The 72,089-nt window shown below is 34.8% G+C and overlaps 4 protein-coding genes across 8 annotated transcripts; 2 read left to right on the forward strand and 2 right to left on the reverse strand.

Annotated features, from left to right (window-relative positions):
• The first annotated feature begins 9,636 nt into the window (after positions 1 to 9,636).
• Positions 9,637 to 16,351, forward strand: LOC122299208. Of its 2 annotated transcripts, none has more exons than XM_043109281.1 (6): positions 9,637 to 10,771; positions 11,906 to 13,287; positions 13,642 to 13,997; positions 14,163 to 14,223; positions 14,373 to 14,559; positions 15,721 to 16,351. In XM_043109281.1, exons 2-5 carry the CDS (start codon positions 12,091 to 12,093, stop codon positions 14,541 to 14,543), a joined length of 1,785 nt encoding a protein of 594 aa, XP_042965215.1. In that variant the 5' UTR covers positions 9,637 to 10,771; positions 11,906 to 12,090; the 3' UTR covers positions 14,544 to 14,559; positions 15,721 to 16,351. The 2 variants fall into 2 exon arrangements, with proteins under 2 accessions (XP_042965215.1, XP_042965216.1); XM_043109282.1 differs by having other exon boundaries at positions 9,637 to 10,475.
• LOC122299209 (protein NDL2-like) lies at positions 15,396 to 19,680 on the reverse strand. Its single transcript, XM_043109283.1, has 11 exons — positions 19,360 to 19,680; positions 18,626 to 18,725; positions 17,955 to 18,052; positions 17,748 to 17,836; positions 17,384 to 17,444; positions 17,192 to 17,278; positions 17,038 to 17,115; positions 16,855 to 16,902; positions 16,677 to 16,732; positions 15,977 to 16,112; positions 15,396 to 15,883 (listed from the first exon to the last, which is right to left on the reverse strand). The coding sequence occupies exons 1-11, from the start codon at positions 19,417 to 19,419 to the stop codon at positions 15,662 to 15,664; spliced, it is 1,035 nt and encodes a 344-aa protein (XP_042965217.1). The 5' UTR covers positions 19,420 to 19,680; the 3' UTR covers positions 15,396 to 15,661.
• A 6,011-nt stretch (positions 19,681 to 25,691) lies between these two features.
• On the reverse strand, positions 25,692 to 30,483 carry LOC122299770. The gene is made up of 5 exons (XM_043110205.1): positions 29,561 to 30,483; positions 29,016 to 29,068; positions 27,123 to 27,289; positions 26,882 to 27,033; positions 25,692 to 26,531 (listed from the first exon to the last, which is right to left on the reverse strand). Exons 1-5 carry the CDS (start codon positions 30,321 to 30,323, stop codon positions 26,083 to 26,085), a joined length of 1,584 nt encoding a protein of 527 aa, XP_042966139.1. The 5' UTR covers positions 30,324 to 30,483; the 3' UTR covers positions 25,692 to 26,082.
• Positions 30,484 to 38,360: 7,877 nt separating this feature from the next.
• LOC122299218 (serine/threonine protein phosphatase 2A 55 kDa regulatory subunit B beta isoform-like) lies at positions 38,361 to 48,249 on the forward strand. Of its 4 annotated transcripts, none has more exons than XM_043109304.1 (14): positions 38,362 to 38,827; positions 40,852 to 40,955; positions 41,211 to 41,309; positions 41,428 to 41,547; positions 43,819 to 44,028; positions 44,218 to 44,309; positions 44,702 to 44,820; positions 45,215 to 45,338; positions 45,455 to 45,578; positions 46,207 to 46,275; positions 46,378 to 46,469; positions 46,575 to 46,652; positions 46,875 to 46,942; positions 47,353 to 48,249. In XM_043109304.1, the coding sequence occupies exons 1-14, from the start codon at positions 38,710 to 38,712 to the stop codon at positions 47,487 to 47,489; spliced, it is 1,554 nt and encodes a 517-aa protein (XP_042965238.1). In that variant the 5' UTR covers positions 38,362 to 38,709; the 3' UTR covers positions 47,490 to 48,249. The 4 variants fall into 4 exon arrangements, with proteins under 4 accessions (XP_042965240.1, XP_042965238.1, XP_042965239.1 ...); XM_043109305.1 differs by having other exon boundaries at positions 43,819 to 44,025; XM_043109306.1 differs by lacking the exon at positions 44,702 to 44,820 and having other exon boundaries at positions 38,361 to 38,827; positions 44,218 to 44,326.
• Positions 48,250 to 72,089: the final 23,840 nt, after the last annotated feature.

The raw sequence follows: 72,089 nt of genomic DNA on the forward strand, positions 1-72,089 counted from the left end.
GTTTTATGATTTAAAAATGTTGAAATTATTTATTATATTTTGTGTGAAATTTTAGTATAATTGTATTTTTTTAATAAGTAATAAGATATTTTATTGATGAAAAGATAGACATAGTCTAGGTATACTGGAAGTATACATGTGATTACACCTATTTAGGAACTAGTAACTGATACAAGAAAATCATGGAAACTGAGATCATTCAACTCTAAAGCTATGGTCCACATAAATAAAGTCTTCCAAAAAAAAACTTCCTAAACTCTTCTAGAAAGCGTTTCTAATCCTTAAAAAGTCAATCGTTTCTTTTACTCCAAATATACCAAAGAATACAAAGAGGAGCCATCTTCCATATGACTACAATCTGTGATGTCTCCGTGATTCCTCCCCAACTTGCTAATAGTTCTACCACCCTTCCTGGCATGATCCATGCTAGACCTATTCTTCTAAAGAAATAATTCCATGTTTCTCGAGCAAACTCACAATGTAAAAGTAGCCACCGATTCACCATTCTTTCTACACATACAACATCATTCTATTATGATAAGGCCTCGTCTTCTTAGGTTGTCCATAGTAAGAATCTTCCTTAATGCTGCTATTCATACAAAGAATGCAATCTTAGTGGGTGCTTTGCTCCTCCAAATGTTCTTCCAAGAAAAATTATTGTGTCTTTGATGCATAGTAATTGTGTCATAAAAGGAGCACGCACAAAAATCTCCTTTCTTGGAAGGTCTCCATACCATCTTATCTTCATTTATGGCATCAATGAGATGAAAAATTTCTTGTATTCAAACGGGGTATAAATCTTTTCGTAAGTAGCTTTATTTCCTTTATTATGTTGCTGAGCAAGGACCAAGACTCTTCTACCACTTGCACCTGTGTCACCATGAGTAATGAGTCACTCTCCATAATAAGCTCCTCGATGCCCAAGGGAAGGCATAGTTGTAGGCCTTCTCAACATTTCTAGCAACTCTACTTTTGTTGGATCATTGACTTTCTCTCCTTCTTACTTGTAGCCAATAATACTTCCATTTGCATCTCTAAGAATCACGCCCACTCCTGCCCTATGTTGGTCTTGGAAGACAACCCCATCAACATTGAGTTTAAACACTCTTGGTGAAGGCTTTTTCCAGCAAATGAGAGACTTGGTGAAGGTTTTTTTTCCAACAAATGAGAGATTGATCCTTCTTCCTGAGCCTCAACTTTAGTTCCTAGTGCAGCTTTAATAGGGATACAACATGCTCCAGTGCCTGTTTTGGAAGTGGGAACTTTTCATCATGTTCCATTTGGTTCCTTCTATACCAGAAACCCAATGCCGTCATCATAAATGTTTCTAAATCTTCTTTTCGACACCCTTCACATATATGATAAGTAATCTCCAAGAAGCCTTCGTTTCTCTCCGTGACATTAACAAATGAGGCAAGTGGAGAGTTTTTCCAGCATTCTTCTAGCTAAGGTCATAAGACGAGCATGTATTGGATCCTCGAGTTCCTTGCAACAAAATTGACAAAAATATTAGTAAGCACCTTCCTTTTCTTTAGGTTGTTTCTTGTAGGTAGACCATCCTTGTAAACTCTACAAGCAAAAATTTTGATTTTATGAGGGATCTGCATTTTCCATATTGCCTTCCATACCCATTTTTGTCTACTTGCACTTGAACTTTCCCCTTCCATAGTTCTATATCCTATCTCCTTAAAGAATCTGTAGGCACTCCTTACACTGTATTTACCATCCTTTGTTTCTCACCATACCAGTTTATCTACGTGATCTCTTGTATCGAGACTTATCTTCAGAATTTCGATTGTTGCCTTTGATTAGAACAATCTCCTGATTTTCTCTAAATCCCACCACCAGGTCGACTGGTCAATGAGGTTGTATATAGTTGCATCCATGTGAGGATGTACAACATCTCTTGAACTATAGATCAATTGCTGGAAGCCTGTGATCCAATAATCAAACCATATATTGATGGATTTCTCATTGCCCATCCTTCAAATACATCCTTGTTTTAGCCCACTTTTGGCCTCCCATATGCCTCTTCATGCATACAAGGGATTCTGCCCTAATCTCACTCTAGGAACTGACCATGGGGAAAATATCTGACGACTTTGTAGACTTGGTGAAGTAATGATGATTCATCTTACATGATTCTCCACTCTTGCTTGGCTAGAAGGGCCATATTGAAACTTTTCAGATCTTTGAAGCCTATCACTCATTCTGACTTTGGGGCACACATTTTGGACCAACTAATCCAATGAATCTTATGCTCATTGTTCCTTTGTCCCCATCAAAACTTGACTGCATACTTCTCTAACTCAGTGCACAAGGTCTCTGGTAGCATGAAACAACTTATTGAGTATGTGGGTATGGACATTGTAATAGCCTTAATAAGGATCTCCTTCCCACTTTGTGAGAAAATTCTTTCCTTTCAGTTTTGTAACTTCTGCCACACTTTCTGCTTGATATTAGAGAATGCCTTTTTTTTGCTTTGCCTACCACTAGGGGTAGGCTTAAGTATTTCTCATACTATTAAGGCCCTTGAACTTGCCAATAGGCTAGAAGTTCCCTTTATTGCCTCTCATTTATGTTTATGCTAAAAAGCATTAACGTCTTATCTCAGTTAACCTTCTGGCCTGATGCACTCAAACTCTCATAGGTCTCCAGCAAATTTTGAATATGGACATTTTCTTACATTGTTACATTACAAAATAGCACACTGTCATCTACAAAAAAAAAAAAGTTAATACGTGGAGCCCCCTACAGATCCTGATGCCTGTTATAAGGTTTTTAACTCTAGTCTACTTCAATAGTGTGATAAGAAGTTAAGTACAAAGAAGGAACAAGTAAGGTGATAAATGATCACCCTACCTTAATCCTCTAGAGGGGAAAATACATTCTTTAGGATCACCATTTTTTAGAACTAAAAAGGAAACAGTTTTGACATCTCATGATTAGGTTCACCCACTTTGCATGGAACCCCAACTTTTGCATTCTTCTTTCAAGGAAGTCTCATTATATCATGTCATAAGTCTTGCTCATGTCTAACTTAATGGACATGTAACCAGTTTTTCCCCTTCTCCTTTGTCTTAAAAAGTGAACTACCTCATGAGCTACTACGATATTATCTATGATTAGTCTTCATAGAATAAAAGCACTCTAGGAGCTAGATATAATTTCTAGGAAAACTAACTTAAGTCTGTTGGCCAACACCTTTGCCATCAGTTTGAAAGCTACATTGCATAGGCTAATTGGTTGATAATTTGCAACCCTCTCAGGCCGCCCTTTCTTCTTTAGAATTAAAGTGCCATAAGTATGGTTTAGGGAGCTAGGAAACATACCAATGTTTAGAGTTTTCAAGACTGCAAAAGTTACTATATTGCCAACAATCTTCTAGTATGTCTGGTAGAAAATAGGTGACATTCCATCTTTGGTGGGTTCATCTGGTGCAAAGCTCTACAGACTTCTTCCTCAGTGAAATCCTGGTCTAACATTTGGTTCATTTCCTCACTGACTTGCCTTCTAGTCTTTCCAAGAACTCCATTTCACCCAGCTAATTGGATGCTGTGTAGAGATCCTAATAATACTCAAGAATCACTTTGTCTCTTATGTCCTTTACTTGCCATACTCTTGCCTCATCCAAAACACCCACAATGGTGTTCTTCCTTTTCCTCTGAGATGCTTTATGGTGGAAATATTTGGTATTTTGATGCCCTTCTCTCAACCATAGGGATTTGGATATTTGTCTCCATATAATTTCTTCCCTCTCCAACCAGTATTGTAAGTTAGCTCGAGCTACCTATGGTTCACCAATTCTGATACAATTCGGGTCACTTGTTTGCAGTTGCTCGAGTTTATTTCTGGCATGGTTTATATTTATGGGATTCTTCTAAAAACTTGATGGTCATGCTATCAAACTTTTACTACATCAATCTATTTTGTCCGTTGATGTGTCAAGTTTAGCATTCATTATATCTCCCTTCCAAGATTCTGCTATAATTTTCTCACAGTCCTCAGTCTCCACCCACATGGCCTCAAACCTAAAGTGCTTTTTTCCCTTCCTTTTGTGGCTTCCACCATTCAGGTGCAGGATAATGAGGATGTGGTCAAAATGAGCTGTTGTCCCATGGATGACAATGGCATATGAGAAGATATTACACCAGACTCAATTGGCTACGTATCGATCTAATCGCTCACTTATACTATCTTGGGGTCCTCTTTTATTACACCAAGTATAAGGGACACCTTCATAACCCAGGTCCCTTAAATGGCATTCATACACCAGTGCTTTAAATGTAGCCATAGGTCTTTTAGGTCTCTCTCCCCCACCCTTTTTCTCAGTGCTACTTAGTATTTCATTAAAATCCTTCAAAACCAACCATGGCTTCTTTCTTTCTTCTTTTTGAGATCTCAATAGGCTTCATGTCTCTTCTCTACTCTCCCCTTCTATTACATAGGCACTAATATAATGTTTTGAGTAGCTCTTAACTGTTAGTTTGAGCTCATTTTTCCATAGCATGGCAAGTCTTCCACTCCTTCCTTTACTCTCCACTGCTAAAAACAATTAAACACCAATTTAAATTCCAGTGCTTGCATTTTCCGTACTGACAGTTTTGTCTCTTGTAGAAACACAAGATCGAGACCTTCCTTCCTAAAAAAATCACGATGTGCTCTGACTCCCTGGGGGCTCCCAAACCCCCAGGAGTTCCAACTTATCAGCTTCATTACCCCCGGCAGGGCTAGGGACCAGCCTCCGTCGATATCTCCTTTGTTGCTCACTTACCATTACTCTCAACTTTCATTCTCTTATGAGTTTTTTGTTAGGATTAGAGGGATCTTCTTCCCCTCATACCACCCTTCTCTTCTGGTCTTTTGTGTTGAGTTGTGGAGTGTATTGGGTTATGGCATTACAACAGATCCTCTGACACTTTATGCCTCGTGTTTGCTTGTGTTGGGTTACAAGTTGGGCTATGGGGCACTCCACCAAGGCCCTATCTCCTAAATCCACCCTCTCGCTGACCTATTACTCCTTCCCCCTTTTGTGTAACTGAGTCTCCTCATTCCTTTAACAACTTTTCTGCTGGTCCAACCGTCCCAACATATAAGTTTCTATCTTTGACCTCTTTTATAACGTTTTGGGACTCTGTCAGAGTGTCTTTCTATTTAACATAGTTGGCTCAATCTTTAATTTTTAGAAACATACTTGCCATAGCCTCTGCCATCGCATCTTGGATAATGGCCCTGTCAATAAGATTTCTGTCACCCCCATTTTTTCTTGCCATCGTATGTGCACCCTCTGCCACCGCCTTAAATGATGCTCTATGCTCTGTCACCGGTGGTGAATTCCAAGCTTCTCTTTTTTTCTGATCCCATTTCTCCCCCCATCTTCCCAAATTTTCTCCAACTCTCATCTATTGTCCAAAAGGCAAGCCTTTTTTTCGAAACGTTCTTATTTCATTTTCCACAAGGCGTAGTCTTTATGGTTGTGCCCTATCATTCCACAAGCATAGCATAAATTCAACATTCTTTCATATACAACTCGAACTCATCTTATACCAAGATTCCCCATATTAATCTTTTTTCCATGCAGCAATGGTTTAGTGATATCAATTTTAACCTTGACTCTGAGATATTCCTCTCATGTCGCTTCACCCTCCTCTGCATCGACCTCTTCTACTTCTTCGATAGCTTTATCTATCAATCTTCCAACTCTCTCATTCATTGCATAGAGAGGTAAATCATATAGAAAAATCCATAGTGAGGCTTCATTTAGTTTTATCTGGTTTATTTGTAATTCGCCCTCTAGCTCCTTCATCAAAACCAGATTCTTATCGAAAGACCAAGGACCTTCCGAGCGAATTCCATCTCTATCTTTGCAATCCTCAAACTCCACAAGAATCATTGTTGGCCCTAAGTTTCTAATACTCTTGACCGGTTGCAAAATCTTTCACATTGTTTGCTTCATTGATTCCTTATTGTAATGACTGTCCATGGGAAGGGAGATACTTAGGCATTTCTTCTCCCTTGTGTTGGCCTCTTCCAACATCTTAGTTTCCACCAAGACTTCCCCGTTTTCCTTTTTCGAGAGTGATAACCGTTTATATAGATCTTTAAGCCCTTCTTCCATCTTTGTAAGGGATCAAGATACTATCTAGAGTCCTTGAGAAAATTGAGTGGAAAGCTAGAAATTGAACCACCTATACGTGGACAAAAGATAGCCTCTATGAAAGAGGAGCCATTCTTCCCAATTTCCTAATATGTCTTATTAAGTTGTTATTAAATTGTCTGGAACGGGGCCATAGTTGGGTAAAAAAACGGATGTAGTTTTCAAGATAGAATTTATTAATCGATACCTTAAGAATTTTTAAGTTAAAAAATTTGAATCTTATACATCAAAAAAAAAAAAAAAACTCACTCTTGTCATACTAGACACGTTAGGAATTGTATACTCCACATTGTCACGTAAATCAAAATTTTCATTATCTTGATTAATATTGGCATTAGGCTTTACCTATCAAAAAAAAAATTGGCATTAGGCTTCTAAATTAGGAGTGTCAATTTGTATTCGCACGTCATATTCATGTCCTCTCAAGTTTGAGTATTAGACTATATAGATTAATCCGAATACGATATATTCATGTCATATCAAGGTTGAAACGACTTACATAACCCGTATAACAATTAACTTGAATTGAGTTAACCTCGATACCACCCGTTTAACTCATCTTAACCTATTTAAATCATTTCATATAAATTGCTTGAGCTTCCCCATATATTTTTTTGACCCGATTAATATAATTATATATATAATATAAGCAAAACTATATAAATCATTTACAATTATAATTAGATTCATAATAAAATATTTTATAATTAATATCCAAATCAATAATATAAAAAATTAATATTTCCATAAAAGAAAATTACATTGACAAAATAAGTTTTATAATATGAGATATTAAGTAGGCAAATATATTAATATTACATCCTAATAACAATAAAGGCATATAAAACTAACTATTTATAGAATCTAAAAATAGAATTTATTCGTATTATACAAGTTGATTGCAGGTTTCGTAAATTTTTCTACAATTAACCCGTTTATTAACTATTATATCTTATCGGCGGCTCAACTCATTCGAACTCAATCTCATTTATATCAAATCTAAATTCAGATAATTTCGTGTGTGGGATCATGACATGTCACGTATTTCCATCCATATCACTGCCTTCTCATAGGAGCTTTACGTACGACACGTCACATATAATAGTCATATTTTAATAATGAATATATTACAATTATGTTTTAATTACAAAGAGAGGTTAAGGTATCATTTTTATAATTTGTTGGTTATATCACAAATAACATAATCGATGACCAAGTGTGTGTGCGTGTGTTTTTTTTAAGAAGGAAGGATTATATTATACATTGAACTATTTGGGTTTCTTTATATGGGGAAAATGACTTGATTGTGCTATTATGTAGATTACATATAGGAAAATTTAAAATCATCCCATGCATGTGCATGAATTTAAAATTTTTAGAATTTTTGTTCAAACTTTAGGGTTTAGAATATGAGAAAAATGGATATATAAAACAAATTAGATGACATTAATGACCATCTGAATGAATATCTTTGATAACATTTAATGTTTAATAAATATTGCAAGACTGGTTTTATACATTTATTTCTCTATCACTTAAAGCCTTATAGTTGAGATTTAAGTTTTAGCAGATTCAAATATCATTTGCATATTTTGCTACTTTCCTTAAAACAGAAAACATAAGTTGTTTAAGAGAATTACTATTGACTTGTGCATAATTATAGCCAAATTTAAGTTAAAAAAGACATCCATGTGATTTTAACTAACTTCAATCAATTTCATCCCACACTGAATTAGGTATAAGGTTGGCTTAGTTATTCTTATATTATTTTCTCAACCCAAATGACCACAGGGAGAAAACAAGTAAATAATAATTAAAAATGTCTTGCCTAAAGTTATAATTCCTTACATATTTGTTGAACAACTTAGCAAAAGTCCATCATGATTGATCATTGGCTAAGTCAATATAGAATACTTTTTAGACATTATTAAGCATTAGCTTTGGATTATCTATATTTATAGTTAAAATTGAGCTAGAAATGTCATCTTGGCTTGTTTAGGTAATATATTTCTTACGTAATGCTATACATAATTGTGAAGTGCGTAAATATTGCGTAACCATTTTGAAAAAGAATAGAGTTCACTATTAAAAATTTAGTTTTTTATGTGGGTTTCATATTTGCTTACTTTTTAAAAAAAATATTATGCGGCGCTTGCTCACTCTACGACTGTAAATATCATTTCTCATATTTCTTATACATCACACATTGGATTACGTATAAATTTTCCAAACTATTAAAATTGTGTTTGTTAATAATCTTTTGTTATTTTCTTATTTAAAATATATGAAGGTCATATTTTGAAATCCAACAGTCATATTTATTATATCATCTAAACGTTTTTTTATTCAAGTTTTTTGTTTTAATGGCAATTTTTAAATAATGATGGTTTTCATTTAGGTCCATTACAATTTTTGAAATGTCACTATGCTATATCTAACCAACATGAATCAAACAAGGATGACTTTTATGTGCAGCAAACACATAAGAATATGTTCTAAAGTTGATTTTGGTTTACTTTATTAGGATAATATCAATCTCCTTCTCCTTATTATGCTAACTTAAAGTACAATTATAATTTGTAAGAGCATTTTCCTAAGATAGTCAACTCAAAAGATTGCATATATTACGACAAAATTTTTATGAAATATTTGGACAGTGAGTTGAGTTGAGAAGATATAAGAGTTGAAAGTTGAATAAAATATTATTAGAATATAATTTTTTGATATTACTTCTTTTCTAGAATTTGAAAAAAGTTAAATTATTTATTATATTTTATCCCAACTCATTATTCAAACAAGTAATTTAACAAATTTTTGGAAATCATAAATTTTTTTTTTCTTACATTTTATTTTTCTAGCATTTCTTAAAATTTCATTTGGGAGTACTTAATCTTATATGGTCCATCTGAAGTTCTTTAGTGCATTGCATCAGGGCTTTAATCATTAGATATAACCTAATTATACGTGGTAGATAAATAAGAAAAGAAAATTATTAAATTATTGTGACTGAAGAATATAATAATAAAATAAATACTCATTTTACATGAGCTGAAGTTAAGAACTTTAGCATTTAAATAATTCGACGTGGGGATGTTTGAATGTTTTTGTAGTTTTAGTTAAAAGTTATTAATTAACATATGGTTAGTGTAATTATAAAATATAAAAAAATAAATTAAAAATAATATTATTAAAAAAATAATATTATATTAATATTTTGATAAATTCAATTAAATATAAAAAATAAATTAAAAATAATATTATTATATTAATATTTTGATAAATTCAATTACTAACCCAATGTAAAGTTATGATTAAGTAAATTTTAAATTTATGAAAAATATGTATTTTTTTTTTTTTTCAAATTTTAAAGATAGCTTGACGAATCAAATGCGAATGCTCTGACGATCTTTCATAAAGCCAACCTAGTGAAGTAGATGGGCTTGTAATTGTTACAATAAATTTGTTAAAGATTTTCCCAATCCCGCAAGATCTCCCCTATTGCTTGCATCGTCATTTCAGAGTTCAGACATCTCTCTCTCTCAGAAAGTACAATACTAGAAAACAGTACTCTTTTCTCTCTTTCCCCAGCTCCATTGCCTTCACCCTGGAGCCGTGTAAGATTATAAGAGAGTGAGAGACCCTCTAATCACTCTTTTCTCTAATCACATTAGCTTCTTGTCTAAAAATAGGTGAAAAGAAAGACTTTTTTGTTTCTTTGAAAAATGGTGCCGAGGGGGCCTGGCATGAACAGATATTTGAACAGAGAGAATCCAAATGCTTTAGTTGAGATTATTGCAGACCAGCAGATAATAGGACCGGGTGAGGACAAAGGAGATCAGAGACGCGGGGAAGGGTCCGAAGGGATGGGCCCTCTAAAGACTGCAGCAGAAATCAGTGGCACTGCTGCACCAAAGATTAATGCGTTCCTCTCTCTCTCTCTCTCTCTCTCTCCCCCTTTGTTTTTGCTCGAGTGGCTATATTCGTTCACTCTGCACACCATTTTTATTCGTCTCCAACTAGCTCTCTGCAAAAGCCTTTTTTGGCTTGTTGGCGCACTCTCTAATTCTTCCTCTTGATGGATTCTGTGAAGTTGGTATTCTTTATTTTCCAGACCCATTTGTGTTTTTAGCTTTAAATATTGTGCACAGAAATAGAAAAAGAGAAAGATCGAGGGTCATGATGGGGTCCGAGTTGCTGAGACTTTAAATTTTAGGTTCTTGGGTTTTGGATTCTTGAAGGAAATTCTGCTATGTTTGTTCATGCAAAGAAAGTAACCCATTTTTTGTATTGGCTCATGAAGTTCTTGTGGTTTGAGAAGGTGGGACAATGTCTATTTCTTGTTTGCGTTTCCACTTTTTCTCTTGATTAAGAAAGAGAGATTTTTTATTAACCACTGCTTTCTGGTTGCGGAAAAAGTGAGAGAAACCAGCGGTGTCGTGTGAACCTTGCACTGCCGTAGTTTGTTTTGGTTTCATAATGAAAACTGCACACTGCAGCAAACAGTTTCATTTACAACTTTATATTTGAGATTTGGAAGATCTCTGTGATCTAAGCTGGGGAAATCCTATGAACCTGCATGAGAACTATTGTCACCAGTGTTTTGCTTTCTGGGAGGTCGGTTGTATTTTCATGTTTCCTTTTCCTCAATGACCTATGCCTCCACCTTCTATGTCTATGTAACTGCTATAATTTGAATTTGAAGCTGTAAATTTTCTGTGATATGGTATACTCAGACTTTTACGTTCATTTTGTTTTTCTAGCTTCTATTCTGTGGTAATAGAGTAACAAGGTTTAGGTCTGACTTAGTATTGCTTCTATCATAAGTTGTGCCACCATTTAATTCTCAGTGTGTCCCGGGATGTAAAGAGCTCAAAGAGCTATTCTAAGAAAATGAATGCATGTTAATGCCTTTCCAAGATTAAACATAAGGCTCAAAGAGCTTAAAAGAACAATTGAGTATTCCCTATTACCTTACCTGAGCATTGGCTTTTCAGTGAATGATATGAGCACACTCTTGTTTAAATGTCTTACATTTGCTCCAGTTATGTTATTGCTTGGATGCAGTTTCACTTGTTTGCAATTAAGGCTACATGTGGCTGTTTAGGGATATTCATAATTAATTCCTTTGTGCATCTCATAGTTACTAGTCCATATCTGTTCCATTGTGCCTGAGGTGTTGAAACCTGTCAAACGTAATCTTCACCTTTCATTTATATGGTTAAATTATGCCTGAAGTAACCCCTAAGGGTTGGCTCAAGCGGTAAAAGGCCTTGGTCTTGATGGTATGCTCCCTCCAAGGTCCAAAGTTCAAATCCTACTAGGTGCAAACAATCTCTAGAGGTCATCGGACTAGGGGATTTTTCTCTTGAATTACCTGATGTGTACTTCCAGAAAACTCCTTGTCGAAGACCTGTGCCCCCCCTTGATTTGCCGGGGCCAGTAAAAAAAATTATGCCTAAGATGTTTAATAACAAGAAATATCTTTCTAATCAATAACTTTTAAAAAAAAAAACAACAACAACAAATATCTTACATGCCTTGTATTGCCTATTGGCTTGTGTGTTTACTGAGAATATAAAGGAAAGAAAGAAAGTTGCAATTGCATGCCAACTAGGTCTTGATATGATACCTCTAAGTGATTTCCATCATCTTAGTAACAACTCAGAAGAGTTGTTTCCTCAATATTGTTGTGGTATGTGTACGCTATTATGGGCTTCATTTGCTGCTTCCACTTTTGCATTCGTCCAGGTTAATATTACTTGCCAGAAAACATCGAAAGCATGAAGACGATCGGCATTAATATGTTCTGATCTCCTCTGAATTTTAGTAAGAGGATTTCCTGGGAGAGTCAGAATGGTGCTCTTGAAATAAAGCTGCATTCATTTGAAGCACAAGAACCTAGTTATGCAGCACTTAGTCATTGTTTATACCTGATGCCGTGCAATTTTTGGTTATCTCATACGATGGAGAATAATTTGGGTAGAGTTCCAATGGGTATGGGCAGCCAAAGTTCTGTTGTCATATATGGATTTCCACCTTGTACAACAACAAATGCACTTGCGCAATCTGAGTCATTTGACCTTAATAACCAAAACCATGTCATGGCTGGTTTCCCAGTGCCTTCAGCATTACAAGGCGAACCTATTAATGGTCTCCATGCTAATCTTCACATTTCAAATGGTGTGCACGTTGCTGAATCGAATGCATTGATTACATTGATAGGACGACACGATGTGAGGGATGCCACACCTTGCAGTCCACACCTCACTGATAACTCTGGGTTTCCAGACCAAGCAGCTGGAGGAACGATTATTTCTACTGCTTCACATGCTACATTTCTACCTGCAAGAAGTGGTCTTCAAGAAAATTTTAACAATTTAGCATTTTCAGCAGCTTCAGTCTGTCCTTTGGAAGTTTTACCAATTTATGATTCAAATGGCGATTCTAACGCTTTGTTTGCAACTCCTGTGAAATGTGGATGCGATAATGTACTTGGTAGTATGAACACCAAGTGGGATACCATTTACCCTGCTCCATTGGAGCTTGATGGGAAATCCCCTGTTAGAGCAGAGCTTCAGCCCTATCCATCCACAGTGAATTTGGTTCCAGATGGATGGATGTCATCAAATCGTGGGCATGTGACTGCAAATCATCCGTACAGTCCATCCAGTTTTAATAATGAGCTCTCTCTAACTCTTGATACATCTGAGCCTTCTATTCTCAGGGAGATTAATATCCTCGATCGGCCATCAGAAATGGGCATGTCTGATGTAACTCGCCTTTGCTTGAATGAAAAAAGGTTAAGATTTCAGCCAATGTCTTGCAACAGTAAGGAGATTTCCTTAAATTTTGGTTCTTACAATCCGCCTCAATTCTCTCAAGGGGTATTAGGATCAAGATATCTTCCTGTAATTAAACAGATACTTGCACAGATTGCAAAATATTCTCTAGAAAATCTAGATCATTTGAGTTATCCAAGGGCTCCATTCTCTTCAAGTTTCCCCGCTGAAAGATGGATGCCGTCAATGTTTCCTGATGCGGATGGTGGATTTGAGCTTCAAATGGATTCCACATTGCGAAGATGGACAGTTGAAGCAAAGAAAACCCATCTGCTGACTCTGCTACAAGTGGTATGTGGGCTTAGCTTATGCTACTAATTATGTCAACATTTACCTGATTGGATTTTTGGTATCAATTGTAGTCGTCCGTTAGTGCTCACTTTGTCATGCATATTGGTAATTATGGGTAGAGATATGCTGAAACTTACTGCAGTGGATCAAAAGAGAATGGATTTCTTCAAAAAATTAAATTGCATTCAACTGTTCAGAAAATTTTCAATATTAAAGCTTTTGTTGACCAAGCTGTCTTGCAATTTACCCATCTCTCAATCTCTCTTTCTCAGATAGTCAGATGACTGTTGGACTTTCTATTTTTTTGCCATAGTTTTGCTCTTAGCCTTGAATATCATACTTTTTTGCGCCCAGGTTGATGACCGTTGCAACCAATGTATGGATGAGATCCATACTGTGATATCTGCATTTCATGCTGCTACTGAGTTGGACCCTCAGATAGATTGTCGGTTTGCTCTGCAAACAATCTCTTTCTTTTACAAAAACTTGAGAGAGAGGATTAGCAACCACATCCTTGCAATGGGAGCACATTTTAACAGCACATGCAAGAAAGAGAAGGAAAGATCTTTTGAAACTTCTTTCATCCAAAAGCAATGGGCTCTCCAGCAACTAAAAACTAAAGATCATCCTATATGGAGACCCCAACGAGGCTTGCCTGAAAGATCTGTCTCAGTTTTACGGGCATGGATGTTTCAGAACTTTCTTCATCCGTAAGCTCTCTTACCATAGAGTATCTTAACATTTGTGTGGTAAGATTAATATATTAAGGCTAATATTGTTTTTGAACTCAATTATCAGATAGATGTATTTGGTGAAATTCACATTTGTACATGGTATATGATATACAAGAACCTCTTGCACATGATAAATGTCAGGTATCCTAGAGACACAGAGAAGCATTTACTTGCAGTAAAAAGTGGATTGACTAGAAGCCAGGTACTTCCCTCCATCATTGTGGATCGAAGTATATAGAATGCTTTGCGGTATTTTTAACCAAGAATTGCATCTTTTTAAGAATTAAAAAAGGATGGAAAAATAGAATAGACTCAATTTATTTTCTTATCTGTATTTTGATATATGATCAGGTATCCAATTGGTTTATAAATGCTCGGGTTCGTCTGTGGAAACCAATGATTGAAGAAATGTATGCAGAGATGAATGAAAGAAAGGGGCGATGGGATATGGAAGGAACCCAAAGCAATCACAGAAGCCACATAAGTATCAGTCACCATAGATTTAATGCGAGTTGGAGTTGAAGCTGAAAGAAGAAAGGTAAACAGAAAAATTGGATGAACAACTTTTTTGTCATTCTATAAGAAACAAACCACATCCAGATCATGTTTACAAATAACTGTGTATGGTGCTCTATAAAGTTGTAGTAATTATAGATACTTCCAACACATGGTGCTCCCGTCCGATCACGACATGCTATATCAATTAAAGTTAGTGTTTCCATTAGCAATTTGAATTACATGACATGTTTTGATAAAGACGTGAATTACATGACATGATCCGATACTTAATAATTTTCCATAAATTTAGGGGGTGGGGAGTGTTCAAAGAATTAGAATTCGCCTACTTGCATGCTTCTGAGCATGAGTATCTTGTGAATACCCATCTTTCTACAGTTGAAAAGATCTTCACTTTTGAAAGCCTTCGATTTCAAATTATTCATGCTTTGAATTTTTTTTTTCTTTTTTCTTTTTGGTAACTGTAATGAGACATAGTAGGTAGTGTGTATGCACACCTGCTTATAAATGCCAGAACTACAATAGTGATTTTGTCTTCATGGAAAAAGAGGGAGGCTCTTAATTGCGAATTCATTGAAGTCACTACAACTTTAGGCTGGGTTAATTACCTCGTCTTACTATTATAACTTTTTTAAATTTTCATACAAAATATAATAAATAATTCAATTTTTTTAAATTTTAAAGCAAAAATTATATTCAAATAGTATTTTATTTAATTTTTAATTTTTATCTCATTTCATTTGTTTAACCAAATGAGCCTTAAAAGTGCAACTATAAAGCCCCTACATCCTTAATCCCCATTTGGGGGTGTGGATAAAATCGATAAATTGGCCAAAGTAGAAACTATAATTCAAAACCTGAGAAAAGCATAGCCACCATCCAAGGCTTATTCTTCTTATTATTATCCTTCGTTTGTCGTTGATGAATGATTATTTGAGGATTTACAGACAACTTTGTTCAGACCACCTCAACAGAGTGATTACTACAAATTAATGAATGAAAATATATGCTTTCTTTCTTTCTATATTTACCCTCTATCTACACAACAACACATATTAACCCTCTCACTTATGATAAAATAGGTTACAAGAAGCCATTTTTCTACACCCATTTTCATCTTTCATTCAGACTTGCAGAGAAATTCGAGTTTTAATTGGTTTTAACTTCAAGCCCATACTTTCAGGTGAAAGAAGCTCCGGGGCTATGCAAGAGGGACTCAAGGGGCTCCTTGGGCTGACACTTACTTGAGATGGCCTGTACAAGCCATATCCCATTAGGAAGTACTCCAATGGTATCAACATGGCATGGGGCTGCTCTTCTGTCACCATTGACCCGCAAGCCTGAACCTGTGGTTTCCCAGCACCCTCCGGTAAATAAAGCTAGCTTCTCATGCCAGCTTAATATAAATGCATAAATCATAGGATAGACCTGTTACATACCTCAACTAAAGCACTATATCGTCTATCTAGATTGGAAGTCATGTGGAGAGCCTCAGAATGAAATGGAGAGTTATCCCCGACAAAGATGAGCGAACGACATTGTAGTTTTCTTAATCCGTTGGTAAGGTCGGGTCTCCTGCTAGATGTTAAAAATAAAGTTAATCCAAATCTCAAGGCACAAGCATCAAGCATGTGTGCTCATCACGAAACCACAAGGACATAGCTTATTACGCTGTGTTAGATAGTCTTCTATAAAGCATTAAAACAATTGAACCGCACAGACTCTGGCAATTTTCACATTGCTTACTGAAAAAACTTAGGTTCTTGGTTATTGAATTAAATTTAATTTATGTCAAATTAATTATTAATGGGACTCATTATTTTTTTAACTTCCTATATAAAAGTTAAACTCATCTTAATAAAACTTACAAAACATTATTATTCCCAAGTCAACTTATCTCATCTTAACGTTCAAATGTAACCAAACGTAGCCTTATACTCTGTGATGTAACATGACTTACGAAAAATTTATGGGTTAGAGAATGCAGAAAGTCTGTTAATATTTAGGGAAAGCACTCCTGGGCTGCTTTCCACCAAGGAAGGATTTCGAATTACACATTCATGCTCTACGTATCAAATCATATGGATTTTACCCTTCATATGGAAAGTAAAACAAAACCATCTTAGCAATGGGGTTTACCCATTGATTGCTTCAAGAAACCGCCACACATTTAAGCTCTGCCTCTCTTCCAAAGACTGTCAAAAGAAAATGTCATGGGAACCGACAAATTGCGAAACCTTCAAGTAAAATTTTTCAGTTCCAATTCGTGAATAAATGAAAATAAGAAAGGAAATATGGGAAAAGTTGGAGTACTGACTCTTCTGCATCCCTGAACTATATCTGACCCTGATACGCTATGAACCTCCTGCCACCATTATGTAAAATCCAATCACTCAACCAACCAAATTCCTTTTTTGACAAGTGAAGAAACAAATAAAGAAACCAAACCAATTTCTCGAAACACGAAGATCAATAGAGGAAAATTGACGCACAGCCATACCTTGCTGAAGTACCGCCTAATCAATAACTCCTTTACCACTCCACACATGCCATAGAAGTAGAGTAAATTTGACAGCACCTGTAGATGATATTAGATCTCACAAAAGAATAAGATTCTCAAATCCAAATAACTAGCAAGGTTCAGAAAAAAGAACCTTATTATACAACCATTCTGTCCAAGAAGGTTCTTTGCATAGAGGAGAGACAAGTATCAGTCCAAGAACACGTTGTCTGTATTTCATCTGTAATCAAAAGTAAGATTGGTTAACACTCAAAAGTGTCCAAAGCAGAACCTAAAAGTCACTTGACACCAAAACATGTATGCTGTTCCCATTTAGACAACTTACAGCAAATAGGGTAAGAACATATGCTCCAGATAAAACCCCCAAACACATCACAGCACCAAGTCTGAGACACAGAGAGAGAGAGAGAGAGAGCATCAGTTGCTTCCTTTCGATATATCCAAAGTAAATGCTGATGGTAAGGAATGAACACAACATATTTAAGGCCTTAAAAAAAAAAATCTTTTGAATGTCTTTTTACACCTTTTTCCAGACAACTACCAGAAGCATTGCTAGCCAACATAAGTTGTGAAAAAAACATACAAACTATTTGAAGCAAGAGAGAGACAACCTAAAGCGAACTCCTGACTGGCTGCTGCTAAAAAGAGAATAGATAAATATAAGTGAAGAAGTTCAAAAAAAAAAATACCCAAAGAAGTCGAGAACCTCGGGAATCTGATCTGCTAAATCATCAACAGAAAGCACAGACTCATCTGGGCTAATTTCAGCAGCTCCCAACTGCAATAGCTCTTGAAGAAAGAAATGATGTTAATTATTAGATTAAATGAAAGAGACAGAGCAATGCAGATATGAAAATCACGCAGGACCATGATATGCAAAAAAGTAAGTTACAAACCTCATGCCCCGGAGGACTAATATGATATATACAAAAATTGTGGAGCAGTAAGGAATATGCTTCTGGACAAGTGAATAATCCTTGAAAACAGGACACATCTGGTCAATCACATATCGACAAAGCTAAGTTAGAGCTTGTAAAATGGTGGAATAGTTTTATAGTATCATTTGATTTCTTATCTTAATCTCCGAGTGCAACAAATCAAGGATATATATACACTACATATTTTCTTTTCATATCCTACAAAATACAGAGTTTGGATTCAAATATGAACAATTAACATCAATAATGCAATTATTTGATGAGATTTGATGGAATATGAGAGTCTTTCAGACATTTCTTTAGCAAAAATAATTTTCCAAGACCGCCTGAACCACACAACTTCAAAGATAAAGTAATTTGGCAATAGCTTTCAATTTAAAAAAACTCCTGCCAAAATTTAACAAGGACCTCCATGCTAATTTCAAAGCAATTAGCCATACTAAAAAAGAGCTCACCATATAATGATGTAGATTAAGAAGCAAGTCTACTGATGTGCCAATTAATTGGCTTCGAGAGTAAATAATACAGTTGGACATGCCGCATGCGTGACAATCTAAAATTTGAATCGACGGGAAACTGGAAAGGGGAAAAAACCTTCTAGGAAATTGTAAAGTTAAGTTTTTACGTACAATTTAGAGCTAATTCTGGATAAGTGACAAGAGCTGGCTTGTCCGGGTATCCATACACTGCAACAGACACAGAACCATGGCAAGTTTGTATTCGATGCTCCTGCAAGACATATTTCGGAAGGCAAAGAATAACTTTAGAAAGAAACTGAGCAAATTAAAATGTCAAAATAAATAAACTTCCCCAACACTCATTACTGAAAAAGTATACACACACGCACACATGTAGTACTACCCAATCCCCTTCCATGCAATCCTATTTTAAATGCTCAAACTTTAGAATCAAAGACTAAGTATGGTAACAAGTCGTTGGCATTTCAGAAAAGCTTAACCCAACGCAACATGTACAGTCAACAACCAGAAGAGCAACTATCTAATATTAATCAAACTATTCCCAATAAATTCACGAGAATTCAGCTAAAATACACAAATAAATCAACTCAACGATAGAGAAACAAGATAGATATAACAAACGTGGTAAATGTTATAAAAAATATGATAAAACCCAGAAACTACGAGCCTCTTCATCAATGCCTAAAAGAACGGAAAAATCTAAAACTGTTTCAAAAGAACCTTCACTTGGTCAGACGTTAGCAGTATGCTTAGTTGAATAGAGAGACAAGTCGTTTTATTCGCAATTTACCTACATTTTCGAAGCAATCAAACAAAGCATTTATGCACATCAAAAAAGAGATGCATAGAATGCGTTAACACCAGAGAAGTTAAGTGGAAGTAACCTTTCCGCCTAAAGAGATCCCCTCCATATCCACTGACACTGAATCGCTCGAATACCCCATTCTCTCTCTCTCTCTCTCTCAAATTTGCAGAGGCGGTTGGCTTAGGAGTTAGGCCTCCATGTACGTACATATATATATCTATATATATAGAGAGAGAGAGAGAGAGAGAGAGAGAGAGAGAGAGAGTTCTCTCTACTGTCTAGTTGAAAACTAACTCGTGCGTAACTCGGACCGAGTCGCGCCCGAGTCACCGACGCTTGAACGAGAGAGAGAGAGAGAGAGACGACGCGAGCGGTCGGTACGAATCCTTTAACTGGGGCCTCTGGTTAAGACATTGAACCAGAGTTAATAGAGGCCGACTGTTGTAGTTGAAATACTAAATTACCCCCCGTGGCCCCAACAACGCCGCGTATTACTGTTTCCATTAATCAACTTGATAATGTTATATATAGTCGTGAAATTATAAACGCCGCATAATCGTTTTAAAAAAAAAATATAGTTCACGATTAAAAAATTAATTTTTTTATATAAATCTTATATTAATTTTTTTTTTTCAAAACGATTATACACCGCTTATACAATCACAATCATAAATATCATTTCAATCTAGTTTTGTCCCTTTTTTTCCTTTCATGTTTGTTTTGTTTTGCTTTTTTTCCTTGCCTCGAAAATAATGCCATCTTAAGTTGTACGGTTGACTTTTGACAAAGATAAGATATTAGTATCCTATGTTTGACGAAATCATTGGGGTGTTATTTTATATTTTCTAACCCCGCGTAATCAATCAATCCGTTTCTATACCTAAATTATTTAAGATTATTTATAAATAATATCAAGAATAGTACTAAATAATATCAAGAATAGTATTGAAGTAATCGACTATCTTATTTTAATATAAAATAATTATTTTAATCAATTACATCAATAAAATAAATAAAAAATATATAAAAATAATTATATATAACATAACTCTTATATAAAACACTAAGAAAAAAAAATATAGATATATCATTTTCCTACTCTAATATGATTCTAGCTATTTTTTCAAAGTTTCGATTCGATGGCCTATTCACCAATATAACAAATTGAGCAAAGTTGGTTAATCATCAATTTTAAGCAAATTGATTTTATATGCTCTTTTTTTCAAAATCGATACATGTAGTGTCCAATCAGAATTGGTCTAACGCTCGATTCCGGTTCAACCCCTTCGTCTAACCAAAGGGATTGGTGTATCTAACTAACTAAACCCAAAAAGAAAAAGAAAAATTACTACCATTTGGTCTGATCCTCCCATCTCTTTTGGAAATGAATACATAATGAAAATAGAAAACTTTTCTATAAAATAAGGAAAAATATAATTGTAAGCAATTCTTCACACCAATACGTGCATCTATTCTATATAATTGATCAAAAAATAGATTTTATTAAAAATAATATTAATTTAAATTTTAAATATAAATGTAATAATATTAATATTCAGATTAATATGCAAATCGTTTGTATGTAGTAAAACTAAATAATAATACATACATACCAATTATAATCATGAGAATGAATGAAATCCTTAATTAATTCTTACTTTAAAATTATGTCTCTCGTTTGTCCGTCCTTGTTTTCCACTTTAATCTGCTGTCTTTCAACGTGAACAATGATATATGCATGTTCTCTGCAATAAATTTATATATATATATATATATATATATAAATTTATATAGTTCTATTTCACATTTATATATATATTTATATATTTGCATCCTTGCAAACACCTTTTAAAAGATGCGAACTGGCTTTCGGCCACAGGTTTTTGTGGTTGAGACATTGTGTTCATTGGTCAAGATGGGGTCCATTGGCTCTATACAAAAACCAATGAGTGGGTCCATCGCATGAATTAAGTGCTATATTTGTAACTAGATTTTAGAAAAATATATTCAATGGGGCTTGATGTCAAATGTGAATATATATATATATATATATTTAAAATAAATGATATTTATAGTTTTAAGATGTTCAAATTACGTGTATTTTATTTAAAAAAATAAATAAATCTAATACTCATAAAAAAATTATTTTTTAATAATAAATCTCATTTTATTTCAAAAAGAGTGGGTGAGATTGCATACCTTATTTAACTTTATTTATTTTATAATTTAACATATCGTATCAAATTACATTAATTTATAAGTTTATTTTTTATAATATTTATTTATAAATTAAGCAATTATCACATTATATATATCACTTTCCTTCTAAGTTGGTATATGTCTTTAGCATTCACCAGACAGTAACAAGCACGTTCCTGTCGTGTCCTTGGCGTGAAAAGTTTTTTGAAGTCTCAGAAAATGAGTTTTGAACAACATTTGACACAATTTAAAAAAACAAACACTGCATATTTAAACTACCATTAGTTTCACCATCACATCTATATTTCTTTTTGTGTTCTTCCTTTTTCCGCAATAATCAATCAATTCTAATTCTTTAAAAAAAATATAAGTGACAAGTTCAGCTTTCATAAACATCTCACATGGTTTTGATTTAAGAGTTCGAACTCTGATTTCACAAAAAATATTTGTACCTTATTTATGAAACGTGGCTCAAAAATTCTATGATAGGTGTGAGAGCACTCTCGTTGGATTAGGTATCCTAGTTAAAAGTTGAAAATTTGCCTAATAAAATATCAAAAACATCTGCATTGAATTAGTCATATTGATCTGAATCAAGTTTTAGCTACAGTATATCTAAAAATAAAGTCAAATTTGCTTGTAAACGTAGATGGAGTAAATGTTTATTTTATTATTTCTTTGTAACACCCTCTCTCTCCTCTTGATGTGAATGTGGGAATTTGATGTAAATAAAATAATTAAAGTCAAATTTATCTCATATTATTTTATTATTATATAATGAATAAATAGATAATCAGATATAGGAATTTGATGTAAATAGAATAGCAAAAACCAAATTCATCTCATATTAGATAAAACTTAAGTTTGATTTTGACTATTCAAATAAGAATGCTCAGATGGAAGAATTAGAAGATTAATTGGAATGAATAATTTCATATATATAAACTATGCTCGATACAGATTTAGAATATGCAAATTACACACAATTTCTTCGAAAAAAATTAGAATCCGCCGCAAAAATGTGAATTTTTTTCATTTGAATATCAAGTGTGCCTTATTATTTTCAAAATGACTACTTAAAACTTACATATCCTAAATCTATACAAATCATGTTCGTTTGAAGAATTGTTTCATTAGCCCCACCTACTTACGTTTCTTTGCTCTTCAAAACAGTCAAAACTCCAATAATTTTACTATCTTAGTTTTTTTCCCTGCAAGCAATGTTCTCTTTTTCTTTCCATGATCAAGTAAGAAATATTAGCTTTTTTTTATTATTATTATTTTATCATTTTCATTTGCATCTACTCTTATGGTGCATTTAAATAATTTCATATCACTATTTTAAATTGACAGTTCTTTAAAATGTGTAATGTCAATGTTAGAAAATATAGTGGCTTCACACAGCTTATTGAATTGCTTCACAAGTCTTTGAATTGCTTCACAAGTCTATCTAGCCTAAACAAATAATCTAGTAAACTTCAAACGTCTTCTCTTAATAGTAAAGTGTACTACGTAAAATAAACTAAAGTAACACTCAACTAATCTACAATCTAAATACTTTTTCAAAGGAGAATAAAAAGAGAGTTTTTATACTTTTTGAAATAATCAATAATTATCTAATAAAGGTCCATGTGCATCTCATACGACTGGCCTTTTAAGGCCAGCTTTTATTCACTGTAATAAAAGTGACCCAGAAGCATGTAACGCATGGCTTAATTATGTGCTGTGATCTGTTACAGCATGACAGAGGTTTGCCCATGTGGACGCCCCTTTATCTTATAGCCAATAAATTTGATTGGAAATAAAACTATGAAGAAGAAAAACACTTTCATAATCAAAATACCAAAACAGCCTATAACTTTTACATTAAATAGGGAAGTTAAAAAAAACAAAAAAAACAATACAAGCTTTAATTAGCCCGATATGGATACTTCGAATATTGTAATATATATGTAAATAGTAGTAAAATAATTTGAGTTAAAATGTGGATTTCAACAAAGGAGAGAGAAAATATTAAATAAAAATATTATAAATTTAAATAAATTATTTCAATATATTTTTTTTAGAATTCGAAAATATTATATATATATATATATATTTTAGAGTTTGAAAAAGTTATAATAATTAGATAAAAATTAGAAATTTTAAAATTAAAAAATATTTTACATTTAATTAATATTTAGAAATAAAATATTTAAAAATATCATAAAAATTTTGAAAACAGTTGTTGAACCGACACAACCTGAGCTGACCAAATCAAATCCTATCTACCGACAATCTTGGGTTTTCCATTTCAGGCACGTTTGCTCTTTGAGAATGTAATAAGAGCCCACGCATAAATGATGAACCAGGAAGCTTGGGGCACATTTGTAGGGTATATAAATTGTGTCCCAAAAACAACAAAAACATGTTTTTATAACACCCCTTATTAGGAGAATCTTGCTATTTAAATAACAAGTAATATTATATACAAGTTTTAAATAAGCAAATCTTATACAAGTCATTTATAAAAATGTGAATCTTATTAATAAATAATAGTTTTTTTACATTTTATTTAGGTAGGATCCACTTTTTTATAAGGGCTTGTCTATTATTTGAGACTTATATAAATTATTTTTCTTAAAGAATACCCAATAACATCTGCAGTGATATCAAGGGTATATATTTACATATTTAACTTGAGATATTGCCAATAGTGCCATAATAATAGTTGGCTTAATGGTTTCTCTAAACATTCAAATTTAGAGAAATGTTATAGGTAGTTAGCTATAAAAAGATTTCACAAAAATAATCTTACAAATTGATGAGATTTTATCTATTTTACAATAAATTTTTCAGTTTACTTCTAGAATCTCTTTATAACTAAAATATATTTTTCTTAACTTTAAGGTGTAGCATTTCATTTAAAAAAAAAAAAGATGAAAGGAAGAATAATTCAAAATAAATATATATTTTTGATTTATTTATCAATTATTTAATATCACATCATAAGATAATAATTAAAGAATGATGATTTTTTTTATCTAATATCACATCATAAAATAATAATTAAAGAATGATAATTTTTTTTATTTTTTTAATAAATAAATCATTGGTTAATAGAAGGAAAAAAAAAAAAAAAAAATTGGTGACGATCCACGTTCCATGTGTGTTTATGCAAAGTGTAGCTCACCTCAAAGCTTACGAATTGACCATCACTTTCAATAATTGCCCCCCACACCTCAGGCTAACTAAAGGTTTGCATCTACATTGCTTGTGTTACAAGTGAGTGCGCAGTCCATTCTCTGTTTTATGCATATACTTTTTTTTCCCCACTATTTTCTTTATATTTATAAAGCAATAATTCCCCTTTGAATAAAGTTAAGGATCCTGCTTAAAAATTTTGTTGGGAGTTATCGCTCCCAGTTTTTTTTATTAATTAAGAAAATTTTATTTAATATTTTGTGAATTTTTTTTCAAATATTTAAAAATATTAAAAAATAATGTGAAAAAATAAAATAAAATTTAAGCCTAACGAGCCCTCAGCGGTGGCAGTCCCCTTCTGCCTTTTGTTTTTAGCGTGAAAAGTGAATAAAAGAAAAGGAACAGAAACTGAGATGACGTTACAACTTTTACAGAAAATACTTTATAGAAAAAACAAAAAAACCATCTCTATAATACAGAAAATACTGAAGTGGTACTCATTTGTCTCATCAAAACTAATTTACGTAAGAAAACGTGTAAGAAATGCAGAGCCACTCTAACGAAGGTTGAGTTGAATTTTTTTATAAATAATAATGTGTTAAAATAATAAAATAAATTTTATAAAATTTATTCAAAATAAATTTACGATATGAATATAAATTTAAATATATTTATAAAAAATTGAAAAGAATTGTAAATCTTGCATATAAAAAAATGTTTAGTTAAAAAAAATTATAAATTCTACGTGTTAAAAAATTCAGAATTGAAATGAATTTAATGATTTAAGAATTAAAAATTTAAATATTAAACTCAACTTAAAATTAGATTAAACTGAATTGAATTTAACTTTCAAATGGCACCTAAGTCATAATGTCACATTAGAAAAATTAAAAGAAGGCAAGCATCCCTTATCACACAAGAATGCCTTCAATAAAATTGAGGGAGAGAGAATAAAAAAAACCATGTTTTCCTCTTAAATGAGATTTTGCTGAACAGGGAAAACAAACTTGCATCTACAATGTCAGTCGATAGGCCATAATGTTACACTTGTATAGAGTACCATCATAAACTTAAACATCTGTAGTACAAAGGTAAGATAGTTCAAAAGACTGGCTTCTCTGCCATGACCACTTAGACTTGTATATATTGAGTAAAAATACATAGCAATCAATCTCAATATGACATTCGGCCGGCATTACATTTTAGCAACAACTCTTCAAGGAACATCCCTTCAAGAAGTAAAACAAAAGATCGATCGCAGAAATGTTCGGTTCCACAATTAGTGAAGATGGCACAACCCAAAGGCAAGGAAACAGGCTGCAACTGACAACTATGAACTATGTATTCTCATTGATACATCACCAACAAGGGTTAATCCTGTAGAGTCTGTATATTGCTTCATTATACAAAATTATTTAACTTAAATCTTCTGTATCTTCATTGGAACTGGATTATCCACCTCACTCTCACTACTTAAACCATCATTTGTACCCATGGGCAAACACTTTTCTTTCACTGAATTCTCATGAAAGTGATATTTGCCAAATTTAACCTGTAGTTCCATATCATCCGTTATTCCTTCTTTGCGTTTTCTTGTCCCATCAGCTGCTGTTGCCTTCATCATACCATCATCCCACAAAAATGTGGATTCCACAGCATCAGCCATCTCCAGGTCACAATCAAATTTATCTTCTATTTCAAGCTTGGTAGAACGAAACAGGAGATTTTCATCTAGGTTCTTGCCTTCTGGTTTGAATTCTGAGACAACATACTCTAATCTTGACTTGCAAATTACTGCTTTGGCCTGAAGCTTGGAGATTTCACAATCAAATACTTTGATCCCTTGATCTTCAACAATTAGTAGCCACCCTAGAGATTGCGTAACTTTCTGATTAGACACATTTATGTACCATCATAAATATCTAAAAACCAGAAAACAACCAGGAAGCTCGTATCTAATTAGCTCTCTCCAACTTTTATCCAGTTAACAATGACAGTGAAATTGTTCACTGCATAACACACAGCACCGCCATACTCCACAAAGGATATGGGCAGTCTAGCAACTTTTATGCTCCACTTTTACCATTTTACGCTAGCAGTGTTGCCATATTTTAACATGGAAAATCCAGAATAATGACCAGATAAACATGGCAGAGGTGCTGAACCTAAACCAAAAAGTTAATTAAATTGTAGAGCATATAGATACCAAGGCAACTTACCAAGAAGAGCTACAGGAGTACAAGCATTTGGTTTGCTTATTTTTCCCTTAGTGGCAGTCTGATTAGTGACCCACTTGATCAAATGAGAGGGTAAGCAAGATTCAGAGAAGGCATTAATATAAGATAAGGCCTTGGCCTGGTTACCTCTTTCCCTGGGGCAAATCACAACACAAGATTTATCAGATGAAATATATTTAAAAGCAACTGTTGCTTCATAGATGCAACTGTCATGTAATCTTACCTAACAGACCGTATGGCAGTTTCAGTAGTGAACGTCCATGTCAGAATAAGATTTTTCAAATGTTTGCCAGCCAGCTGAATCCCTCTTGGAGGTTCAAGGAATGATTTCCCCAACCTTATAACAACATCATACAGAACTTCTTGTAAAAGAGCATCATCTTTAGAACTCTGAGAAACATACAGATTTTGTATTCAGAATAATGATAAAACTGACATTTTTCTAAGAAGGGATAAAAATGAATGTCAATAGCAATAAACTCTACAACACTACAAGTAAATAGCTAACTGTACCAAGGAAGAGAAAGATACTAACTATGGATTATCCCGAGTATTTAAAAAGGATAATGGTCAACTGACAAATATTAAAAGAAGGCTTTTTGTATGTTTGTTTAGGCAATTACAACAAGGGTCCCTAATCATGTGACCTTCCCTCTATCCTATGATTATGAGGGTGAGAGACAGCATTTGGTGGAAGGCTACTGGCTGCGAAGAGCCGCTAACTGCTGACCCATTAAGAGCTAATAATCCTGATATAGCAAAAAACCAGTAGAAATCTCCACTCCAATCACTTGGGGTGTTTGGCTAGAGATGTTAATATGTGACACGACTCATTAACCAAACACGAAGACAACACAAAATTACCAGACTTGAATTTGGTATAAATGGATTCGGATCAAAACGAATTGACCCGTTAAGACATGATTAATAAGCGGATTGATAATGGGTCAACCCACAATTACCTATCTAAATTTTATTTCAAGATTACAATTTTATTAGTGTTGAATTGTAATATTAGTATTTCTCAATATGCTTATTTTTTATTGTTGGGATCATAATTTTAGACCCATGCTTATATTTGTTATTGTAGGATTTATAATATTGATTTTATTATAGATTAAAATTTGAAAAGTATTAATATTTTTTGTTAGTAGTTAGTCTTTTTTTTTTTTTTTAAAGATATCGTGGCTACTATTAAATATATATTTTAGCTTTTATACAACATTATATAATTAGGTCAAATGGATTATACGTGTTAGTTCAATCTATTTACAAGAAACGAGTTGAAAATGTCGTGTAGTGTTGACCTATTTCTAATTAATTATTAAACGAATTAAAACAAGTGACCAAAAATGACCCATTATTTAAATGGTCGGGTTAGGGTACCTTTTGACTCGTTTAGCTTAACAGATCGGTTTTGGATTGACCCATATAATCAAATGTCTAAGACTTGACATGACCTGCAAACACTAATTGCCACTCCTAGGTTTGGCTACATAAATCCTTATTTGGTATGGCATAGTGTGGAAAAATGGGAAAAAATGAACAAAAACATAGGACTATATGTGAGCCAATGAATATCCTTAGGACTAGGAAGATTTTACAATTAATTAATAATGGTCTAGCAAGGCTTGTGAGGCTTAGGGCTTGACAAAAATTAAGGCTGACGAGAATGCATCAAGGCATTGGGTACTTGACCAGCACATGAGACACATCTTGACATTTAATTTTTACTCATGCTTTAATTGGAAAAAATAAATAAATAAGCCTTAATGATGCATTTTTTTTTACAACAGTACTAATTAGAAACCCAAATCTGTGTCATTCTGAGATTTTAATGTTGTGCAATTGTGTATCACACATCGTGAGATGACCAGGAGTTTGTCATTGGTTCCCAATCTTATCTCCCCATATTTACTCCCAACCTTCAAACCTGTTACTTTCCTTTATAGTTCTAAAATTTAATCTTGAAGGAGAAAAAAATACATTAATTTAGATTAAGTGATGGAATTCCCATCTGACTTAATGAGAGGAGAAAAAGGTTTTCCTAAACATAATGCATTGTAATACTAAGGTACGAGGACAGTAAATTAAAGCAAGATGTAAACATACTGACCAGCAAGGAGGTGAAAAGCAAATTTGGCTCTAACAGCGTCTTGAGAATGGTATCTGATATGCACCAAAAACGAATAAGGAGATATGTAGATCACTAATGAAAAATGGAATGGAAAAAAAATCATTTTGTTCTGACTCTAAAGAAACTTCATTATTTAGAGAGAGATGGGGCAACCCAAAAAGAGAGACACTTCAAGAAGTGCCCATTTAACTCCTCCGAGAGACAGACAATGCACCAACTTAATCGTGACTACGGTATTTCAGCCGAACAGGAAATAAAACTTTGAAAAATTAGTGACCGAACCAATGGGTTTCAACCAGTTAGTAAGTCCCTAACACATCCAGTGAAGTGAGTATAAGGCTATCAATACCGACTGTGAATCATGAATATGCAATCAGAACTTGAACTCTCCAGTTATAACAGGAAAAGTGAACATAAGTTCATAACACCATGCCGACTTACAAAAAAATACAAACAATACGGAAATATACTTGACAAAAGAAATAACAAACGAATCGAAGGTTTCAAGCAAGATTGACTCTCACCAAGAAACCAAAAGCTACCAAACCCAGTTATCATCTGAACCGTGCAATTGCACACATCCTTCTCCAACTCTACTCTTGAATTACCCGAACAAAACTTCAAGCACAACCTCAACAATAAAGCTTCACACATCACGACCCCAGCTAAGTAGCCAAACCCACATCCCATCCCAATCCCCTTACGGACTTCCTCACTTACAAGGGGGAAAAAAACTTTCAGCCCATCCCCAACCTCAGTTCTATCAACCATCCACACACGTAACACATCCGAGAAACTCGAGTTCAAACCTAGCAGTCCCTCTTCTTCTTCTTCAAGCTCCACACCGCAACAAATGCTACTATAACTAACAACTCCCTCAAGTAAATTCTCCACCTCTCTGTCCAAATTCTTCTTATCAAGCATCAAGCAGTACAACTCGTGAATAACCGGAGCGAGAATGGCAATTCTTTTGGAGTGGCCGCATTGAGAGGAACAAGAAACCAGTAACTGGAACAATTCTTTAACTACCGTGACTCGTTTTGAGGAATAATCTTGGGCTGTGAGCTTGGCCGCGTGAACTGTTAGTGCCGAATAGAACCAAACAATTTCAAGTGGTGGATCGGGTAGAATTTGTATTAATCGGGAAAATATGGAGCTGAAACTTGAGAAATCGGTCACGCCCTTTCGGTATTCAGCCATGAACCAGTGGATGGACTCTTGTAGCATGGGTTGGTATGGGTCTGCTGGGTTTGGGTAATTGGAAGGCTTTAATGGAGTTCCGTTCATCTTCAGAGTGTGAAATTGAGACAGACGAAGCCAGTTATGGGGGATTGGGGAGGAGTCGAAGGAAATGCAAAACCCTAGTTTTCGGGGTGATGTAGGAAAATGGAAATTGGGAGGGAAGTTTGGGCATTTTAGTAATGCGAGTCATTTTGAATTTGAATTTTGAAGCGAAAAAACATCTAAGATAGGCTCGGATTAAAGTGAAGTGAAAAGTGAATGGGATCACAGGGGATTGAGGACACGTGCAGCTATGGGAAGAAATAGCGCAGAGCCGTTATTTTATTTTTTTTTATTTGTAGCAAAGAAAATAAATTGTATTGATGGAAGCTCTGCAAAAGAGATTGATAGTTTCGGATAGTGACAAATATTATGAATAGTAGTAAAATTATAAATAATAATAATAATAAAAGATTAAATATTAATAAAAAATAATAATAAAAGATTAAATATTAATAAAAAATAATAAATAGTAATAAAAATATATAAATAATAATAATAAAATAATAAATAGTAGTGGAGTATATTAAAAAGTGTTGAGGTATTTTCAGTACTCAAATATAGCCAATTTGAATCTCTTCTATATCAATTATTATTTCATTTCCTTCAAAGCATATTTAGCTAAAATATGAGCTATAATATTATCTTCTTTTTAATATGTTCTACCCTCCATTCCTCAAAATAGTTCAAAAAAGGTTTAATTTTCGAGATGAGCATCCCAATACATGTTGTAGTCGCGTGATTGGTGTCTAAATGAAGAATAACTTGAACCACTTTACTAGCATCTCCCTCTAAAATTATGTTCCTTAATCCCAGCTCTATTCCAAAAATTATAGCTTGCAGAGCTACAATAGTTTCTGCTAGTTAAGGGTCGGGAAAGTACTCTTTTTTCATCCTCATGGTAGCAAGTATAACATCATTCCAGTCAAGTTTTCCAATCCCAATCTAACAATTAACTTTATCAATCGAGGAATCCCAATAAATTTTGAATACATTAGGTGGAGGAGGCTCCCAACCTAATTGCCTTGCTGGAAGATTAGTAATCACACTGGTTGTGATAGGCACCACTTGTTTTAGTTCTTGGAGCAGTTCTTGGGATAGATGGACCAAAGTATTAGGAGGGATAAATATATCTTGAAATACAAGCTCATTCCTCCTCCTCTGTAGCTTCCAAGCTATCACAATCACTTCTTCCAATTATTCTGTGTTAAATTTCTCAACCAACTCTTGAAATGTTGCTAGAAAGCTCTGATTGATCACTAAGCTTTTTATGAGTCTTTTTGGAACATTGTCCCCAAACATCTCTAGCTTAGGCACATTCCCATGGCACATGTTCTATTGATTCTGGTTCCTGAGTATTGCAGATTGGACAAGTAGAACTCTGCACAATATTCCTCTTCATCAAATTCATTTTGGTTGGCATAGCATTATGGCAAGCTCTCCATAAGAAAACCTTGACTACATTTGGGATGGCTAGCTTCCATAGCCTAAAGCCAACTGTTACTGTCCTTCCTAAAGTTTGACCTTGATTTTTCCTTTGCAGCTCTCCTTAAAGGTGATAGGCATTTTTAACCGAAAAGCTCCCACTAACTGAACACCTCCATATTAACTAATCTTTGTTATTGCATTGGCTAATAGGAATTCTAGTGATAATGTCTGTTTCATCCTTTTGAAATATCTCATTAACCAATGTTCCATTGCTTCAGGTCTTTGTCAATAAGAGATGCAACTTTGACTTTTACTCCTAGGAGTTTAACACTGCTTTGAGGTCTGAATGTGGTAAATTGAGGTAATCATTTATCTACCCAAATTCTAATTGTGTCATCATTCCCAATCCTCCATATAATACCTTCTTCAAGCAGATGTCTTGCAAAAAAAAAAAATACTTCTTTAAATATGAGAAGGCCTGCTACCAAGTTTAGCTTATGTGAGCATAATACTTGACTTTTAGGACTCTAGCGGCAAGAGATTGAATTTGATGAAGAGATAAATGATATTTTGCATTTTTTATTTGGGTAAGTTTTGTGTATTTTTTTAAGTTGAAAAAATTGAATAAATTAGAGATATACATAAAAAATAATAATTTTTTAATAGAGTATCTTGTATTTTTCAAAGAAAATATACATGATTTACATATTTTAATACTGTATCTAACATTATTCTATTAAAAAATATGCAAAATCAGCTCATGTTAGCTCCCCTTCTAACAATCCAACATGCATCAAACATGGGGAAAGTTATCCTAAGACCATCTCCTAAGTGGTACAAAACAGGGAAACCATAAAAATTGGCCTTGTTTGTTTTTAGAAATCATCTCAAATAATCTAATTTCATCTAAATTATTACAATTTTCTCAAATTTTCAAATAAAATATAATAAACAATTAAAATTTTTCAAATTTCAAGATAAAAATAATATTAACAAATTATATTATAATAATATTTTAACTTTATAATATTTTTATTCAACTTTTATCTCAATTCACTATCCAAACCAACCCATCATTCAATATTAAGGTCTACGTTCACAAATCTTGTGGTAGAAAATTTACTATAAATGATATTAAGTATATTAAGTATAATTTTTTTTAGTTTTTCTTGGTTCTTTGGTGATTTTAGTTTTGTGAAAGTTTGGTCTATTGTTTTAAATGTATTCCTCCACCACAAGTGAGGATTCTTTGAATAAAATGGAGGTGCTATCCTCCTTTCATTTAAAAAAGAAAAAATACCTCTACAACTATTCTCATAGAAGTAAGAAGAAGCTGTCTCCTATCCTTCCATTCTTTCAGAAGTGGGAAAAAGCTTCTCCGTATGTAGAGGTAAGAAGCAGCTCTCTCATCTCCTTTGCTAATTTTAATAAATGGTACAAAATAGGGAAAACATAAAGATCGTTGTTCAATATGAAAGTTTACATTCACAAATTTTACATATGAAGATAGGGGAGTATAAGTAAGAAGTCGGGAATTTTTTCTTCATTTGTTGACCTCCTTCCCTCTTTTAAGTCGAGTGTCTTGCTTTATGTTTAGCATACGTTTGGACGTTGAGATGAGTTAAATTAAGTTGTAAATAGTAGTATTCTATAGATTCCATTGAGATGAATTTAACTTTTTTAAACTGAGATAAGTTTAACTTTTTAGATTCAAATATATAAAATAAGTTGATATGAGTTTAGCGTTTTTTTGAAAAGTTGAAAAGGTAGTAGGACCTCTCAATGATTGGTTTGAGACGAGCTGAGTGTGATTCAACAATCAAACACAATAGTCGTATGTTCGTATGTTAGCTTTGTTCTATCTCTAGCTTTAAGCCACTATCTCTAGCTTTAAGCCACTAATTCGTTACTTCTTGAATAGCCTTTAATGGTTTGTAAATAATAGTAAAGTAATATAAGAATCAAGATTATATAATTTATCAACTTCTAACAAATTGGAACTTCCCCAACCCAGCATGATGCTCCTTCTCATTTTAAAGCCAACTTTGCAAGTGTGCGTGCTACCTGATTGCCCTCTTTGTGAATAAATGCCACTATCCAATCCTCAACTTGCTTTAACAGTTGCTTAACATTCTCAATAACTTGTCCATTCCATTCCCAGTTTTCTTCAAATTTTTGTACTTCTTTGATGATAACTTCTGCATCATCTTCCAAAGTAACTCTATGGAATCCTAATTCTTGACACAACATCACAACTCTTCTGAAGGTCAAACTCTCTGGCAGGCTTGGACTATAACTCCCTTGCATCTATTCATGAAAAGCAGCTAGAATCTCTCAATGCCAATCTTGAGCTACAATCTCAATACCCATGATGTTGTTATCTGAATCTATAGCAGCATCAAAATTGACCTTAATGCAATTTTCATTGGGACTCTTCCACTTATCTCTACCTCTTCCAGTAATTCTTCTGTTGGAGCTGTCTTCTGAAACATGTAGAGCATTTTTTAACTCCTCCAAATTTGTAATGGCTTTATTTATCACCGTTTTAGGCCCCATGAACTTATCTTCAAAAACCAGTCTATTTCTTGTGTTCCATATGTTGTGCATGATTACTGATATTTGTTTTCATTTAATTATTCTTAAACCTGACGCTTCTTTTCCCACATCTTATAAGATCAACTTCATTACTCACCCATTCTACACTAGACTTTCTTCTTCTGCCCATACATCTGTAACAGCAGGACAATTCCACAAGACTTGCCTATAAGAAGAAGACTCAGTAATTCATGACTTACCCACTTAAGGGCCAAGGTAGCTATCAAGTCTCAATTTAGCAACATGCCCCTCAATAAGCTCCCTTTTTTTCCCTCTTCATTATTTTTCATAATGATAAAAATCAGATTGACTATTCAAGAGGGTCACTCAATGCTTTTTTTTTTCAATTATTTTAAATAACTTAAGAAATTTAAAGTTATGCTTTTTAATAATTTTTTTAAATATTAGAAAATAATTTTCATATTATATATATATATATATATATATTTTAAGCGTGCCTCACGATTTATAAAAGATGATGATATAAGCACTAAATTTAATTGGATTACTTGTACGTGTTTGTAGATAGGCTTATGAGATATATTGCATGTTGGGGATTGTGGTTGATAATAGAACTTTTATTTTTGAGTTTTGCTACATACAAGTACAGTCGCGCACTAATCTATGTATCAATACTAATTTATTCATACTTAAAATTTAAATTAATACTGTTTTCAATAAAATCTACTTTTTGACCAATCATATCACATTAATGCATAGATTAGTGTACAATTATACTTACAACTATATTTTTCCTTTATTTTTGGGCTTATAACTTATAACTTAGTTAATAAATCTTATTATCAATTTTTTTACTGTTTGGTAACTATACATCTAAACCACTTTCAAACATATTACATTTATTTTGAAATAAATTAAAAAGTGATTTTTGAAATGAAAATGACATAAAAGAACATTTGATCTTTTAAAGATTATGACCATATTCTTAATAATTTAAAAGTTATAATTATCAAAAAGTTGTATGGGTATTTTTATCAATTAATAATCTTTTTAAAACTAGAACTACGTTCAGCATTATTAGAAAAAACATGTTTGAAAAAATAATTTTTTTCTCGAACGTACTTTTTAACTTATTTGAGGTTGAAAAATATTTTGATATATAACATTCGAACAACCTAGTTTCTCTTTAAATAACTTTTAATGCAATTTAAGCATTTTTTAAGACTCTTTGAGTAATCTTAAAGAGACCTATAATACAAATATAATAGAAAGAACTACATAATTACAAAAACATTGTTGGTGAATTTTATTTTCATGGTCTCATAAATATTATTTCCCATAATTAATTTGATTTATATAACGTTAATTATAACTGAATAATTAAGTATCATAACAAATTTACATTTATTTTAGAGAAGATCTAAAATTAGGATATAGTGTCAAATGAGTTTTTACACTCTCCAACTAAAAACTGTCGTATCAGCCTTTTTTTTTAGAGCAATGCTACATACAGTCGTAGAATTGTAAACGCCGTGCAATCGCTATGAAAAAGAGTGGGGTCCACGATTAAAAAGTTAGTTTTTTTTCATGTGGGTCCTATATTAATTCATTTTTTTCAAAGCGACTGCATGCCGTTTGTACAACCATGACTGTAAATATTATTTCTCTTTTTTTTAATCATAGTTAAAATACATTTACTCACATAAAATCAAAACTTATCATTTTTATTTTATTTTAAAAAAATTAGAGTCACTTTCACTCCTAGAAAACTCAAGAAATAGTAGTGTTACATTATTCAAAACTTTTATGCACAACATTGTACGTATTGGCCATGTTGCATGTTGTCCAACATAGCTCATCTTAATTGCTTACTTGAATTTGATTAATTTTGGAAAGAGATAAGCAAATCATATAAAATACGTTTGATGTTGTTTGCAAAGATTTTTGGACAATGTGAACCCCACACGAATAACTAATACAGTTTATTTATCTTCTCATTGTGAAATGCTCGTTATTGAATAATAAGTAGTCAAAGAGTGTTGAGTGATCGGCACAAATCAATGATAACATTGATAAAATGAAAGAATGAGCTCTACCATAGACAGGAGACCTGGCTATTTAAAAGAGTAACCAATAGCGCAAGCTAGGGGCCTAAGGCCATCTTCTGTAAATGATAATTGTTTAAAAAAGTTATGAATCGTGCATCCTATTTATTAGGATAGATAGACCTTTGTATTGTGCATATAGATAGAATGAAGACCAGATAATTCTGTAATATTAGGGATATGTCTTATTATGGCTAAATGTTATACAAAGTTGATTGATTAATGGTACTCATCTAATATTCTATACGCCTATATATATAGAGACAATAGGTAACCCTCTAATAATTTGATTGAGCATTCTTAAATTACTATCATTCACTTATTATTAATTTAGGTATTAGAGATGTCTAAGGTACACAGTATTGTCGAAATTACTAGTTGTAGGTGAACAGTCACAATTGGTGGTGTGACACATCTTTTACACCATAGTTGTTTTATTCATTTAGATTTATTACTCCGTATTTTTATTTAATATTCTTTTTGTAATATCTAGTATAAGTATCCATATAATTTCTTATTTTTATTTCAAAGTGAAATGCCTAGAAGAAAAAATAAATAAAAAATAGTGATTGGATGTGTTGGACAATCGAATATGGTGCGATAGATAGACTTGAGGGTTTAAAATATTAGAGAAAAATATATTTACTAAATCTTATAATATTTATTAATAATTTAATACTATCTAAAAAAATGTTATTCTAATAAATAATAGAGTCGAGTTTGAAAGAGTAATTCTACATATAATTGTAAAGTGCGTAAATATTACGTAATCGTTTTGAAAAAAATATGATCTACTATTAAAAAATTAATCTTTTTTATGTGAATTTTATGTTTTATTTACTTTTTTTCAAAACGATTATGCAGCAATTTCATAATTCATAATTATAAATATCTTTTCTTCATTTAAAATATGATAAATATATATATAGAGTTTTGCTACATACAAGTAAAGTTACGTATTAATCTGTGTACTAATATTGATTCTTTCATATTTAAAATTTAAATTAACACCGTTTTTAATAAAATTTATTTTTTGATCAATTTCAATAAATTAGTGTATAAGTATGCTCATAACTAGACTTTTCTATATATATATATGAGAGTCATAATTTATATATAAATATGAACAATACATGAATTTATTTTCCATAACAACCATCGTACCCTTCCATTGCTACAATGGAATGATACGAAAGTATAGAGAAAAAACAAAACGTTATCATCTATCACAAATACACTCATGTTTGACTTCGTGACTTCTTTTTGTTTCCACCGTGTCTGTCGTGTAACAAGCACTTACACGTGTTAAACAGTAATTCGCAAGAAAACACATCTGTCTCTCTGGATATGTATTGTGATCTAAGGTGAGAGAAATAAGGTATGGGTCAAAACATGTCGTCTTCGTAGGCTTGACATCATATTCCGTTCCAAATTTCCAACTGTCATCCTCTCTTCTTGTTTCCTGATTATAAAATTTGGAAAATAATATATACATATAATATTTTTTACAATATTTTATAAAATTATATTTTAAATAAAAGTTATTTTATAATACACTCATTTTAAAATATAATTATATAAATAATTATACATATATTATTACTTATTTTGTCAGTTTAATTCATATTTATTTATTCGATACATTATAAATAATCAGATTAATAAATAATAATGATACTTTTCAAAAAAATAAACACACGAAATTTTGATAGAAAAAATTAATTAGCAAATGAATAAATACCTTAAAATAATTATAATATTTAATATTTTTTTTAAAAATTATAATATTTAAGCGGTATGAGTGCTAAAAAAAACAAAATAAAAAAAAGAAGAAGAGTTAAGGTAAGCAATCAGCCAAAAGCCCTCCAAAAGCGACGACGTTTACGTTGCTTCGTCGTTGTCTTCCATTCTCTTTTTTGTCCTCGGACTCATAGTCCAAAAAAGAGAATAAAAATAAAAATAAAAGTTAGGGGAGAGAGAGGAGAGAGAAATCTCATCGAATTTTTTCATCCCACGCACGGAGACACAGACATTGAGCTTCAGAGAGGAACTTCTTCGTCGTTCGAGTCCGTACACTTAATGGTGGGAGAGGAGGATGATCAAGGGCGAGACTGCATTTCTTGAATCCAATATATTTCTATAGAAAAAAAATATATAAACCGAGTCTCAGATCGACTGCTTTTGTGGATTTGAGTTACGTATTTTCTTACCCTTCTTTGTTTTACCAATTTGGACCGGGATTTTGCGAGAGAGAGAGAGAGAGAGAGAGAGAGAGAGAGAGAGAGAGAGAGAGAGAGAGATAAATGCTTGACGGAGGCGAAGGAACGGCTGCGGGTGCGGCTTCTGCGACCCCGCAGCCGCTGGAGTGGAAATTCTCGCAGGTTTTCGGGGAACGGACGGCCGGGGAAGAAGTTCAGGAAGGTTCGATTTTCCAATTCCGTTTACGAAACAATTTTATTTTCATTGATTATTATATTTCTTGATGTGCACTTATTTTGTTGAGTTACTGATTGTTTTTTCATATTTCTTTTTGGTGAGCTAGATTTGTTCATTCAAATGCTAAAGTAATATGCGAGTTTGATAGATAGAGTGGCTTTTAGTTCTAGGATAGGATTTAATAGGCTACTTTCATATTATCCGAACCACTTTGTGGGTAGCCCTTCGACGCGTGGTGGGAAATAAAATAGGTTGTGTGAGAGTTATTATGTTATCATGGTTTTATTGTGGTGAGATAATTAGAACTTAAATGACTACAAAGCGTATTCATTTGTTGCTAATTGGGCTGCTTATGGCAAAATTCGTTGTCCAAAATTGATCGTTGCTAATTGATAATTGCTTTTTGGTTGATTAGTAATAAGACTTCATTAAAAAGCGTAATCAAAATACAAATGAAGTATACAAGAAATATATATCTAGAAGGAGAAAAAGAAACAAGAATATCATGAAAGTAAGTCTGCAAGTTACTTACAACAAAAAAGTTGAAGTTTGTTAGTCTATTGAAGCTATTCAAAGGAAATGAACGTTGAAAAAGAGAGCTTTGAACATCTCCCGTTCGCAATCCTCAAAACTCCTACCATTCATTTTTGTTCAAATGCACCATATGAAAGCATGCGGGAACCATTTTGTGGTTGTCGCTTAGCCCTTTCCAAGTATAAAATAAGTCCTCCAGTCTTGAACCAAACAAACCAACATATTTGAAGAAGAAGTCACTCACAGCGTGCTAGCAATCTCACAATGGAGTAAAAAATGATACACAGATTCTCCTCTTCTCTTACACATACATGGACAGAGAACATCCCTCTCTTGGTGGGGGCCCAGTGAAGCTTGTCTACTCCTCATCTAAACCGAGTAGAATATAGTTAGTTAAAGAATATAGGGAAGGCATCTATCTCCCAATCCTGGGCTGCTATGATAAAGCTTACATTTCACTGAAGGAAATCACTAGATATGTCCATATGGTCCGCAACAGAAGCATCCTTAGCTTGTGCAACCACCAAGTATACCAAAATCTATTTTTGGCAGTGTGTCCAACCACAGAGTGTGATAAGAAACTTCCCTCATCCTTCCCTCATGAACATATTCACACCCCAACCCGATACGACCCTCCATTTGCACGAGAACACCAATTGCCCCGTGTACTGCCATACTTAACTTCCACCACCGAACTCCTTAAGGCCATCCTTGCCATGGCAAAGCATAGTAGCCATTTCCTCAATAGAAAAACCAACAAATTCTTAACCCTCAACCCTCCCGTGGGAGCTGTAGTGCAATTCTTGGGTCCAGTTGACTTGATGAATACAGGCTGCATCCCCTATACCATTACCACCCCACAAGAAATCCCTCTGACGCTTCTATATGCAGTTTTCCATACTCATTGAGAGGGGGAACAAAGAAAAGTAATAAGTGGGTAGATTAGAATCGTTAGATAGACTGCTTTTGATCAAGTTGCACTGGCCTGCTCTTGATAGGTAGAGTCACTTCCACCCATCCAGTGTGCACTTCATCTTCTTCAGAATCATTGGTAAGGCTACCACACTACACCCAGGAATGCTAGCTAGATCACCTATCTTTGCAATGTCCCTTAAAAGACTAGAAGCCGCTGAGTAGTTGGGTAACTGGTATTACATCCTTAATCTTGCCAGGTGACCTAGGCCTGTTAATTATGCACCAAAGGTTTTTTTGAAGTTTGGTGATGGTGGTTATTAACTCTACAAGTTGAAGGGTAGGGTTTTTTCCCATTACATCAGTCTGCTTCTTAATAGCGATTCGACATAGAATTAATTGGAATGGAAGTTTGGTTTTGTAAATGTATAATGTGTCGTAAGGCACTTTGGCTTGAGGGTTTGGTTTGATACATTATTCTTGGATTTATTTCTCCAAAAGACTATAGTGTTTGAGAATGCTGCTGATTTGAACTGTTTGGGTGATGAATATTCTATTTTCAGTGGATATCATTTCTGCTATTGAGTTCGATAGAACCGGGGACCACTTAGCTACCGGAGATCGTGGGGGTCGGGTGGTTTTATTTGAGAGAACTGATGCAAAGGATGTAAGTTTGCCATTTATTGTGACTTTCTTGTTTCTATTTCTTCTTCCTCTTAACTAGGTGTTTCCCTTGTATATATCCAGTGTACTCAGGCTTTGCCTACTCTTCTATTAATAAAATTTTTATTTATCAAATAAAAAAGGATGTAAGTTTGTCAATTGCTTGCTTATATATATATTTTGCCCTTGTTTTAGAGTATTTTTTACTCATAATGCTTTTCTTGTTATGATCTCCTTGATGTACACATATAATATGCAGCATGGTGGGCATAGAAAAGATCTAGAGATGATGGATTATTCAATCAGTAGGCATCCTGAGTTCCGCTATAAAACTGAGTTTCAGAGCCATGAACCTGAGGTAATGCTTCTATGGCTTTCTTGTGATTATTATTTTTTATTTGCATTAATTTATGGCCTCATTGCTTGAAAATGGATTTTAATCATTTTTTACTTCCTGTTTATCTTCCTAAATACAGTTTGACTATCTTAAGAGCTTGGAAATTGAGGAAAAAATCAACAAGATTAGATGGTGCCAGACAGCTAATGGTGCTCTATTTCTTCTTTCCTCCAATGATAAAACAATAAAATTTTGGAAGGTAGGGCAAGGGGCTTTTGGAATTTAACATTTCATTTATAGATGAATTGCTCTTGATGTTTTGTTTTTTTGATAAGAAAATGAGATTTTATTGAATCAAGTAAATAGGCATAGTCCAAGCACACATGTGAATTGCTCTTGATGGAATACTCATAAATTCCTGAAATGCAATACTGTATTTTGTAAGTACTCCACAAACTAAAATGCCTTCATGTGACATGGGATGACTAATTTAGGCAATCTGTGATGTTTGATTGTAGTGGGTTGGGTTAGGAGCATTTGCTTGTCTAGGAGGTTTGTTTTGTTTGAGGATAGTAGAAGCAAGGGTTACTGACTCTGGAATTGGGGACCTGTAAAATTATTCATCTGGTTTGCATATTAAGTAAGTGATTGGCAAAGGGTAGGAAATATTTGTATGGTTTTAGGGTTCTGACAGGGTAAAGGAAAGGGTGTGTTTAGGGTTACCAAAGAAGTCAGAAAAGGCTGAGATTGAATCTGCCCACAGGTTGTGAACATTGCTCGTGAAAGCAAAGAAGACTGGCCCGGTTTGGATACAAGAAGTGTTTTATATCATCTCATCTCATCATTACAACTTTTCCAAATTTCCACACAAAATATAACAAACAATTCAACTTTTTCCAATTCCAAAACAATAATAATATTAAAAAATAATATTCTAACAATATTTTATTCAACTTTCATCTCAACTCACTATCTAAACGGCACCTAGAAAACACACTAGGCATACAACCCTTCCATAAATCAGTAGCTTCAGTTTTTATTAACAAACTTTGAGTTATTTGAGGACAAAGGCACACATATATAGACTGTAGATCTTAACCTTTCCTTATAGGATTAGGACTCCAGCTTTGATTAGTAAACAAACTCCTCAGTGTGAAACCATGACATGAGTATGTATCCAATTCTAACTTTGACTTTTCCTATTTTACAGGATTGAATGACCTGATTAATAAACAAGAACTGTAAAATAGGATTGGAATGACATGATTAAGGAATTAAGGGGTGTAGCTAGATGTGTTACTGCATATGATAAAGTTAAGGATAGGTGGTGTATGGGATCTCATATTACTTGGGAAGAAGAAATTCTAACTCTTTATCATGTTTCAATGGGGCTCCAATTGTATCAATGACTAGTCATTTTGGAGTATAGACCATGTGGCTTGGGCCATCCATTGGAGCGTTACAAATGGTATCAAAGCCTATCCCAACTAGAAATGTAGAACTTGAGCCGTGCCGCTACCTACGATGGATTGGCCCGACGAGGACGCTGGAAATTTAAGGGGAGGAGATTGTGATACCCCATATGATAAGGATAAGGGTAAGTGGTGTATGAGATCCCACATTGCTTGGGAAGGAGAAGTTCTTGCTCTTTATAATGTTCCATTGTGGCTCTAATTCTATCATTGACTTGTCCTTTCGGAGTATCCTGTGGTTTGGGTGTTCCACTGAGGCGTTACACTAGAGTTTGGTAAATAACATGATTAGCAAACACAAGTTTTTCCCATATTCCAATTTTGACTTTTCTAATCTAATACATAAGTATCTATCCAACTTTGACTCTTTGTAACACCCTAGTTGTGGTTTGGGCCTAGAAATAACTCACATAAAGTGGATAAGTTATAATGTTAGTAACGGGTTTGGGCTTTATGAGCGACACTAGGAAATATTCAAATGTACTAGCCTTTTTTAGGTTTATAGCACATATTTGACTAGCGCTTTCCCTAAGTTGTTACTCTTTTTTCCCATTGGAATGAAATGATTAACTGTACTAGTGGTGAGCTTAGGATTAGGAGAATTTGTGGGTCCAAGAGTTTGTGATTTTAGAAGAAAGGGTTGAGTATGTGGGTATCAGCAGAATTTGGTATTTTAGGGTTTGTTTCTTTGATTAATTTGTGGGCAAAGGCATAGGAATACATGGTTTCGGGGTTTTGATAGGGAAAACAAAGGCCCTTGATTTGGGGTCACATAATATATGAGAAGCTGAGATTGAATGATTCGGGTGGCTTCAAACATAATCTGAGAAAAGGAACTGAAACTAACAAGCACCCTGGGTATACAGGCCTTTCATAAATCAAAGCACACATTTTTTATTAATTAAGTCTGAATTATTAGTACAAATACACACTCATATATGAATTTTAGATCTTAACTTCTTCTAATAAGATCAGAATTTCTACTTTGGATGGCATTGGTTCCATGGGAATTTCTGATCAGTGGTATTTCCTGCTGCTGTCGATTCAATGTTGGGCAGGTCCAAGAGAAGAAGGTCAAGAAAATATGTGACTTCTATGTGGATCTATCAAGAGCTGTGGGAAATGGTCCTGTTGTTTGTTCAAGTATGTCAACAAGCTCTAAACCATGCATGGAGAATGGAGGGTGTAATGAGAGCCCCTTTGGTTACACAAGCATTGAAAATTCTCTCCCATCTGGGGGCATCCCGTCCTTATGTCTGCCCGTGGTAGTTGTATTCAACTTGATTTACTTATTCCCAGGCATCAATTTTTTTTGAGCTAAGAAATATTCCGGATTACCAGCTAATAATTATGTCATTGTTGTCTGGCTTTGACCGTTGGCACTTGCATTACCTGAAATCCTGTTACAGTTGTATGTGTATTGCATCCTTAACACTTGGCAATGTTGTGACATTCAGGTAAACAGCCATGAGACAAGCCTTGTGGCTAAATGCCGAAGAATCTATGCTCACGCACATGACTATCATATCAATTCTATTTCAAATAACAGGTGCAATTCACCTGCTGGTAGAATACGTTCTTTAAGCTTTTTCTTCATAAATTCTATCTTCATAGCATGTCTCTTTTATCTTTCATTTTCATGATGACATTTGTGATTGCATTTTTACTTGAATATGCTTTATGCGTATTTTGTGAGTCCCTGATAAAAAAGGATGAGAGTTATAAATGTTGATTCACTTTTTCCTAGCATTGCATATAGAGGGCAATGTGGTCATGAGACTGTATTTAAAAGAAGGATTTGGACCTAACTTGAAGTCTTCTTCCATGCACTACGCATGTTGGTAGTGATGCCTGGTTATTATCACTGGAAATGGATGATCTCCTTAGGTATCATGTTCATGGCATCCACTGATTACTTTATATTTTATTTTTATTTTGTAGTGACGGTGAAACTTTTATCTCAGCGGATGATCTGCGAATAAACCTTTGGAACTTAGAAATTAGCAATCAAAGTTTCAATATCGTTGACGTGAAGCCTGCAAACATGGAGGATCTGACTGGTAGAACGGATGGAATCCTGAGTGGCAATTACATGATTGTTGGAACATTTATCATATTTAGTTAAACTATTGTTAAAAGATTTTGAAGTCTAAAATTAAAATTCTATTCTGATAGATAGATCAGCATTCTTTGTGGTGTCTCTGTTTGCTTGGTATTTACTTTTTCCATTGTGCATGGTTGTGCCCTGCCTTTCTTAAAATTTTCTTCCTTTCCAGGGTAAGTGGATGAGAAGACATTTTATCTGTTTCTCATTGAATTCTTCTCTCAGCTGCTGTGTTGGACTTTGAATATGTAGTTATGGAGTTAATTTCATACATAGTTTATGCTAATGTGGTCGAAAGAGCTTTCTATATCTAAATTTTGTATCCATTTGGCTTGAATTTAAATCTGCAGAGGTAATAACATCAGCAGAGTTTCACCCTACTCACTGTAATATGTTAGCATACAGCAGCTCAAGGGGCTCAATCCGTCTTATTGATATGCGGCAGTCAGCTTTGTGTGATACTCATAGCAAACTGTAAGGATCCGTTACCGATAAAAGCATGAAAATATAAATAAGAGTATTTGGTCCCAATGATATTTCCTTATAAGTGAAAAGGGTGACTTCATGGATTCAATTCACTATGTGTGCAGGTTTGAGGAACCGGAGGTGCCTGCTTCTCGGTCATTTTTCACTGAGATAATTGCGTCAATTTCAGATATTAAATTTGCTAAAGATGGAAGATATATACTTAGTCGAGACTACATGACTCTTAAGGTTTGTACTTCTTTTTGCTTCAGTTCCTATTTCCATGAATAATTTGAACCTGAAATTGGATCACAAAGCCTAGTACAAAAAATTGTAGCACATCTAGAAATGAAATTGCTAAGTACTGGGTATTTCTTCGTAACTGGCATGTGTAAAAGAAGTTGATGGCTTTTTGTTAAGGGTACTTCATCTTGTGAATTATTTGATTTATTTTTTCTTTCAGGGTGGGGTAAGAATTGACTAGCATTTGGGGATGGTCAATGCATGATGTAACTGTGGATAAATGCAACGTGGGTTATAGCAAAAAGTCTTAAACTAGAAACCGTGCTCTTAAAATGTCCTTGAATTACTGAGCATGGTTATGCTTTTATGTAGTGTATATGCAACGAGTAATTTGTGAATGGATTATGATTCAAGCAAAATCAGGTCTCTTTTGAACAAGAGAAAAATAATTATTCTGATTAAGATTGTAAAAGAAGTATCGTAATCCCTTAATCTGCAGTAAGATTAACTTCTTAATGGAATTCAGATTAAGTAGATTTTTCAATCCCTTTCTGATCTCCTATTTTTCTCCTTCATTTCATTACTTCTTCTATAGCCTCCTATTTTATTCTCTCACATGGTTCTTGGTTGACAGCTGTGGGACATAAATATGGATAGTGGCCCAGTTGCAACTTTTCAGGTTCATGAAAATTTAAGACCCAAGGTGACGTATTTCTTTACAAAGCCAGTATTATTACTTGCTGATGCCAAATGTTTTGATGCATTTATAACAGTGTAATTTGTTTTAGTTCTTTGCTTTGATCAGCTGTGTGATTTATATGAAAATGATTCTATCTTCGACAAGTTTGAGTGCTGTCTAAGTGGGGACGGACTTCACATGGCAACGGGTTCCTACAGGTATGCTTTATCTATATTTGCATGATCATTTTTATTACCATTAGTAAAATATTAACCGTGTCACTGCACCTTAACATTCGATGCAAATTTTTCCTATGATTCCAGCAATATGTTTCGTGTGTTTGGCTGTTCTGAAGGCAGCACGGAAGCAACGACATTGGAAGCTAGCAAAAACCCTATGAGGTATTCTCTGAAAATGTATATCAGGCTAGTTTAGGTGTATAACAACGAGAATAGCTGTATCTGCCTGTCAACTAATTCAACAAGCACTCTTTCAGATTGATAGCTGTTGGTACCTGTCAACTAATTTGACAAGTACTCTTTTTGATTGAGTGGCACTAAAAAACTCTTCTTCCTTCTTTTGTTTCTATTAGAAGTGATTTTATTTATTTCATGCACTTCCAGGAGACAAGTCCAAACACTAACCAGGCCTTCTAAATCTCTGGGCCCCCTTCCCCGAGTTCTTAGGCGAGGTGCGTCTTTTCTCTCATGCAACTTGTATATGCTATGGTCCAGAGTCATGAACTTAATACAGGTGTATGGTGAATGCTGTTGTCTGCCCAACCATATTCAATTACTTGTAGGTTATGTATTTTGTTAGGCTCAAATTATAAATTGATTCTCTACTTAATTTTCCCTATTTGACTCGAATATGTAAGTTTCAACTTCACATGATGATGATTGGTCAGACTATTTTAGTTGATATACCATCTACAAGATGTTCATTTTTAGGACCAATAAGGACCCCAGGAAACTTATATGTTGGGAAGTTTCCTTGTCAAAAAAAAAAAAAAAGGTTTCCTTGTCATGTTTGTTTAGAATCCTGTTGTGATGTTTGACTAGTCCCTCTGCATATCTTTCTGTTTTTTTAATCATTTTACAGGAGCTGATACCTCTGGAGTTGATGTGAATGGAAGTGCTTTTGATTTCGCCACAAAGTTGCTACACCTGTCATGGCATCCAACCGAGAACTTACTTGCCTGTGCTGCTTCAAATAGCCTTTACATGTATTACGCATAAAGATGGTATTGGAAGACTTGGATTTTTGACGGACAAAGCTCTTCTGGTTGCTTTGACAAACGTTGCTATGCCTTCCTCCCCAAACAGTGATCTTGAAGCAGCACCATTTTTTCGAAATATCTAACACTGATAACTCTCTGCCTTTCTCCAACCCTAGTATTCCAATCTGCAATGTGGAAATTTTCAAGGAAGTAACTAACCTTTTGCTCCTTGCTGACTTGGCATTGCTGTTTCTTAATAGGTCAAAGAAAATGTGATATTTGCTTCTCTGCAACTGAAAAGAAAGAAAGAAAAAGGAGAGGAGGGGGGTTGGGGGGGTGGGTGGGTGTTGTGCAACGGTGCTGCTAGTTTTCAGACCGACCAGTGGGTTTCTAACCCGAAAAGCTAGGAGATGGAACTATTATGGTGCATCGATTCTTATCCCTACCCGGGGCTTCAACGTTGTATTATCGAAATTAAAATTGAAGGGCTTCAAAAAATGTTATCCTGATTATTTCTGCCTGATATTCTAACCATTCTTTCTCATCTTTCAGAAATTGTTGCTTTGTTGTGATCTTTGCCATGTAATAGTAGGGTTGGCTACCGGTCTGGTTTTCCTTTGGTGAGATCAGGGGTTTCTTTCTTATTGTGGCGGTCAGTTCTGTCCTCATCCAGTCTCTCTCTCCTTTTGCCATTATTTAAGTACTTCAAATAAGGCCGCATTTATATATGATAACAACTGAAATAATGAACTTCTTGCCTCGGAAGGTTGAACTCTTAATGACTCTTATTAGTTGTTGATATCTCTTTGTTTATTCCTATTTCATATGTTGCTGCTTTTAAGAGATTCCCCGTCGATTTTATCCCAAATTAATGTACAGGAAATTGAGAACTATTAACATTCAAGCCGAATGGATGGACTTAAATTCCTAGGAATATATCCATCTGCCTGCCTCACCAATTGCTCGTTTGAAGTATGCACAGCTGTTTCTCATTGCTGTGCATTTAAGATTTCTGATGTAATGAGAACCAAAACAGGAGCTATCAGTGAACCAAAATAATCACATTTATATGAAAGTGAGATGGTAGCGTGGTTTATAGAATTTTTTATTAATGTGTGTACTAAATTGGGTCTATGTCTATTTCTACCAATAAAATTTGTTTACTGGAAAAAAAAGAAATTTGTAGCGTAAGAGTGAGGAGATTATGTATTCAAGTTTCGACACCCTGATCAAGCAAATTCTAATACCTTAAAAGAAAATATTTTAGTTACAAAAATTTTTTATAAAAATAAATTTACAAATTGAAGTGGTTTGATATGGTATATTATATTAAAAATTTATTTTTATTGTAAAGTAAATCAAATGTATTATATTAAATTATATTATTTTGTAAGTTTATTTTTATGAAATTTCTTTATAACTGTAACAATTCTCTTCAATAAAGCATAAGAAAATCCACTTTTCATGTTTTCTTTGTGTTGTATAAAAAATTGATAAATATTGTTGGAGATTTTATTATCTTTAGTCGCACTTATCTATTTATAACATTTAATTCAATTGGTTAACATGCCAAAGTACTAAAAAATTGTAACGTAGACAAATTTAAAATGTATATATTGTTATAAACTAATTTGTATGATCATATTTAATCGTCATAATAGTCGTTATAATTGACCGTATTTAGCCATCAATTATGACGATCCGTAGTTGCCATAATTGACCGTTCTTAGTCGTCATAATTGACCGTCCGTAGTCATCAATTATGATCGCCCGTAGTCGTCATAATTGACTGTTTTTAACCGTCAATTATGACTACCCGTAACTGTTATAATTGATCGTCCTTAGCAGTTAATTATGACGGTCAAGACCTCATTTGTACTCCTATATATATGGGTATCCTTCAAGGTTTTCAATATTGAAGCATACACATTCTTTCATCTCTCTTTCCTTCTCTCTCTCTTTCTTTGTCTTTTGCTCTCTCTTTTCATTAGTTTCATAACATGTTATCAGCATGATATTCTGTTGATTCTGAAGTTAGTGATCTTTTACTTCAAGTAAGTTTTTCAATATATTATTTGCAATCTCCAAGGTGAGTATTAAAGATTATATTCCTTATTATTACTTGATAAAATTTTACGTTTGTTCATATAGTTTACATCTCAGTTATATCTATGGTGAATTAAAATTTCACAATTTACATTTTAGTTATATCTGTGGTCAATTTGTATTCACATAGTTTATATACAAGTTCTATTTATTTTTTTATACTTGCTATGAATTATTGATGATAAGATTTATTTTAGAATAGAAATAGAGCATCGCTAAAGGATCGTCATAAACTAATAATTTTATTGTGTATCTCATAATAAAAGATATATTGATTCTATGAGATAGTTTAAAGGAGTGATAAGTGTACCAAAAGCTCAGGATCCTCCTGAAAGCTCGTTATGATTAATGCACCTGAAATTGCATAATTGAAATTGTGTAGAGAAAAGCTACTAAAGAATATATGTTTAAAATGAATGTCTCAAATTTGCTTATGAAGTAGCAATATCGAGTGTAAAAGTTCACAATATATTCTAAACGTATATTGTCTTCTAGTGGTTGAGTAAAATAATAATCTTTTATTAAGAAATCATCAGTCATGTCCTACTAGTTCTACACCATTCTCTGAAGTGAATGGTATTGGATTTATATCTTTCCCAGAAGCAAATGGTGCATTTTTTTCAAAAACAAAATCAAGAGTTTGGACATGTTAATAAATATCTTTATAGTACTTCTATGACTTCGGGCCAGAAGCTCGTATTGGAAAACTATCAGCTTTATCTTTGAGATGATATTATACAACTATTTAATCAAATATTATGATGGATCAAAAGTGATATGATTCAAAATATTTGTATGTTTTTCATGATTAACTTGGTCATTCGAAATCAATTATGATAAGTCGAATAATTTTTATATAGACATTTATAAAAGAACCAGAAGATTCTTTTACTATAAAGTCTTCCCACCATGAGCGGAAAGAAAAACTTGTTAGAAGCAAATAAATGAAATAATTCGACGTTATCTTAATTATCATAGGTGAACTGAAAATTCAAATGATAATTAATTTATAGATGCAATAAGATAAAAATGTCTCATATTCTAGCTGCTAAAATCCTAGCGAGGATTGAAGTTCTCGTAGGACAATTAAGAAATTTAGGAATCTAATGAACATAAGACATGTCTAAAAGCGTGGAAGACCTATTGATACAAAACATAAAGCATTCTGAAAGAGAAAAGCACAAAAAAAGAAGAAGAAATTGGTGCTCCTGAAGAGGCCGTACCCACAAAACAAGTAATAAGATTCATCCAAACTTTCTATACAAAATTATCTCATAATAAAAACTCCTGAACAGTACCTCCTGAAGAGGGTTTTCATGAAATTTCTTCCCTTGAAGAGGGACAGGTACCTGAAAATAACGAGATTTCGATACATTTCATGAGTATTGGAGAAATTATGGATATAAATAAAACCGTTGTCGATAACGTATTTTCATATAAAATGGCACTTGACATTACTATAAGTAATGAAGAAAGCGAGCCAAGAACCGTCAAAGAATACAGACGTAAAAATATTGGCCAAAATAGAGAGAAACAATTCCTGCAGAATTGATATCACTAATAAAATGTGATATATATGGACTTGTAGTCCAAACACCTAAAAGTTGATGCTTGTTGAATATCAGTGTGTATTTATATAAAGGAAATGAAAATGTGATAAATAAATTATGAGTCGGTTTCTCACAAAAATAATATTGATATGCTTTTGAAGTGGATGAAATTATATTGAGGTTTTTATTAGCTTGATAGTTACCGAGAGTTTGGATATGCATGATTAACTGCATATTTATATGGATCACTAGATATGAAATGCATGAAGCATATAGTTCTGAAGTACTTATTCTATCAAATTTCAAAAATCCTTATATGATCTAAAACAATTCAAATGCACGTGAAACAAACTATTTTCCATATATTTTCAGTATCTAGATTAGTTTTTATTGCAGTTTATATAGATGCTTTAAATGACATTGCGGCTCCAGAAGAGCTCATGAAAACTGCACATATTTGAAATATAAATCAGAAACCCTTTCGGGTTCAAGGGGGAAATGAATGAAATTATTAGTTCTAAAATACAATCTCTTAAATATAATTAGTATTTTAGATTCATATTACGGTTTTGTAAGAAATGTGCATTATTAAAGGAGAAATAAAATGAAACATACAGAACATCTACCAGAAGATAGAAACACAATATGAATATTTGTGAAATATTATTTTATTATCTTAAAAAAAAATTCCAGAAATTTGAGGCTCTTCGCCTCATTCTTTAAAAGATCTTGCTCTTCAAAAATTTTCATGTCTTCTATATCTAAAGAAGTAGGCAATCGAAAAGAAGAGTCAAGCAATGATTTTAAAGTCCTATTCTCTTGATTTATTATTCCTATTTTTATGTTGGACTCTAGAAGAAATCGCTGAAGGATAGAAATTTTCTTGTTGAGTTTGTCAACCTCACAAGTTTTGGATTGTAGTCGCTGAAAAAATGCGATAATGGTTGATGAGTATCGGGTACCGAAACTTACAATCTCGTAGATAGCATCATCAACTGACTTATTAGTCAGATCATTATTGTATTACATTATAGTACCTACGGTAGAAGTAAAAATAACTGGTGAACAAGGTGTAGAATACCTCATATATTGGTCACGAGAAGATTACCGAACTATTACAGAGTAAGAATGCAGATTAATTAAAAAAAAGTGAAGAAGATAGGATGTGAATGAAGATGAGCTGAATATTTCTTTTATAGAGAAAATTATGAAAGTAAGACAAAATTATATATATTGATAGAGGATACGCTAAATACAGATATCCTACAGTTATTTACTAGGTCGTGAAATCAAAAGTAGCTTGCTTCTATTCTCTTTGAAGTTGAACTTTTTCAAATATTCACGGCGAGATTAAATGCAGCCTGTCCTTATTCTCTAAGTATTTGGACTTCTTTAAATATCCGTTACTACTGATCCTAAAGATAACGGGCATATTGTTTTAACCATTGTTTTTGGTACCGTACCGTACTAGCCGGTACATTCCATACCGGTCACTAGGCCGGTACAGGTATGATACCTATTTCGTACTGGCTGAAATACTAGCCGGTCGACCGTACTGACCTATATTTCGGCCTGTACCGGCCGGTATTTCGGCCTATATCTTTCTTTTTTTTTTTTTCATTTTTTCAAGCTATAATCTCATTTTTGGACCCATAATTCATACTAGACTATTTATATATACATATGTATTCATGTATAATTAATTCATATATAAACTATTATTTTGAAATATAATTTATATATATTTATATATAATTTATTTATATATTGACTATCCCGAAAAGGTACACAAAACGGTACTAGTACTGAAATATTTCATTCCAGTGCCTTGACCGGTACGACATTCGATACAGTATTCAAAACATTGGTTTTAGCACCTTATTCTCCTCATTCAATTTCTTGTTCTTACAACTCTTCGCAGAGAGCTTCTAACGTAATTAAGATATTTGATTATTGAGTTGGTTGACTTCTTTCACTTTAGTTAATAACCTATGAGACATGGTTGTAACAGAGGCAGAATGCACTAAGAAATCTTGATTATGAAACAATATCAGAATAACTCCTTTCAGAAAAATGAATCTCTGCTCCTATCATAAGAGAAACATCCTCAAGTGAGTAAAAGGAAGAACAAAGCATCTCTCGTGAAGCATCTATCTATAAGAGACAAGAGATGTAGCATCATAGTCCTACGGCTACTAACAGTTACAGAAGAGCTGTAAAATCCTGAAGTTCTTGTTTGGCCTAAAAAGGTGGCCACCGTTTTTGTTGAATATGGAGGTTGGCGGCTTAATTTTGATGACTTCTCCACTAACTACGTTATTTACAAGAACTACAGAAGAGCACAACTCCATAAAAGTAGTGAATTTAATGTTAAAACGATTTTGAATCAATATGGCAAATTTGTTTACTAAAATATTACCAACTGCATCATTTAAAGAGTTGGTATACAATATTGAGATGCATCAACCAAAGACCTTTCACTATAAAGTCTTGAATAACTTTTATATAGACAAAACTCATATTCTGAGTACTCCAATGGTTGTTTGATCACTTGATGTATAGAAAGACCAATTTCGTCCTTGTGAAAATGATGAAGAAATTCTTGATCCTGAAGTACCTTATCTCAGTGAAATTAAAGCCCTGATGTATCTTGAAAATTATAATCGATCTGATATTGCATTTTCAGTTAATTTACTTGCAAGATTTACTTTCACACCAACTCGAAGACATTGGAATGGTATTAAACATGTCATTCGTTACCTCCGAGGTATGATTGATATGGAATTATTTTATTAATATGGATCAAGTCCACAATTCGTTGGATATACGGATACAGGGTATCTTTCAAATTCACATAGAGAGATCATTGCAATTCATGAGACGAAAGGTGAAATTGATGTCAAGCAGATACGATCAAGTGATAATTTGGCATATTTATTCACTAAGGCATTACCAACTGCAACATTTAAGAAGATTATGCAGAACATTGGAATGCGAAGAGTTCAAAATATATCATAATGCACTTTTTAGGGGGAATAAATGTTTTAAAGACTAATGTTGATTGTATTCTTTTTCCTTCGCTAAGGTTTTTTTCTATTGAGTTTTCTTTTGCAAGGTTTTAATGAGGCAATTCTAAAGCGTTTGGCGGTACATATGAATATTGTACTCTTTTTCCTTTGCCATTAGTTTTTTTCCCTCAGAATTTTTCCTTGGCAAGGTTTTAATGAGACATATTCTTTATATGTGATCATCCAAATGAGGAGTGTTATAAACCGACTTGTATGACCACGTTTAGCCGTCATAATAGTCGTCATAATTGACCGCCCGTAGCCGTCATAATTGATCGTCCTTAACCGTCAATTATAACTGCCCGTAGCCGTCATAATTGACCGTTCTTAGCATTCAATTATGACCATTCAATTATGACGATCAATACCTTATTTGTATTTCTATATATATGGATATCCTTCAAGGTTTTCAATATTGAATCCTACATATTCTTTCATCTTTCTTTCCTTTTCTCTCTTTTTATCTCTCTCTCTCTCTCTCTCTCTCTCTCTCTCTCTCTCTCTCTCTCTCTCTCTCTCTCTTCATTAGTTTCATAACATATACATACATATATATATATATGATATATATGATTAGAGATAAGAAACAAATAATAAAAATCTAAGCTAGGACACATTCAATATTATGTTTTTGTTGATTAGGGGTGGGCAAAATTTCCGAACTCCGAACTCCGGCCAAATTCCGACAAGGCTCCGACTCCGACGGAGTCGGAATTTTCGGAAGTCGGAGTCGGAGTCGGAGTTACTCCAACTCCTTTAGTCGGAGTTGGAGTCGGAGTCCGGAGTCCATATTTGCTCCGAGCTCCGACTCCGAATTCCGACATTTAAACTTAATATATTTAATGTTGTAACATAACTAGCAAGTAGTTGAGTGGCCTAATGGTGCGATGGGGTGTTTTGCCAATAAACTGACCCACGTTCGAGCCTCCCCGCGTACAAATGTTACATTTTGCCAAGTTTTTTTTAAAAAATACCCTCAAAAGTTCAAAACGGCGTCGTTTCGACATCCTATATATTTATCTCTTCAGCCTTTAGGAATCAGGTCGAAACCCTACGCCGTTTCTCACCTCTTCCCTCATTTTCTCAGAACCGAAAGCTTCTCTTTTGCTTCTTCATTCGTTTTCTCGCAAATTCCTCCTTTGTTTTCTCACAAGTTCCCTTAGTCAACTAATATTACTCAATTCGTTTTCTCACTTCCATCATTTTCTCAGAATCGTGTTCGAGTTCCACTACACGTGGGTTAGGTTTTCATCCCTAACCTCTTCCCGCCGCTTCTCACCATCAGTAGCCTCCTCTTCTCCACCGCATTAAGGAGCAATCCAAAACCCTAGGATGCGAAAATCTTCTGTGAATCTGTTTATATTATTTTTTATAATTTATGTTATTTTTTATAATTTCTGTTTATTTGTTATTTGTTAGGATGCAAAAATCTATTCTTTGTGAAATGTTCTTTGTTCGGAGATTTTGATATTGGGTTGCAAAAGAGAAAACAAATTGTGAATTGGGGAATGTTCTTTGTTGAGATTTTCGTTTGTTCTGTTTTTTTTTTTTTTTTGTTCTTCCATTCAACTCCGATTAGAGCTCCGACCCTCTACTCCGACTCCGACAACTCCGATCGGAGTCGGAATCTACTCTGATTCAGAGTCGGAGTCGGAGCCCAACTTGATCTTCGACTTTGGTCGGAGTCGGAGGTCGGAGTTGGGCTTTCCGACTCTGACGGAGTCGGAGCCCAGCCCTATTGTTGATTATAAACCAAACTCTTATAAGAGTGAGAAGGTAATTTTAACAAAAGATCAAGAGGAAGGTAGTGACAACAGTGAGTTATGCAAACAATTTTTCTTATTTTTATAAGTAAAAAAGTTGCTCAAGTCGATTGAAGGCATAATTTAGATATGAGTAATGATAGAGTTACACTTACATCTACGTTTTATTTACAACTTCTTGCTAAAATAATATTTTTTAAAATTCAAATACATTAAATTAAAATCATAATTAAAATAAATATTTAAAAAATATTATTTTATTTATAAATTGTAGAAAAATTGTAAAGGGGGTCTTTTTTGATCATTTTTCTCGATTTTAGAAAATGGTAGTATGATTATTAAATATGTCCATTAAATATGTTTATTTATATATATTATTTTTTAATAATTAAAGAAGTAATTATTAGTGAATCTATATTTTTTTAATAGTTAATATTGTTTAAAAAATGATAAATTAAAAAAAAACTATTTTATATTAATTTATATATTTGATAGACAGATTTGATAGTATCATTGTCTTAGGATTTTAGGCGCCACACCAAATAGAGACAAACGAATGAGTAAACGCATTTCCCAAACGTCTTGACCGTACGGAAGAAAGTATGTACGTATAGTTCCATAGCTTTGCTACATACAGTCGTCACATGCAGTCGGCGTGCAGTCGGCTGTACGGAATGAATAAAAAAAAATTATAAAATTTTTTTTTATATTCAAGGGGACCTACATGAATTATAAAAAGTTATAAAAATAATTTTTTTTTTCATGTAGGTCCCGTATTAATTTTTTTTTACAACTGACTGCACGCCGACTGCAAAAAGTATTTCTCATAGTTCCATTTTTAAAACCTCGACTACACTACCAACGCATAATAGCCGCTCTCTCGAACATCTCCTCTCTCTCTCTCTCTCTTTGAGCTACTGCCATGGCTCTCCTGACCTGAAGCTCGACGCGTCTCCTACTCTCGCTTTTGGCCTAGCATGCTCTGTCCCTCCATACCACCCTCCCTTCCCTCTCAGCTTTCGGCTTCGGCATGGGTCCCAGACCCACTCCTTATGCGAGGACTTCACCCCTCCCGCCTCTCCCTCTCCCATTGGTCTGTCCAAGACTGCGGAGTTCATCATCTCCAAGGTGGACAATCTTGTGAATTGGGCCCATCATAGCTCTATCTAGCCATTTGACCTTTGGCCTCGCCTGCTACGCCATCGAGATGATGCACACCGGCACCTCCCGCTACGATCTCGACCGCTTCAACATCATCTTCCGCCCCAGCTAGCCCTTGTCAGACCGAATGCATGATCGTTGCCGGCACTCTCACCAACAAGATGGCCCCCACTCTCCGCAAGTACATTTTTCTTTTTTCTTTTTGGATTTCCAATTCTTTTGCTCAGTTTTCTGTTTGGTAGCTGAGAAAATGAGACGTGTGGGATCTTAGGTGGTTTTGCTTTCATTTTTTTTTCTAGATTTATGTATTCTAATCAGATACTATGTTTTCGTATTTGCTAGATTCAAATAGGTGAATGCATTTGAAGCGTTGAAATTATTTTGCACTTGAGAACTGGTAAGTGAAGAGGATCTGATTAATGTCTAGAATTGGATTTTTGAGGACTCGCATTAATTTCTAACAACTTTTCGTCATTGCGATTACCATCTTCGCTAACATTTACATCGCCGGTCAACTGGTGTTAAGGGGATTGATGTGTGAAAGACAGAGGGATGGGGATGGTGGCTCCCCTTGAGTAAACACCTTGTAAAGGAGGTTGGCTCCCTCAAAGTAGCCATTACCAGATTTATATGATCATGCAGGTCATACATCCTCTTTTTTCAATAGTTGAGAATAGATATTTAGTATGACTACTTCGTATTAGGGTGTTTATGGGGCTCGGAGGCGAAGACTGGTGAGAGTAATTGGTTATGTTGCATATGGTTCAGAAGGTCGGCAAACTACATATATGCTCTCTAAAAGGTACAAAAAATATATGGTGGGGGCTCACTAACCACCATGCTGCCGGCACCGTTGAAAGAACTTCATAACCTGCTTGTGAATCATATTTGATATCAGATAGGCCAGGGTGATATGAATTGCCCAAACAGAAACTTTATCATTATGAATTTTAAGGACTACTATGTGAAGTGTTTAGAAATGGAATGCTAAGATACCTATCAAATGTGACTACCAAATGTGCATACTAGTACAAATGAATTTTTTTAAAATGATATCTATCTATCTATATATATATAAATGATATATTGTATAGTATAAGAATGATAATTACTTGATCAACTTTTTCAAATATAAAAATTCTATGTGCAGTCACTTTTGCGTACTTTACTGATGTGATTGGTTGAATATTAAAAAAATTGATACAATCAATTATATTAATAGAGTCTACAAAAAATACGTAAAAGTGACTGTATGTAGCATTTTATGTGGAGTGGAAGAGCAAGGAGAGATAAACAATATTAAAGAAGTCATCATTTAAAATCAACTAAAGACATCTAAAATCAACTAAAGACATCTGTTTTTTTTTAATACAAATCACTGATATTTTAGCATGAAAATGGATCGGACAGTAAAAAATAAATTTTTAAATAATTATAACATGAAATTATGTCAATTTATAAATTTATTTTTATAAATTTATTTTTATAAATTTTTTTATAGTTAAAATATTTCTTGTATGTATTTAAAGACCATATATTATCTTATATAGATGGTGTATAGTGTAAATATTATAAAATAGAATTACTCAGTATATAATTATTATTCAAAACTTTAAAGCTTATATTCTACCAAAATTGAGGGCTTGATTGAAAATAGATCTCGTCGTAAAATTTTCATATAATTTCATTTTCTTCTCAAATATAATTTAAATATAATTTTCAAACTAATCATTATAAGCTTTTTAAACTAACCATTACAAATTTTCCAAATTATCAAACAAAAAATAAAGAATAATTTAATTTTTTCAAATTCTCAAATAAAAATAATATTATAAAATTGTATTCTTTATTTAACTTTTTCTCTCATTTTTCAAAACTAAAAAAATACTCAACTCAAACTATCTATCTTACTACTATTCACAAACTATTTTATTACTATTTATAAAATTTTTATCTTATCTCACTCTTCTCCTGAGTTTACATGCTTTGATTCACATTATTCTTTAAAAAGACTTAAATATATATCTTTTCAATCATTTCTTAAGAGAATTTTTTAAATAATTCGTCTAATAATTTTTTTTTTTGGCACCAAAACACGAAAAACCAAAAATACATTTTTTTCATTCTCTCCATGAACTCTTATAAAATAAAACAGGAAAATATATAGTAAAAGAAAAAATTAAAATTTTCTTTCAAAACATATATGAAAACTTTTAGGTGTAGTTTGGATAGTGAGATGAGATGAGATGTTTTTAAATGAAAGTTGAATAAAATATTGTTTGAATATTAAATTTTAATAATAATATTATTATTTTGGGATTTAAAAAAAATTAAATTTTAATATATTTTGTGTAAAAATTATAATAATAAAATGAGATGAAATGAAATATATCCAAACTAAGCCTTATTTGCAAAATGAGCAAGAGAAAAAAAAGACTTTTATAGTTTCTGTTTCTTTTAATTCAAAAGAAAAAAAAAATCATTTATGAGAAAGAAAAATAAGAAAAATACAAGACCACCAAATATATATATATATGCACTAGTAAGGACAACTTGTGTTGCATGTATGCCTAGTTGATAAATATAAAGAAAAAATAAAAAATAGTGCAAAATAGTAAATGAGAAGATGAAAAAAGAAATTTAAACAAAAATTGAACAAAATATACAAAGTGAAGAAATAAGTATAGACTTCACATACAATTTCGTGTCTTAATTATTTAAATATATAATTACAACAGTGAGAAATTCAAGAAGAAGAAATTTTGAGTGCTTATGACATAGTTTGATTTATAGGATGGGTAGCGAGTATGTTGAGTTTATTCTAACACAGTTGTCCATGTTGATTCATTTTTACATGCAATTACATAATCTATTCTTTTTCTGAAATTGTATTTGCAATAATTGATAAATATAGTAGATGCTCCTGTAATAATGAAAAAATATAAAGACATAATGCATTAAACATTCTACTTTACCGGTGTGTTCGAAGAGATCAACAGTTATACAATTCAATATTTCTTTTGCTATCAGTTCGAAGATAACAACCGCTATACATCCAGTATCTTCCTCTACTTTTAGATAGACTCGACAACTAAAATTAATGAGACTATTAATAATTGCATAATTTTAACAATTATTATGTTATATTTATCATATAAGGAATGATAATTTAAAATAATGAGATAAAATGATTTACTGTGGCTATAAGATGCTCATGTTTTTGTAATTATAGCAAACAAATTTTTCGTTGTAGTCATATCTGGCTGCTTTATTAAAATTTGCATGGGACATATAGTGGAACTTCAAGGTGAGGGAGATGTTGCCGATCTGGGCTGTGAGAGGCTTCTAGTGTCCTTTGAGATTGATTGCTTGCATCGGTGGCTCATTGTGTATCTTAAATTTTAGATGCAGGTGATCCTGTGAGTTCTCTATTTTGTATTAAAGCTCCCCTCCATCTTGAATCATGCGTACTTTATTTATTTATTTACCTATACAAGTAAATTTATCAATTATCATTATCCTGCTTACTGCTAAAAAAAATTATTACTGTTACTGGAAAATCAGATAATTCAATAAAGAAATGAATTGCTACTGATTTTTTTTATCCCACGCTCTCTCTTCAATGCCTGCACACTGAAAAATTAGAAATAACATTTCATTATTTCTACAAACTTTAATAAGAAATTTTAATGTGTTTAATTTATTTTAGGGTATTTATTGTATTATTTGGTATGATTTTTTATTTTTTGCAATAAATAATTGCTTAAAGTAGGTGGGATTACGTAGTAGAAATGATAGCTTTTGAGAAGTAGGACAACCACAAAGAATTTAAAAAATAAAAAATAAAATTATAAATTTATATAATAAGTTAAATTTATTATTTAAAAAATAAAAAAATAAAAAAATATATATTTATAAATCATTTGGAAATACTTTCCCTCAGCTTGTTAGGATTTTTTTAAGTTAAATGTTTCGTCACTTGGTGGGGTTCTTCACTTCTATTATATGAAATTATGAATTATCGAATACAATTACAAGATATTTATATTCCATTTTTCTTTTTCTTTTTTTCCTTTTTATTTATTTAACAAAAGCAAAAGTAAAGCCACAATAGTTTCTAATATGCATTGAAATGAATTAAGTGCAAGAAATAATTAATGTGGGCATGCATTGTTTAGGTTGAATTAAAGTGAAAGTCAAGAATATAACATTTGGAGTAGATATTTCTTCTTTAAAAAAAATAAAAAATGAAGATGATTCCAATAGCTCTAGGCCTTGGACTCGCCATTCGATAAAATCGAGAATAAAAAAAATGAATCCAATGAAGTAATAGACAGGGTGTAGTTTAACACCCCTCTATAATATAATTTTTTTAAAATATAAAGAGATTCTTTCAAATGTAATTTTTTATTTTTATTTTTTTATTTGATTCTTATTTTGCATTTTGTTACAGAAAGTATTCATCCTTATAAATATTTTCAATTAATTTTTTTCTTTCATTGTTGATTTTTTATCAAAAAATATAATATTTAAATGATATAAAAAAATAAAAAAAATTAATATATAATATATTTTAAAAATTAATACATAAAATAAAAAATTAATTTTTAATAATTTATTTTAAAAAATAAAAAAAATTCACTAAAACTGTTGATTTGATTATTTTATTTGTAAATAGATCACGATGAATGTATCTATTATGTATCGTCCAAAGTGTCCAAAGTAAATGAAGTGGGTTGCTGGCATTGGAAGAAGAGAAAAGTTGAGAGAAAATATCTCTTTGCCTTCTATACTTGTCTTGGACAAAATATATATTCACCATAAAATAATGATGATGTGATATATCTTTGCTTTATCCACTTATCATTGTAAGTTGAGTAATGTTAGGAAATTGCAGCCTTAACCATTATTATACCGAGGATTTATTATTAGTTTGTAAATTATTAAAGCATATCAAGATATAATTAAATAAAAAAAAAAACTTCCAAATTCACTCCAAAATTAAAGAAATATTTTTGTGTATTGGGTACATGAGGCATTGGATTACTATATTTAATATATTTATCAATACATTTTTGTCCTTTATTAGTTGCTTTAAAGTAACCCACCAAAGTAACAAGCATATGTGCATGCATCCCTTTTTCACTTCTTTCAATGCAACAAACCACCTCATTTACTAATCAATGCCTGATGGATGCTTATCTGTTTGCAAATAAAATAATTAGAGTTTATCGAGACGTCAGTTTTTTTTAATATAAAATCATTGTACTTTAAAACAATTATTAACGAAAGCTTTAAACTTCCAAAATCTTAACTATTTACAACAATAAAAAAATAATGAATGAAAGAGAATCAAACATTTGCCCGTGCAAAGCTAAAGCTATTCTTGTTATTACGACTAAACACCATAGAAACTCGAAAGTTGAACTTTTTCTTTTCCCCCTAATCCTGGCAACAAATAGAGTCCAAGCATGGCCAAGATTCTAATCTTGGTGAAAGCCAAAGCTCAAGTCCCAACCCTGGGAGTGCAAACACTAGGGGTGGGCAACGGGGCCCCGCACCCCGCTACCTCGCCCCCGTTCGCCCCGCCCCCGCACGACGGGGCGGGATACACCGCCCTGCATGGGCCGGGGCGGGGGCCCCCGCCCCGCATCTAGTCCCCCTAGCGGGGGCGGGGAGAGCCCAACCCCGCCCCGCCCTCACCTATATATATATATTATATATATATAAACATAAATATTTATATTTACAAAAACATAAATATATGTTTATATATTTATATTTTACAAATTGTGTATATATAAATATATATATTATAATTTGTTAGACTTGTTCACAAATTATGCATTAGCAAATTTAAAAACTATATAGTTTAAAAACTACTACACTACAACTTACACAAAATATGCATTAGTAAATTTAAAAATGACATAATTTTTAAATTATAGTCATATTTACAAAATTTAAATTTACAATTTAGATCTAAACATATATTTTTTATCACTTTTAGATCTAAAAATAATTTTTTAAAATAATAAAATATAATTAATATTTGAAGTGAAAATAAAGCGGGGCGGATTGGGTATCCGCCCCGCACCCCGCCTAGCGGGGCGGGGTACCCCGCCCCGAGGATGCGGGGGCGGGTGACGGGGAGGAAAACCCCACCCCCGCGGGGTGCGGGGAGGGGGCTACCCCGCACCGTATGGTGCGGGTAGCACCCCTAGCAAACACCAAGCAAAAACCTCATCTACCCCAATAAAAACGATAGCTCTATCTCCTCCCTTAAGACCCCAAGTTCCATCATCTTACAATAGAATCAAATGAGGAGGAGAGAAATTTTGTTCTTTGTTTTCTTTCCTACAATCTCTTACCCAATAATCAAACAAAGAAAAACCATACAGTTACAGTAAAAGGTTAGGAAAAAAAACTCTGATGTTGTCAAACGACGAGGCTTGGAGTTGGGACACACTATCGAACATCCCTCATCCTCATGCTCATCTCCTCCTTACAGTTGGTCATGGATAAATGAAAAAGAGAGGGTTGCGGCTAATGGAGAAAGAAACTGAGAGAAGGTTGACGGCACACACGGAGAGAGAGAGAGAGAGAGAGAGAGAGAGAGAGAGAGAGAGAGAGAGATTTTTGTTTGTTTAAAAGCAAAAGGAACGGAAAAAAAGAGTGACGCTCCCAACTCCCACGTACGGATATGTAGAAATCGAGGCATCGTGATGATGATAACACGAGTCACACATCCCATCGCCAAGTGCCAAATGTGTGTACATGTAACATATGTACATAAAAACCACGCAACAGATAATAAAAGTTTTCAATTAAGTATCAGAATTTTGTTTAAATACAAACTCGTTTAAAACAAGCGTAATAAAATATTATAAGTTTAATATTATTTCAAATCCAAATTACATAACATAAAAGCAAGTAAAATAATTTCTAAAAATAAAACAACTCTAAAGTCAGTACTCTGGCGGAGTCGCCTCCTCAGGCTCAGCCTCCTTCTCCTCATCTGCAACAAAATCTATGGTACCCAAGATGGTACCGCAGATAAATAATAATTCAAACAAACCTTAAGATAAAAATACATTTATGCAATAACCAAATGCATGAACATGATGCCATATGCATATTTCTCAAAAATCCATATTTTCCACGCATGCCAAAATCCTATTTTGGTCCAAAACATTTCTTTTAAAACATTACTCGCCATTATCCCAGATAATGGCCCAAAAATTCAATCTTGCAATTTTTTCAGAAAATAGCCCATTAACCAAACCATCAGAGCACTATAAGTAGGAATCACAGGCGGGACTCTACCACCATCCCTACGTGTGTACCGTAGGCAGGAATCACAGGCGGAACTCTACCACCGTCTTTGCTTACCACCATCCCTACAAGTCCGTCTGTAGGCGGGAATCGCAGATGGGACTCTACCACCATCCATGCTTACCATCATCCCTATGCCGCGCACACCGTAGGCGGGAATCGCAGGTTGGACTCTACCACCATCCCTGCTCATCACTATCCCTACACGTACCTCCGACTCAAACTAGTCACTCCAATCATTCAAATATACCAAAAATCATTTCTCACTAGAAAACCCAGTTTTCAAGTTCCAACACATGTACATGCATGCAATGCAAACATCAAGACACAAAATATCCAACAAATCTCAACATCAACCAAACATAATTAACTCCATCCTCAAATCCATTCAACCCCCGACTCTTCGAACTCAGTTCAGAATAACCAACTAGTCACAATTTATTATTAAAGTAAAAATATATTTAAATCTTAAAGGAAGTTTAGAAAATACTTACAGCGTTATAAAATAATTTTTGGAGGATCAACGAGCTGCAAAAGATGGAAGAAAAGCAACGTAACTGTGACGCCCCCAAAATCCCCACGCCCGAACACGGGGAAATTGAGACGTCCGGATGGTGACACCCCGGGTCACCATCCCATCGACGGGTGCCGAGTGTGTGCAAGGCAGCAATTGTGTACAGAGAGACACGCAGCGGATAAGAAAGTCATAACTAAGTACCAGAATTTTTCTTAACGTAATACAAGCTGTTTAAAACATACATAGATAAAATATTACAAAACACAAATGCAGTTTTAAACAAATAAAAAGATAACATCAGCAACCCGGCGGAGCCGCATCCTCGGGCTCAGCCTCTTCCTCCTCCTCCTCAACTCCTGCACCAAAAGCTACGGAACCACAAATGGTTCCGCAGGTAAGTAAAACCCCAAACACTACCAGATAAAAACACATATAACTCAAACAAGATGCATGAAACATGCCCAATGCACAAAGCCCAAAATCACCAGTTTTCCACACACGCCAAAAACCCATATGACCCAAAAACATATCCTTTCCGAAAAACATGCCAAAAGTCACATTTGGCCCAATATCTCGCCGGAAGTCCATCCGGCCCAATATCTCACCAGAAGTCCATCTGGCCCACGCCAAAAGTCACATTTGGCCTCATAAACCATTATCCAATTTTAACCGTATGCACCATGACCTCCCCTAGGAGTCATCCGCACACCCTGGCTCCAGTGTCACACCGCAGAGTACCACCACGCATGTGACACCTAACAAGCGATGCCCAGTTCCGCGCCCCGCGCGTGCGTAGCCAAGCATCCTCTAGCCCTCGCCAGCGAAGGGCCACGGAGTCGGTGAGTAGGGCGATGCCCGGTTCCATGCCCGGCACGTTCGTAGCCAAGCATCCCCTAGTCCCGCTCCCGTCATCTCTCTCGATAACTCAGGGGACATCACTCAGTTTATTCCGCTCCCGAGTGACCAGAGGAGCTCCACCGAGATAATAACCCATCCCGGCTTGGGCTCGTGATACACACGCACCCGTAAAACCAGTCACACCAATACACAGGCTTTTCACACAATCCCACAAACACACGTGCATGCACCATGAAATGCCAAATCAATGCATATTAAAATAATCCAACAATATAAATCAATAAAACAAGTAACTCCGTCCTCCATCCATCCGACCCCCGAAACTCCTCGGACTCAGTCCGGAATCAACAACCAACAACAGATATTTATGGAATGAGCAATATATATTAAAATCTGAAAATAGGGTTTGGAAAATACTTACAGCGCTATACGGCAATTTTAGAAAACAAGCGGCGTTGCAAGCGGCGGAAAAACAGCAACGTCACAGTGAAAATTCACTGTGGTCGTGGGTCCGAAAAACCCACTTTTGAACGGGGACAAACTAGGACACGGGATTGATAGGGAATGGTCTAGAGGTGGTTGTGAAGCTATTGGAAGTGACGGACGGCCGTGGGTGGCGGCGGAATGGCCGGAAATGGCCGAAAATGGCAAATCGGAAAACAAGCTCGTGGGAGCTGCTCCGGTGGTCGATGGAGGCCGGAAATGGGTGGGTTAGGACGGCAAGGGACCGGTGATGAAGTGGTGAAGAAATGGTGGCCGGAGGTGGAGCGACGGCGGCGGATCGGAGTGAAAACCGTGGGTGCTTGTTGGGCTTTTTCCGGCCAAATGGCCGGCCGGTTGGGGGTGGGTTTTGGAGGGAAGGTAGACCGGAAGGAGAGGAAGAGAATGAGACCGGTGGGAGGCCGAACGGTGGCCGGACGGCGGCGGTAGGGGCTGGGGAAGGCTGACGCCGGCGTGAGGGAGAGAGAGAGAAGAGAGAGAGAGCACGGGGGGGGGTCCGAGTCGGGGGAGAGAGGAGAGAGAAAAGAAAGAGAAAAAAGAAAAAGAAGAAAAAAGAAAAGAAGGGAAAAAGAAAAAAGGAAAAAGAGAAAAAGAAAAAAGATGTGAAAAGAAATGAGGTCCAGTCCTCACTCCGGGAAAAGAAACAAACCGCCAAAAAGATTAAAACCACAAAAACAACTAAAAGAAATAAAACACAACCTCAAATAAATTAAAATAAATTAAAAACCGACTTTAAAAACGCAGTTAAAATAAAATAAAATATCTGATATATTAATTAAAATAAAAACAATTATTTCAGCGAAAATACACTTAAAAGCGGGTCATCACATCCTCCCCTCCTTAAAAACAATTTCGTCCTCGAAATTGCAAATCAACTACCAACTTAAAGCAAGCCACATAAACGCTCACAAACTAACAGAGATCAAGATTAAAATGCATACCTTCATCATTCGAACAGATACGGGTACTGCTCCCTCATGTCCGCTGCTCGCTCCCAAGAGAAGTCTTGAGCTAACGGATCTCCCCAAGCCACTTTAACCAACGGTATCGTTTTGGACCTCAATTGTTGCTCCTTCCAATCCAAAATCTGCGACGGAACAACCTCGTAAGTGAGATCCGGTTGCAACTGAATACTCGTTGGGTCGACGAAGCGTGGCTCTTGCTGTCCAAAGCTCTTCTTCAGGGATGATACGTGGAAGACATCATGAACATCCCCAAAATAATCCGGCAAAGCAACTCTATAGGCAACGGACCCTACTCTCTCCAGAATCTGAAAAGGGCCGACGTACCTCGGATCTAGTTTCCTTTTCTTACCAAAACGCTTAACACCTCTCATGGGAGAGACTTTAAGATAAACCCAATCACCAACTTCAAATGACAATTCTCTCCTCCTGGTATCAGCGTAGCTTTTCTGGCGACTCTGAGCTGCCGCCATTATATCTCTAATGATCCGGACTTGGCTTTGCATTTCTTGAATGATTTCGGGTCCAATAATTCTACTCTCCCCAACTTCATCCCAACACAAGGGCGACCTACACTTTCTCCCATAAAGAGCTTCATAGGGAGCCATCTGAATGGTCGCATGGTAGCTGTTATTGTAGGCAAACTCAATGAGCGGCAAATGATTTTCCCAACTCCCTTGGAATTCCAGGGCACATGCTCGCAACATGTCTTCCAGGGTCTGGATGGTGCGCTCTGACTGGCCGTCTGTCTGCGGGTGATAAGCAGTGCTGAACTTCAACTTAGTACCCAAAGCTGCCTGCAGACTCTTCCAGAACTGCGATGTGAACCTCGGGTCCCGATCCGACACTATACTCTTTGGTGTGCCGTGTAGCCTCACTATCTCCTTAACATACAAACGGGTCAACTTACCCAAAGAGTCGGTGTTGTTAACAGGCAGAAAATGAGCACTCTTCGTTAGCCGGTCCACGATCACCCAAACAGAGTTCTTCCCACTAGGTGTTCTCGGCAAACCCACTACGAAATCCATCGTGATGTCATCCCACTTCCACTCAGGAATAGGGAGGGGTTGGAGCATACCTGCAGGTCTCTGATGCTCGGCCTTTACCTGACGACACGTGTGGCATTTCTCCACATATAAGGCAACGTCCTTCTTCATTCCATCCCACCAGTAAATTTTCTTCAAGTCTCGATATATCTTTGTACTGCCGGGATGAACTGAATACGGGGCCGCATGAGCTTCCGCCATGATCCGTTCCTTGAAATCTGAGTCCTTTGGGATCACTCTGCGATCTCGGAACCGAAGTATTCCATCACTATCCATGCTATAGTGCAACGGCCCTCGAGATTTTCGGACTCTTTTCCTGATGTTCAGCAGCTTCTGATCCTTTCTTTGGAGAGCTTTCAATTCTTCAAAATCTATTACCCGAATGTCCAGAACCGAAGACAAAATCTCTACTTGCTGCGAACTCTATATAAGGAGCCTTCTCATCCCATAAAGTAACGAATCCATTTCTGACGGTTCGGCTTCATCCTCCAAATGAGACTTCCGGCTCAAAGCATCAGCAACTATGTTAGCCTTCCCCGGGTGGTACTTGATCTCACACTGATAGTCACTGATTAGCTCTAGCCAACGCCTCTGCCTCATATTCAAATTTTTCTGGGAAAACAAATGCTTCAAGCTCTTATGATCAGTAAATACCTCACAAGCTTCCCCATACAAGAAATGCCGCCAGATCTTGAGTGCAAAAACGATCGCAGCCAACTCTAGATCATGCGTCGGATAATTCTTCTCATGGTCCTTAAGCTGACGAGATGCATAGGCTACAACCCGTCCTTCCTGCATAAGGACACAACCCAAACCGAACTTAGACGCATCACTGAAGACTACAAACGGCTTATGCGGTTCTGGGAGTGCTAACACTGGTGCCGTCGTCAACCTGTTCTTCAATTCCTGGAAGCTTCTCTCACATTTCTCTGACCAAACAAATTCTGTATTCTTCCGAGTCAAAGCTGTGAGAGGTCCGGATAAGCGAGCAAAACCCTCTACAAACCTTCGGTAGTAACCGGCGAGCCCCAAGAAACTCCTGATCTCGCGTACTGTAGTTGGGCGTGGCCATGACAAAATGGCTTCTACCTTACTGGGATCAACTGCCACCCCACCCTGGGAAATTACATGCCCAAGAAATTTAACTTCTTCCAACCAGAACTCACACTTGCTGAGCTTGGCGTACAACTGGTGCTCTCTCAATTTCTCAAGTACCAGACTAAGATGATACACATGCTCTTCAATATCTCGGGAATAAATCAGTATATCATCAATAAATACTACCACGAAGGAATCCAGATAAGGTTGGAACACCCGATTCATCAAATCCATGAAAGCGGCAGGAGCACTAGCTAGCCCAAACGGCATCACTTTAAATTCATAGTGTCCATACCTCGACCTGAAGGCAGTTTTCGGCACATCCTGCTCTCTGATTCTCAGCTGGTAGTATCCCGACCTCAGATCAATTTTAGAGAACACCGCTGCCCCCTGAAGTTGGTCAAATAAATCATCTATCCGCGGGAGAGGATATTTATTTTTGATGGTCACCTTGTTCAACTCCCTATAATCAATGCACATACGAAGGGTTCCATCTTTCTTTTTAACAAATAAAACTGGAGCACCCCACGGCGACGTACTAGGCTGAATAAACCCCTTCTCTACTAATTCTTGCAACTGAGTCTTCAATTCTTTCAATTCAGCCGGTGCCATGCGGTAAGGAGCCTTATGCACAGGAGCCGCTCCAGGTTCCAAGTCTATAACAAACTCCATCTCTCGCACGGGGGGTAGTCCGGGCAAGTCATCCACAAACACATCGGGGAACTCCTCCACAACTGGAATGTCTGCCAAGGACTTCTTCTCAGACGGCGTGGACACCATCTGGACCAAGAATGCATCCGCTCCCCATGCAATCTCTCTTCTTGCCTGTATCGCCGATATAATCATCGGCTTTTCTTTTAATCTACTCCCCGCAAATTCCAGACAATCACCATTCGGAAGCTGAAAGCTAATTGTCCGACTTCTGCAATTAATAGTCGCAGAATATCGGTATAGCCAATCCATCCCGAGGATGATATCGAAACCCAACAGCTTGAATACCACCAGATCAGCGTCCAAAAACCTTCCCTCAAAATTTAACGGGCATCCCAAAGCAACCTTGGAACACCACACCATCTCGCCGTCGGGTAGCGCCACTACCATAGCCTTCGGCAACGGTTCCGTGACCAAGTTACACACCCGAGCAAATGTGGAAGACACAAACGATCGTGAAGCACCAGAATCAAACAAAGTACAAGCATAAAACTCATACAACCGGACTCTTCCTGAACCAAACACACAACCCATGAAATCCAAAAAAAACAACGAAGAAACCAAATACACCAAAAATAAATCCAACTTAAAAGATTAAATTAATCCATACCTGTGATTACTCCAGCATCATGGGTCGCTGGTGCCTCATCGTCCACCTCTCCGGGCGTGACAGCATAAACCCGGGCTTGCACTGCTTGTCTCGGGTTGGTTCTTCCACCGTGTCTACCTCCACGGCTTCCTTGAGCTCTAACGGGGCAATCCCGAGCAATATGCCCCACTTGGCCGCACCGATAACACTGGGGTCCGCTACTCGTCCGACACTCGCCCTCATGAGCTCTATTACAAATTCCACAAACAGGCATACGTCCTCCCATGCGAACACTGGAGGATGCTTGAGATCGGGTTCCAGTTCGCTGAACAAACTTCTGAGGCGAACCCGAGCTGCTTCCTTCACCAGAAAAACTTCGCCTCTTTTGCCCTGAAGGGGAGCCCAAACTCAGATTATTTTCCCTCTCTATAAGGGTGGCCACATCCACTAACTCCTGAAAAGTGGATATCCGATGGCTGACCACCAAACGGCGTATATCAGGGCGTAGTCCCTCCTGAAAACGCTCAGCTCGCAGCTCCTCTGTGGCAACAAGATGAGGAGCAAACCGCTCAAGTTCTATGAACCTCCGGGCGTATTGTTCCACTGTTGCGCCCCCTTGGACCAGATTAGAGAATTCTCTTGCCTTTTGCTTCCTTACCGATGCGGGAAAGAAGCGGTCATTGAATTCCTTCTTGAAACGCTGCCAGGTCACCGCAGCGAAAGATCCCAATTCAGATTCCAGCATCACCCTCCTGGTATCCCACCAATCAGAAGCGATACCCTGCAAAAGATAGCTGGCGTAGAGTACTTGTTGTGCTTCAGTACACCCACACACCTCAAAAGTCTTCTCCAGATCTTTGATCCATTTTCCAGCCTGAAGAGGATCCTCATTTCCAGTAAAGTGTGGGGTCCGATGCGCTAGGAAGCGCTCATAGGTGCATCCGGCTTGCACCATGCTACTGGACCCTCCTTGATACATCCAAGGCCCTCCCTGATATGGCTAGGGACCTCCTGGTTGTGGCCAATACACTCCCTGTGGCGGACAAGGCTCTCCTGACGGTGGATAGGGCCCTCCTGATGGTGGCCAAGGACCCCCTTGTGGTGGCCAAGGTCCTTGTGGTGGCCAAGGCCCTGCCTGTTGTGGCCTAATATTCTGTTGCATGAACTCCGTCATCTGCCGAATTGCTTCGGCTATGGAGTCCTCCCTGGATGTATTGTCTTGCGGTTCCTGAGTATTTTTCCTTGGTCTACCTGGTCTCCCCATATTCCTGTCACAACACCACTCTTGACCCTCCTTTAAGAAAACAAAAAAAAACCATCATAAAACCAACAAAACAAAACAGCACCACGCAGC

Source organism: Carya illinoinensis, chromosome 16 (assembly GCF_018687715.1).
Source record: "Carya illinoinensis cultivar Pawnee chromosome 16, C.illinoinensisPawnee_v1, whole genome shotgun sequence".
Taxonomy (NCBI): Eukaryota; Viridiplantae; Streptophyta; class Magnoliopsida; order Fagales; family Juglandaceae; genus Carya; species Carya illinoinensis.

What these genes read in the sequence shown, in the direction of transcription:
- LOC122299208 (XM_043109281.1), top strand. Translation starts at nt 12,091, where the DNA reads ATGCCGTGCAATTTTTGGTTATCTCATACGATGGAGAATAATTTGGGT. An exon ending in TGCTGACTCTGCTACAAGTG is followed by an intron (nt 13,288 to 13,641) that starts GTATGTGGGCTT and finishes TTTTGCGCCCAG; the next exon opens with GTTGATGACCGTTGCAACCA. An exon ending in GTGGATTGACTAGAAGCCAG is followed by an intron (nt 14,224 to 14,372) that starts GTACTTCCCTCC and finishes ATATATGATCAG; the next exon opens with GTATCCAATTGGTTTATAAA.
- LOC122299209 (XM_043109283.1), bottom strand. Translation starts at nt 19,419, where the DNA reads ATGGGGTATTCGAGCGATTCAGTGTCAGTGGATATGGAGGGGATCTCT. An exon ending in TAGTTCAGGGATGCAGAAGA is followed by an intron (nt 16,733 to 16,854) that starts GTCAGTACTCCA and finishes TTCTTTTGACAG; the next exon opens with TCTTTGGAAGAGAGGCAGAG. An exon ending in TTTCTTGAAGCAATCAATGG is followed by an intron (nt 16,113 to 16,676) that starts GTAAACCCCATT and finishes AACATCTAGCAG; the next exon opens with GAGACCCGACCTTACCAACG.
- LOC122299770 (XM_043110205.1), bottom strand. Translation starts at nt 30,323, where the DNA reads ATGAACGGAACTCCATTAAAGCCTTCCAATTACCCAAACCCAGCAGAC. An exon ending in TGCTTTTCACCTCCTTGCTG is followed by an intron (nt 27,290 to 29,015) that starts GTCAGTATGTTT and finishes TATGTTTCTCAG; the next exon opens with AGTTCTAAAGATGATGCTCT. An exon ending in TACTCCTGTAGCTCTTCTTG is followed by an intron (nt 26,532 to 26,881) that starts GTAAGTTGCCTT and finishes CGCAATCTCTAG; the next exon opens with GGTGGCTACTAATTGTTGAA.
- LOC122299218 (XM_043109304.1), top strand. Translation starts at nt 38,710, where the DNA reads ATGCTTGACGGAGGCGAAGGAACGGCTGCGGGTGCGGCTTCTGCGACC. An exon ending in TGTGATACTCATAGCAAACT is followed by an intron (nt 45,339 to 45,454) that starts GTAAGGATCCGT and finishes CTATGTGTGCAG; the next exon opens with GTTTGAGGAACCGGAGGTGC. An exon ending in GCTAGCAAAAACCCTATGAG is followed by an intron (nt 46,653 to 46,874) that starts GTATTCTCTGAA and finishes ATGCACTTCCAG; the next exon opens with GAGACAAGTCCAAACACTAA.